The sequence below is a fragment of the Danio rerio genome, chromosome 19, assembly GCF_049306965.1.
Source record: "Danio rerio strain Tuebingen ecotype United States chromosome 19, GRCz12tu, whole genome shotgun sequence".
NCBI classification, from domain to species: Eukaryota; Metazoa; Chordata; class Actinopteri; order Cypriniformes; family Danionidae; genus Danio; species Danio rerio.
In genome coordinates this window covers 18014435-18086523 of record NC_133194.1, presented here as the reverse complement: position 1 = coordinate 18086523, position 72089 = coordinate 18014435, and positions in this window count along the sequence as shown.

The window sequence follows — 72089 nt, the reverse complement described above, 5'->3', positions numbered from 1 at the left end:
ATGATGAATTTTGTCATGCGGTTGCGGATGAAATAATAGCCCATCCGCGCATCTCTACTACCCACAACAGCCTAGAAGCCAGCCTATGAGTCAACTTCCTAGGGGTCAGGGCAATCAGAGAGGTAGAGGCCAACTACAACGAGGGGGATGGGGCAGTAAACTAATACCATCTAACCAGCCCAGTTACCAGCAACCACTCTGCCCAGGGTGGGATGGAACTGATGATGGTTATTACGCATGAAGGTCTCCACAGAGAGCCCAAGAGAGTGCTATGGCCGAGCCCCTCTTGACCATCACTGTTAATGACAGTGACGTACAGGCCCTAGTGGACACTGGCAGACGACACCTCTCAAAAAAATGTAGGGGTGATGGGTTTCTCTGGGGACACAGAACATTGGTCATTAACCAAACCACTTCCTGTTACTTTTGCAGGTCAACAGCTCACACACTCCTTTTAGTATTTTACTAATTTCCCTGTCCCTTTACTTGGCAGAGACCTATTAATAAAAGCAGGAGCCAGCATACTATGCACTCCAGAGGGAGTCATTGTATCCTTTCCCACAGGACAGTTAACTGCTCAATGCAAGGTGGAGTAGGCCACAACCAGTGGCTGCTCCCCCACCCCAGACAATTGTGTAGACATTTACTGGGCCCTGTTGTCTCCATCACAAACAGGAGCATATTCACTTTTCCAACAATGGAAAGCATGGATATATACATTAGACATTTTCACTCCACCCCCTGATGATTTACACTGCACACTGTTTTATGACAGGCAGGAAGACCATGTATATCAGGAGGCCTTCACAGACCTTAAGAGATTACAGTGGGGTTTAAAAGGCACAGGCTTGTTGATTGGGAAGGAAGGTGTAGCGGCCCCAATCTGTCTAACAAAAGAACAGGAGACCTGAGACAGACTGCTGCCCCACACATATTACTGGCATTACACCCCACACATGAGGCTAGGGGGCTAGGCTCAGTGACAAGAAGGTTACTTGCTGTCATTGACTGGGTACCCACAGACAACACACAGTTGTATTACTCCCCATCAACCGATAGTTACAAAGTGGTGAGAGAAACCACTGAATTGGGCACTCTGGAACACAAATGGATCTCCAGGTGTCATGACAGAGATAAATCTGATGGGGAAGGGGCAGAGGGATTAATTAACTCCATGCCACAGGAACTATGGTCCACGGGACCAACTGATGTAGGATACTGTGACATAACACCTGTCACCTTTGACATCTCTGAATGCCCACCAGCATGGGTCCCACAGTATATATATAGAGCATTAGCTTAACGGGAGGAAAATTCATTTGAACAGGGCTTCAAATGAATCGACTCTTTAGATCCGAACCAACGAATCGTCCATCGATGCTATCAAAATAAAAACCCATTAAGTTTGAGCAGGGTAACAAGATTGAAGTTTAAGACATTAGATTCATAAATATACACAGGCACCTTTCTTTATACAAAATTAAACTTTATTGACTAATCTAACATAAACTAACACCTAACACAAACACACATTCATACAAGTGTACAGAAGAGTAAAGGAGGTAAAGTAAGAGGTTAAAAGGATGTAATGATGGGAAAACCTTGGAGTTTGTAAGAGCAACAAGCGAACCAAACATAATCAAATTCACCCTTCTATTGTCTCTTTAGGTTTGCATTTAGTTCACACCAGTTCAGATGTAGACAAAAGTGGATACTTTTGTCTGTCTGTGTGTGAAGAAGCTCCCGTTGTTGAGCATGTGGTTCTGCTGGTTGTTCTTTGTTCTCACGAGAGTTAGAGTTGGGTGAGACTGTGTTTGAAGTTGAATCGGCAAAACGGGCCAGTTGTGCTGACCACTGATTTGCGACTCACTAACTTAACTAGACTCTCGATGGAAAATAACGGAAAGATGGTATCCGAGATGTGAAATGTCCGAGCTGTGCAATTAACCCTTTCTGTCTGGGTCTCCGCCTGCTTTCTTGGATGTTTCTCTGCTTAGGTCTCGTTCTTAGGTCGTTGCAGTTGAAGAATGTTAGTTTTACAGCGAGTGGTTCAAGAGTTGCAGTTACAAGAGAATTGCGGTTCAAAGAGAGAGAGTTTCTTTTCAAGAGCTTGAGGAAGTTGCAGGGAGTTAAAAAAGAGTTTCAGAGTAGAGTTTCAGAGCAGAAAGCGAGGCGTAGCTTTGGTCCCAAGCTTATAGGGCGGGTTCGGATCCACCCTCCCTGGAAAGTTGACCTATTAGAATCTAACTTCCTTGAATCATGGGTTTATGGCTCTTTGTCCGAGGCAGAGAAATTTGCTTAGGCAAATTTTATGCAAATTGAGGCAGAAATGTTCAAGTCTCTTAAAATTTTAACATGTTACACTCGTATAAACATAAAATGTCAACAAACAATTAGTACAGCAAATAAGCTTTACGACAAGTCTAAACTTGAACCGTTTAAGAGCTTGTTAGGCTTCGGTACAGGTAAACATTATATACAGAAGTGTTAAAACCAATAATATTGATACAGGAGCAAGGGAAACGTTGCAAAACACGATTACACATAAACAGAGAGTAAAGTTTACATTAAAATATTAGTCTTAAGCAAGGAGCTTAAAGAAGTCCTAAACCGTTCTTTGTTCAGTACTGCATGGCACATTCCTTTTGGGTTGTAAATACTTTGGAATCAGGTTTCAAGTCTTCCCTGGGCAAAAGTTGGCTCGTTTGTTGAATAAAAAGCAAAAAAAATTTATGTGTCTGGAAGGCCATATTTGTTACACAACAGTTGGAAAATTGCCAACTGCCTGAAGGAGCAGTAACAGTAATGTAAGTTGATGACATCCTAATAGCTGCACCATCCCCTGTATCCTGTTTGAAAGCTACTGAGATTGTTTTACAAAGACTATGGGAAGCAGAGTTGAAAGTCAGTAGGGATAAGTTACAGGTTTGTAAGCAAACAGTCACCTTCTTAGGGAGTGAGTACAAACGACATCGCACATCGTCATGGGCCATCCACAGTTGATCGTGACCTCTCATTCAGTGGTCAGCTTTGTTAATTTGAGCTCATTTACCTTCCCTGCCCTGAGACAGAGGAGGATGGTAAAAATTCTGACAGCTTCAAACATTACCTATAACCTCAATGGGATCAACATGGCTGACCTTATGACTGATGGAGAACTTCATGACTGTGCACCATTAACAGACAGATTATCAGTAGCTAGAGAGAGCCTGATGGCCTCCCCACTTCCTGAAGCAGACAACCCAATCACACTGTTTACGGATGGTAGCTGCCACAGGGCAGATGGAACTCTGAAAGCAGGTTTTGCTGTGGTTCAATTACAAAATTATCAAATTGTCACTCTACAATCTTAACCCCTAATTGGCAAACAATCTGCACAAAAAGCAGAACTATTGGCCCTAATAAATGCATTGAGACACTCAGAAGGACAGGTTGCCAACGTCTACTCTGATTCTGCATAAGCAGTGTCCGCAGCCTACTTGGAGCTGCCTGTGTGGATCAGATGTGGATTTTCAAGGAATTGACCTAATATCAAGAGGGAATGAGGCAGCAAGGTCCAAGAGAGGGAGGATAACACAGAAGGTGCAGAAGGAGGTACCACACAAACACATACACATTCAGGAAAAGACCCAAAAGAAAATTTCCATCTATCACAAAGTAGTCTACAAGCTTTGCAAGTGGTCTACAAAACTGGGGATTTATTCACAGCTCCTAAAGGTGAAGACGTAGCCCATTGTGTCAGCACAGACTGTGCATTTGGAGCGAGGATAGCAAGAAAATTCAGAGAAAGATACGAGGTGTACAAAATAAAAAATTTAAGAAAAAGCTAAAGGCGACTGTGCTATGACACATGAGGCAGACAGAATAGTTTTTCATCTAAATACAAAATCATTTGCAAAAGATCTGCTAACCAATGAAGACTTTGAGAGCAGTTTGTACTGCATGAAAAGGTGGTGTTACAGGCTAAACATCAAAAAGCTATCTATACCCCGGCTGGGGTATGGTTTAGATCAACTAGAGTTCCACAGGGTTCTCTACATTATTGAAAAGGTGTTTAGGGATTTGGAAATGACAATTTCCATGTATACTCTCTAAAATGAGCTTAACAGTTTTTGAAAAAAAAAAAAAACTTTTTAAGCATTAAGGGTTTATCATTAAGAGAGTAATTTAAAATGTACAAGCTTACTGATATTGTTCTCATTATCCATGTTGCTGTCTTAATGGCCGTTATCTGGATAAAAAAACAGATAAACAGGCTGCTGACGTGAATTTGAACTCTGTAGAAATGTAAGCCTTGGCGAAGGTTCTACCAGGAAGACTCCAATTCTACGCCATCCTTCATCATTATCATTACAGCCAATTAGGATTAAGCAAGTTATATAAATAAGCTGCTTAAAATTTTTCCTTCGCTGATCATAGGTGATGTAACCGAAGTTCCGCTTCTAGTAACTTGAACTCAGCCAGCAACATGACTCAAAGACCGCTCATAGAATTCGAGATCTCCGAATCGGAGGATGAAACCGTTTTACCAACTCCTGTGTGGAGAAGCTCTCGCTTGCAAGCTAAAGATTCTCCTTGGGTCGAATGGCCCTCTGAGAAATTTATTGCAGCACTAGAAGAGGTTGGCATACCTTTTAACCACGACCTGCCACGCAAGGATCTGCTCCTACTGGCTGCCAACATTTTGGGATACCCACCCAATACTCTCATGGACACATCTACAACTCTAGCTATGTCAGTGCAAACCAAACAAATAGTAGGAAGAGAACCTCTAAATCACCACCCAGGTCTACAAAAAACCTCAAACTGCGTTACCAGCTTCTCCTACACCTTCCGTGGGCAGCGACCCCTCTAATGCAAGCTTGCTAAAGGCTGTACAAAGTCTGTCAGATTCCGTCAAAAAATTTGAAACTAAACTAGGGCTTTTCGAATCGGCGTTCGCCTCCATACCTGCTCTGTCCATGCCATCCACCTCCTCTGGCTCCACGTCAGCAGCTCCCTGTTCTCTCGGATTCAACGATCCATCAACATCTGCCATACAGCTCGACTCACCAACATTGGACCTTTCGATGGCGCATACTTCCTCACAAGAAACCTTTGGTACTGCATCTCCAGATTTCAACCTCAGCACATCTACTCCTGCGCAAGTATTTGGTAGACTTTTAGTTCCTTCTGCTGTCGTTACTATCTCTCCTAAAATGAGAAATTATATCATACAAGGTAAGGAAATTAACTTAGCCGCTTTGCTGCTTCCCACTCCAGCAAATGACAGACAAATGGTTGACTTCGGTGATGTGGCAGTCTATCTAAAAACTGCAGACTGCAAAGCAATTTCTCCTTTGGCAAATTCGTAATCACTTTCGGCATTTACAGAGATATACTATGCCAAACATTTCCAAATCACAGTGAAGAACTCGATGCATACTTGGCTTTAATTTCCGATCTTAATCTAAGATACGGAGGTACTCTTTTTTATGAATATGATAAAGCCTTTTAATAATAATAATAATAATAATACCTTTTATTTTTAGGCGCCTTTCATAGCACTCAAGGACACCTTACAGCAGATTACAAGTACATCATAAAAAGCAGTAAAAATGACAATCAGCATAAAATTAAATCAGCAAATCATTAAAAGCTATCCTAAACAAAAACGTCTTTATCTGAGATTTAAAATTGGAAATAGAGTCCATCTGGCGAATGAGCAAAGGCAGGGAATTCCATGACTTTGGTGGTGTACAACTAAAAGCCCTGCCTCCAAATGACTTCATCTTAAAGTGTGGGACAGATAACAGTTCAGCAGAAGATAATCTCAATGAGCGTGAAGGAGTGTACACTTGAAGAAGATCAGAAAGATAGTGAGGGGCCAGGTTATGAAGAGCTTTGTATGTTAAGAGGAGGATTTTGTATAGTATACGATAGTGAACAGGAAGCCAGTGCAGGTGAAAGAGAATTGGAGTTATGTGATCAGAAGTACGCGAGCAGGTAACTATCCTAGCCGCTAAATTCTGAATCAACTGTAGTCTATGAAGTTGTTTATCAGGAATACCAGAGAGAAGCGAGTTACAGTAATCAATCCGTGATGTAACCAAAGCATGAACAAGCACTTCAGTACTTTGTTGAGATAGTGAAGGGCGAAGTCTTGCAATGTTACGCAAATGAAAAAAGGCAGAACGTGAGATATTACTAATTTGAGAACTAAATGAGAGCATGCCATCCAGTATAACCCCAAGACTTTTCACGTGGGTTGAGAAATTGACTGGGGAGTTATCAACAAACAGGCTAAAAGATTGAGCTTTGGATAAAACAGATTTTGAGCCAACCAAGAGGGCTTCGGTTTTACTGGCATTTAACTTTAAGAAATTATTAGTCATCCATTTATTAATCTCATTTAGACATTTGGTAAGGTCAGAAGGGGGGTGCGATGTTGTAGGTTTTGTGGAGATATAAACTTGTGTATCGTCTGCATAAAAATGAAAATGTATGCCAAAAGAACGAAATATATGCCCTAAAGGTAGGATATAAATAATAAATAAAAGTGGCCCCAATACTGACCCTTGAGGAACTCCATGAAGGACTGAAACAGGATCGGAGCGTCTATTCTTTATCTGCACAAACTGTTTTCTGTCACTTAAATAGGAAGAGAACCAGCAAAGTGCATTGTCAGCTATTCCTATAGTAGCCAGTCGTTCCAATAATAGTGAATGACCAATAGTATCGAAAGCCGCAATAATATCTAAAAGAATAAGTATGGACAGGTAACCAGAATCAGCAGCTGAAAGAAGATCATTTACAACCTTAGTGAGGGCTGTTTCTGTGCTGTGTTTAGGGCAAAACCCAGATTGAAAGTGCTCATAGATGTTATTAGTAAGCAGATGTGAGTGAAGTTGAGCTGCTACTGTTCTTTCCAGTATTTTTGAAACAAACGGAAGGTTGGCAATTGGCCTAAAATTGTTTAGGTCATTAGTATCAGCCCCAGTCTTTTTGAGTATTGGAGTGATAGAGGCCATTTTTAAAGATGAAGGAACAGTAGCAGTTGATAGTGAAGAACAAACTATAGATGTAATAAAAGAGGATAGTGAATTAATGCAAGACTTAACTAAAACAGTAGGTAGAGGATCAAGTGAGCAGGTAGAGGTCTTAGACTTCATGATCTCCCTAGTAATAAAATCAACTGAGGGCAGTTCAAAATTAGAGAGAATACTTACTGACCCGCTAATATGGCTATAATCATACTGATAATTGGGAGCAATCAAAACAGAATTAAGCAATTCATGATGAATATGAAATATCTTAGCATGGAGAAATTTAGTAGGGAACACACTGAATAGGATCAAGGGAAACAGAATCATGTGGTTTCAACAATTTGGCAACAGTACTGAACAAAGTTCTTGTATTTGAGTGTCCACTGGTGATGAGATTTGAGTAGAATGTTGATTTTGCTCTTTCTATTTCAGCCTTGTAAAAAGCAAGATGCTCAGAATACATCTGCTTATGGACTTCTAGACCAGTTTTATTCCAGAGTCTCTCCAGGCGACGACCTAGAGCTTTTTGATGACGAAGTTCAGGAGTAAACCATGGAGAGGGATTGGTATAAGATACAATGCGGGTTCTTAGAGGAGCCACAGTGTCTAATATTTGAGACAGGCTATTGTTATAAAAAATTACCAAGTCAGAAGTAGAAGTGGACAGACACTGGTTTACAGAATAATCAATCATTCCTTCCAGGACATGATGGTCAATGTTCTTAATATTTCGAAATGAGACAGAGCGTGGAGGTTTAACTCTTCCCAAAGAAAAAGAAACATTAAAAAATGCAGATTTATGATCTGAGATTATGTAATCAGTTGAAGATATATTATTAGGGACAACACCAGAACAACATACTAGATCAAAAATATGCCCCTTAGAGTGTGTTGGAAAGTGGACATACTGCATAAGGTCAGCACTGTCCAGGACCAGTTTGAAATCATTATACTGAGTGTTGGCAGTGTTATCAAAATGAATATTAAAATCTCCCATCAACATAATGTTTGGAGATAAAGTACACACATGTGTTAAAATAGCAGAAAGCTCATTAAAAAAGATATTCAATTAAGATACCTTTGGTGGTCTATAGACTATAACTAGAACAGTAGGAGTCGGACCTTTAATTAGTACAGCCAACACTTCAAAAGATGTAGGCTCAGCTATCTGTATTGGACAGGTCTTAAAACATTCACGGTAAATTAGTGCAAGACCTCCCCCTTTTCCGGTACAGCAAGGTTTACATAAATACTTATATCCGAAAGGTACAGTTTGATTAAAAATAAAAAAGTCATTAGGCTTCTGCCAAGTCTCAGAAAGACACATAAAATCTATACTTTTGTCCTCAATGAGTTCATGAATGTAGGATGTTTTATTGCTGAGAGATCGAACATTAAAAAGCATAAAATGAATAGTAGACATATAATCTGACCTGGGCAGCAATGAAAGCACCTCATGGTTAACACCCCTCCTGGCGAATCTAGGCAGTCTTGTATTAGACCAAAACGACCGAATTATGCCATTCCTATCATGATTGGTGGTTGAAGAAACATTCCAACGAGATCCCCGATGTATGTATTTCGGTCTCGGCTGGCGGGTAAGGTCCGGGTGGTTGTGAAGTGATAACGGAGGTTACGAAGTTGCCGGTCTAAGTTTGTAAAGGTCCCCCGCCGAATACATCAGAGGAGCGGCACTGATCACAGCAGAGCAAAGGATAATCCATAGAAGCAGCCTAAACAGCCACATGTTGAGATCCTGTAATTTAGTGAGGACGAGCCCACGGAGCCAGAAAAATATCAGTAAGTCCGTCAGCAAACGTCCACGTCAATCATCCAGTGCGCAAAGTGTCAAACAGCAGTCACACAGCTTTCGGGTGACAATTGGGGTTAGGTTTCAGATGGGTTTCAGATTGTTTCAGACAAAATAGTATCAGATGAAGTGAATTCCAAATTAAAATATTCAGATAAAACTTTCAGATAAAAGTATTTAAAAGTGATCACCGTGAGCAGCGGCAGCCAAAACGCGCCTGCGTTCACTCAACCGGAAGGATGTCACCTTCCGCTAAATCAGCATCATTTATTGCGTTGTTCAACTCAAGATTGAAATGGTCCCTGGTAAATACTGAACTGCTGGTTCGAAATTTTGGAGGACAAAAGGCTTTGACTTGTGTTGTATGCAGCACCTACGGTCATTCCGCGTCTTTTTGTCCAAAAACAACTGGTTTCAGAGAACCAGCTGCTGTCCATAGTGCTGAAACCCCAACAACGTTTGACGTAAAAGGAAGACCTATTACTAAATTCAATGGCTTTTCTCTTTGCTATAACTTTAATGAATCAGTTTGTCAATTCCCTAACTGCAGATTTTCTCATGTTTTTCTCATCTGTTTGCCCGAGACGCTTTCAGCAAGCGGCTTAAAGAAAAATGCTCCCATGGAAAAAATTCTGAGCAACCTTCCTTCCACTCCGATTGACGTCAATATTCTTGCTAAATAACTCTCTTCCTATCCAGATCCAACGTTTGCAGATTTTTTTAATAACCGGGCTTTCTCAAGGGTTTCAAGTGGGGGTCCTTTCTTCTCTGTCATTTTTGTATGTTGCAAAAAATCTGCAGTCGGCCTTAAACGAACCGGAGGTTGTTTCTTCCCTCTTAGAGAGGGAATTGAATAAAGACTATCTGATTGGACCTTTCACATCCCTTTTTCACGATTTAGAGTCAATTCCTTAGGATTAGCAACACGTAAATACTCCGATTAAAAAAATGTCTGATTTTTGATATGTCTTCTCTGCATTCAAACAGCAATGCAAGCATAAACTAATGCAATCCACTCGAGTCTTTTTCCCTTCACTACGCATCAGTAGATGACGCTATTAAACTAATTAATTAAGCTGGATTCGGTGCATTACTTGCTAAAGCTAACATCACGGATGCTTTCAAAATGATTTCAATTCATCCCTCAGACAGGCCATTGCTCAGAGTTAAATGGCAATCTAAATTTTACTTCGCTGTCAGATTGACCTTCGGATGTAGAAGCAGCCCAAAAATTTTCAACTGCCTTTCAGAAGCCTTATGCTGGATTCTTTTGAATATTTATAAACTGCCTTTCGTGCTCCATTTGCTCGACGACTTCCTTCTCATTGATTACCCGTCGTCTCATAGCTCGACGATTAAAATACTCAAAAGTCTTTTCTCGCATATAGGCGTTCCGATTTCTAACAAGAAAATGATGGGGCCTGCTACCTCCCTCGAATTCTTAGGAATCATTCTCAATAGCATTAAAATGCAAGCCTCTCTCCCATGCCAAAAGCTGAACAAAATTAAATCAGTAATGGAGTCATTTCTTAATTCACAATCCGTAACCAAACGTGATATGCTTTCCCTCCTAGGGCACTTAAATTTCGCTATGAGAATTATCCCTCAAGGGTGTTCTTTCATTTCTTGCCTACTTACTTTAGGTCACTCCGCACATAAGCTAAGTGATATCGTAAAATTAGATGATGGATGCTTATCTGATCTCAGGTTCTGGTCGCTCCTTCTAAATTATTGGAACAGCATTTTGTTTTTCTACAATGATTTCCCCGAATAATCCGCTGACCTACAGCTTTTCACAGATGCAGCTTCATCTATAGGTTTTGGGGGATTTTTTCAAGGTCGGTGGTTCGCAGAGAAATGGCCAGCTGAATTTGTTACGTTTGCACATGGGTCCGCCTCATCCGCAATCTACAAGATTTATCCTATAGCTGTAGCAAGTGTCATATAGGGCTCTGCATGGGCTAGGAAACACATCACTATGTATTTTGACAACGAAGCGGTCGTTTACATTTTAAACAAAGGAAGGTCTAACTGCCCTACATTTATGTCAATTCTATGACGTTTGACATGGCAGTCAGTTATGCACAATTTTATAGTCAAAGCCGAACATATTCCTGGCTATGTTAATGAAATTGCTGACACTCTTTCTCGTTTTCGTTTCCAGGCTTTCAGGTGCCTCTCTCCTTCAGCCAACGTGAATCCAACAGTCTGTCTAACGCTGGCCGAAATCATCTTGGATTAAATCCTAGCTATAGTAAATTGCTAAATTCAGCCAGATCATACATATCTCAAGTAGTGGCTCCTTCCACCCTTAAAGCATATAACTCAGCATGGTCATCGTTTACTAAATTTTGTCTTTCTTACAAAATTCCTCAATTTCCCATTCTAATTTTGACTATTTACACTTTCTTAGTTTTTTGTTTTCAATCCCGCAATTTCAAATGTCCTACAATATGTTAGAATCTGGCAGGAATACAATTTTACGCAGGGTTACATAATCCCGAATCCCCTCACTCTGTTATCCCGCCGGTTCTCACTCTCACTGTTGGCCCGTGGGGCTCCCTCGCACAGTTGGCTCGCTGAGGCTCATCCTGTTAACCCGCCGCGGCTCACACACACTGTCGCCCTGCTGGGGCTCCCTCGCACTGTTGACTCGCTGAGGCTCACTCTGTTAGCCCGCCGGGGCTCACTCTCTAAAAGAAATCTATCAAAATGTTTAGCTTAGATATTTTCAGTGTGATTGACTAAATCCGAGGCACTGGGTGCCATTCCCCACAGGGGTTTTCGGTCCAGTCCTGTCTAAGCAAACTGGTTTAATGGGCTTTTTAGGGGATTTTTATTTCTAAATTTTATGTCTACAATGTAGACTAGGGTGCAATGTTGATCTACAATAATAGTCTGATATGATGTGTCATGTGAACATGTGGTGGCTGCCCATACGTCAACTAGGGGGTCGCCTGGGTGTCTTTCCTCATTGAGGTTTTCGACCCAGGCTCATCTGGACATAATGGACATATTTTTTTATATTACATACACATAATTGTGGTAGTTTAAAGATTTATTAAATACAATAAGGTGTGGCCTCTTTTAGAGGCCAAGAGAGGGATTTGTGATGTTTTTCACTTTAAATAAAACTGTTACATGTTTTCCATGCATGAGAAGGCTTTAACAATCAACCTATAAAGTGTTAATTATTATGAAACTGTCATAAGGGTTATGTGCCACATCGCGTGCATAGAATAGAGAAGTGTTGCAAACTTCTAAGAACTGCACATCGCGTGCACAGAATAGAGAAGGGCTGCAAATCTGAGGTAACATCTGCCTTAGAGGTCAACCGTCAAGAGAAGATGCACGGAAGGAAAGAATGATGAAGGAATCAGATAAACAACTGTGTTATAGGTAGTAAGTGTCTCTGAAAAAGAACTTAGAGTTGAACCTCTCCAGTGCTGTGTATGTTAATTTTGGTTTATCCTCTACTTCGTTGATTAGACCAGTATCTGGTCTATTGGGAGTGCTATGGTCCTGAGGAGAGAAGCTAGGTTGCAGCCCGGTACATATTGGACCGTTCGATGATCGAGGACTTTTCTTACTCTCAACTGTCTCTTTGGAGCACCATTGGGCACTCCCCGGGGGAGGGGTACTGTCGTGGGTCAAGTATTATCTGGGTTTCTGGGTCTCTGTTGATCTGTTCCGTTTCAGCGATTGCCTCTTACAATCAGCACTGGCACACAAGCATATCACACCTGTTGCTCCTTTCATCTGATTCTCTTTACCACATATAATTGCTCTTTATTGAGGCTTATTGTCAGATTATTGTGATTACATGTCTACAAACTCAGTGCTGTTTCGTACATTGTTTGATGTCTTCTCTTTTTAGTACAACCTCAACTTCCTGACTTGCCAGCTCCAGCGCCTGCTCTGCTACTGGGGTTCTATCTTCGCCCTGCTCCTTCAGCCCTCTTCGCCGAGGGTAAAGTTTCTGTTTCCTTAAAAGACCAGTCTGTGTTACCCACTGATAACCGGCAATAACCGCCAAGCTCTCTGTACAAACACACACACACACAGCACCAAGCACACACACACAGACAAATCTCTTTCTCTCTCATACGCGTGCGCGCACTAACACACACACAAGCACCAAGCAGACACACAAGTTTGCTGTTATATCAACTCAAAGGCTTGTAATACCATGTATCAAGTACCAATGTAATACCAAAAGGTTTTATATAAAGGTATATATATACTGAGTCGCGCCAGCTCCGGGCCGCAGCGCACATTACTCTCGGGCCGATTCCGGCGCGAATGCGGCAGCGTCGGCTCGCTTACGGCCGCCGCATCTGGCCCGATTGATTCGGGCCGGAATCGGGCAGTGAGTCCACAAGCATCCGGCAGCCAGAGCCGGGCTGAGTGGTAAGTCTCCGGCAGGCGAGAATCTAGCCGGAACTGGCCCGAGTGTATTTTGCTATCTGGGAAAGCTCTCTCTCATTCGCGCGCGCACTAACATACACACACACAAGCACCAAGCACACACACAGGCAAAGCTCTCTCTCTCTCTCGTTCGCATAGCAATATCCGCAATATTGCTAGACAGCCCGCTCCCGTCCCAAATTAAACCAGTTACCGACCACTCCCACGATTTATTCGGAAATTTATTCCCGCGCTGCAGAAATCTGGTCGGGTCCTGCCAGCCGGGACAGCCGCGGGAATGCAGACCTCTATACCAAAACTTGCTGTCTGCCACAGATTGTGGTACTCGAATTATTTCCATAGGTGGTTTGATTGTAACAAGCTCTTTGTTAATAAGGCCAGATTTTGTTCCCATGTACCACTGTTGTTCATGATTTTTTGAGTCAAACCACAGATTAGCTAGTTGCCTTGTCACTCCAAGGCAGACAGAGTGTTGATACTCTAGAACAAATCCATTTATCATTTGAAATTTGTCAAGTTTCATTAAAGGCGAAGGTCCTTTAACTCCTATTACAGGTTTTTCTGGTGTTGCAGTCATTGCGTGATCAAAGTGCTCAGTCTCAGTTCTAAGATTTGGCACAGGGACTTTGTTTGTGTAAGGACCTTCTCCAACATGGTAACAGAAATCACATCCATAAAACTGTTTAGTGTTCCTCAGAAGTGGACGAGCAATAGAATCAGAGTAACATATAAGAGCAAAAACTCTAGAAACATGTTCAACATTTGCAGAGTCTTTCCATTCAATACCATTTTTTTTGGAGAAATGTCAGTTCATCAACGAATGGATTTAAAAATGTCATCATGCATGGCTTTTTTTCCCTAAACCATAGACAAGGAAGACAGATATTTTCCTTTCCTTCTCTAGGTTCAAACTCTATAACCTGGCACTGTATGGGCCAGATTTGGTACTTGGAGCTATTAAACACTGGGATTCCATCACAGTTCCATATTAAAGATATGTCATCTTTACCCATTGCACCGGATTCCTTTAGTTTTTGATACTCATCTGAAAATTGTATGTCTGAAATTGTGTCTGCCTCTGGTCCATCTCTTTTTAAACTTGTATGTTTTTGCTCAAGCAATGTTATTACCTGTGAACTCAAATTGAAACCAGGAAAAAGCTGGCACTTTTAAGACAACTATCTGAATCAGTTACTGTACAACAAATCTCACACTTTAGCTCACAAGTATTTATCCCCAAGTAGTTTTCACATGTTGGACAGTAGAAATGGGGTTCATAACTTCCATATTGACCATAAGATTTTTGGAAAAGATATGTGGTTACTGGTACCATGCCTGGGAAATGCTTGTTGAAAATCTTCAGTAGGCGTTGTACTGAAACAGCTGTAAGATTGTGCCTTGGTATGTAAGACATAAGCAACAGTGAACTTTGTCCTTTTGTGAGAGGTGCTCCGGGATGCACAAGATCATCTCCATCCAACAAAGGGTCTGCCTGTGATGACATATTTACAATTATAATTGTAATTATTTAACTGACTGTGTAAATGTAAAACATACAAAAAATATATGCTAATAATCTTTTCATTTGTCACCTCTGGCAGGTCGGCAGCTGTTACAGATATGTTCTCTTCTGTTTTGGCTGTCTCTTGGATAGTTCCTGTCAGACAAAAAAGCATAAATAGGTGCATTTACTTTGGTGTTCTTTAAGATGTTAATGCATACTATGCAACTAGACACAATGTAAGTAATTTATGCATAAATAATGGGATTGATTTCTGTGTACACTGATGAGATGTACACTGAAAATGTTTTTATTAACTGTTACCTGTACTTCTGTTTGCATGTGTACATCATGTTGGTCACCACTTATTTCAAGAAAAGTGCTGTCTTGCTCTGATGTGGAGGGTAGGTCCATCACTTGAACAGAGTGGCCCTGTCCACTGGCAGGCTGTGTGATGTTCCATACAAAGTCAGTCAGCAGTAAGCATTAACAAAAACAGAGCTATAAGCACACTTCATTTTGTGTCTATAACATGTATAAAGGCACAGGGCAGAGGGTTTAAAAAAGTACTTCTCACTATACTGACAAACAAAAGAAAAAAAGTATGCCTAACTGCAATTTACTTAAACAGTACAATGATGGTAATGCAACAAGGTGCCTATGTTTAGTTTAATATAAAAATGTCTAAAAAACGGCAAATTTTCATTTGCTAACATTTTACCTCTGATGAATTAGTTTTGTGTGTGTCCTGCTGCTGAACTTCAGCTGTTTGAATGCTTTCAACTTCTGTGACAGGTCCTTCATCAGGAGCATTCTGAGAGCCCTAGATTACAACTTTATAGTTAGTATAATAATGACAAACACAATTCTTATTAATTATTACTTAAATAAGACCTGAATAATAATAATAATAAATAAGACCTGAATCAATGGTCAGGTACCCTGCTGAAAAAAAAAAAAAACAGCATATGCTGGTTAGGTATGTTTTGGTGCTGGGACGCTGGTTTTAGCTGGTTTATGCTGGTCATTTGCTGGTCCTTTGCTGGTTTATTCTGGCCCTTTGCTGGTTCATGCTGGTCCTTTGCTGGTTTAGCATTAACCAGCTAAAGACCAGCATTAACCAACAAAGAACTAGCAAAGGACCAGTATAAACCAGCTAAAACCAGCATCCCAGCATATGCAGTTTTTTTCAGCAGGGTAGGGGAACTAGAATGATGTAATTTAGGCACATATGTTTATAGGGGTTAGAAATGTTTAATTAAACAAAGCTTAGGTATGCATTCTAAGAATTTGTAAACAAACAAAAATGAACAATTACAATAAATACCTACTAACTAAACAAAAGAATGAGAATAACATTAAACAAATGCAAAACATGTAAGACTTTACATGTAGTACCATTTAATCAAATTGATGTATGCTACAGTAAAGTCTGTATAGCCTAAACAATGACTTTAATTGTTATTCGTTATAATAGATGGGAAAAATTCAACACATTAAACGTCAACGTCATTATGCCATAGAAACTGACACAAGCAGAGCTTTTTTTTATTTAAAAAAAAAAGAATAAAAAAACTGTGGGATGTATGGCAATGTAGTAAATGTTATAAGAAATTTGACGTAATTTCTGCCTGTACACATTTAATTGCCCTATTCTGATACAACTATGGGAAAATATGTCTATAATTGCTATTGTAAAAGGAAAAATAAAGTAACTTACCTCTTTTAAGACCTGTCTCCTTTCTTTCTGGAAGGATGAACATTTAAGATAGCTTTTGTAACTCTCTCTACACCTACTCCTAGATGTATTCTGAAATGAATAAGAACAAATCATGTTATAACAGTTGTGCAAATTGTCTTTTACATTATTGTTGTTGCTGTTGTTGTTGTTAATATTATTTACAACCTAGGTCTATTTGGCTGAAGGTCTTGTTCAACAATAGAAAACAATATAGAACCCAGTATATCAGAACTTATTATTTTGTGTTTGGGTATAAAAAAAGCTAATTACCTCAGAGTCTGCTATCCGTCGATATTTCGTAGCCTTTAATGTTCAAATATACATTTAATAATGCATCTCTTTACATTAACAGAATAATTGTGGTTAATGCATTAGTTAACACAAACTAAAAATGAACAACCCATCTGTTCAGTATTACTTAATCTTTGCTCATGTTAACATTCATATGCTAATGTTTTTGTTCATGCATTATGCCTATGGCTGTGAATAACTTTATTTAATTATACTACATACAGTATATACACATGCTTATGTAGCAGCTAACACACACAATGGATAAACAATACTACCTCCCCATTTGGGCTATTGGTAAACTTGGAAACCATCTAAACATCAATAGATAATGTTTCTCATGTTTGTAGAGTTTATTAACATGACTTAACATTAACAAAGTGTTCACTAAGGGAATTTATGCACCTTATTGTAAAGATTAAGTAGTACTGAACAGATGGGTTGTTCATTTTTAATTTGTGTTAACTAATGCATTAACCACAATGTTAACTAATTAATCTGTTAATGTAAAGAGATGCATTAGTAAATGTATGTTTGAACATTAACAAGACATTCAGTAATCCTGAACAGTGGAGTTGTTCATTGTTAGTTCATGTTAGCTAATGCATTAACTAATGTTAATAAATACAACCTTATTTGTATTACTGTTGTGTCTTTGTCTTGGCTTCTTTGTGTGTGAATTGAATTCGTTACCTGTTAGACTCAACTATTTTCTTTGTAACTTCACACAATTTTTGAGATCATTTTAGAAAGCTTTTAGATCTTGTGCCTTGCACCTGGTACCTTGACTTTAGGATACTTAGGTTTTTTAAAGGTACTTTTTTAACTTTAACAGGCAAATTTACTTGAAAGTACAGGTAAGTGTAGAAACCACACCAATCTATTACAGAAATATGGACCTGGTTCTTTTTTTCTTATATTATTTCCATTTTGTACATACTACAGTCTCTTTACCACAATTTCTTTGTAGTTCATAATTGTATATTTATGTAGATTTTTTGTTTCTTGGGCACAGGTTTCACTGGGCAACACTGCTGTTCAAGTCAGCAAAAGCTGCTTCAGACGACTCAACCGCAGCAGGATGTCCCTCTTTACACAGGAACTTGCTGTATTGCTGTTTGGGAGGGATGTTCTGGGATCATCTAGTCTGACCAGGAGTGGGTCACAGGAACAGCTGCTACACCTAGAGAAAGTCAGTGCCCTTATTGGTTTGTATGAAATCTTTCTTTTTTTTTTTTAGCCATTTTTCATAGCTTCAGTACCCCAAAACTATTATCATTGTATAGCTATCAAGCATGTGTACAAAACAGTTGCATACTGTAAGCATTAGTTGTCTATTCTGAATGAATGTAGGTATGCTTTACAAATAAGAATTATGTCATTTCATTTCCTTTTTGTTGTAGACACAGTGATGTCAGAGTTCCCTGGCACTTCACTGTCAGAGGTGAGAACAGTCATAAGAAGAAAATGCAACAATGAAAATTTTGTTACCAAAAAGAAAAACTAAGTACAGATTTATTAGGGCACTTGTTTATTTTCTGAGAGTCCATTTGACGTTTATTTTGTAAATTACATATGCTTAATAAAACTGTTATTTAAAAAAAAAAGTTACTGTTTTGTGTCTTTACATTTCATACATGTGCTGTAATGTTGCATCTCATTTATATTTTTGTGTTCTCAGTTTTTGCTAAGTTTTGTTCCCTCCCATAAGGTATTTTTGGACTTGTAGTTTATTGCACAAAAATATTAAAGTGTTTTGATGAAGCACAGATGCTGTTTTCTTTGTACACACAGTATATATTCTTTAAATAAATGTTTAGAATGTTAAAAGCACATTTTAGATCAGCGTCTCAAAATAGCACAGCTGAGTACACTTAGATGTACTTAAGTTTATCTTAAAATGTACTTAATACAAAATTTTAGTACATTAAATACAAAATTAGTTTGGGAAAATAGAGCACTTTTAATACAGTATTTAGCACATTTTTTTTTTTTTACAATTTGTATATTCTTTTAGTATATTACTATTGTACTTGAAATTAGTCATAAATATATTTAAATGTTTAAAAGTAGGGTTCAAGTGTATTTCTAATTGTAACTAAAAATATATTTTTTCAAATACAGATATAGTATGTTAAAAGCGCATTTTAGTTCAATTTCAGGGTGTTAAGTTTATCTTAACATATACTTAATACTGTCTTTTAGTACATTAAATACAAAATTAGAGCGAAAATAGAGCACTTTTAGTACATTACTGAAAAGTTTACAAAGGATACTTAAATAAAGTGTATTTTAGCACACTGTTTCCACATTTTGTATATTCTTTTAATATATTACTTTTATTCTTTAAGCTTTTCTTAAATATATTTATAAATGTTTGAAATTAGGGTTCAAGTGTATTTCTAGTTGTAACTAAATATATTTTTTAAAATACAGATATATTATGTTAAAAGCACATTTTAGTTCAATTTCAGGGTGTCTCAAAATAGCACAGTTGCGTACAATTAGATGGTATTAAGTTTATCTTAACATATACTTAATACTATCTTTTAGTACATTAAGTACAAAATTAGTGTGCAAAAATAAGCACTTTTAGTACATTACTGAAAAGTGTACTAAGTATACTTAAAATGCATTTTAGTGCACTTTTTTTTACCTGGGTTGACTGTGCATATCAAAGCACAACCCAAGCATCAAGACACAGGAATTGTCTGTATACCTTAGAGACAAGATTGTCCTGAGGCACAAGACCTAGGAACGTTACAGAAAAAAATAAATAAGTCTGCTGCTCTGAAACTTCCAATGAGCACAGTGGCTTCCAACATCCATAAGTGGAAGATGTTTGGAAACACCAGGACTCTTCCTAGAGCTGGCCAGCCATCTAATCTGAGTGATCGGGGGACAAGGGCCTTAGTCAGGGACGTGATCAATAACCCAATGGTCACTCTGTCTGAGCTCCAGCGTTCTTCTGTGGTGAGATGAGAACCTTATAGACAAGGACAGAAGGACAACCATCTGTGCAGCAATTCACCAATCAGGCCTGTATAATAGAGTGGCCAGACGAAGCCACTCCCCTCCTGGAATTTGCCAAAAGGCATCTAAAGGACTCTCAGACCATAAGAAACTATATACTCTGGTCTGATGAGACCAAAGTTTAACTCCTTGGAATGAATGCCAGGCGTTACATTTGGAGAATACCAGGCACTGCTCATCACCAGGCTAATACCATCCCTACAGTGAAGCATGGTGGTGGCAGCATCATGCTGTGGGAATGTTTTTCAGCAGCAATTACTGAAAGACTAGTCAGCATAGAGGGAAGGATGAATGCAGCAATGTATAGAGACATCCAGAATGAAAACCTGCTTTAGGGTTCTTTTGACCTGGGTTGATGATTCAGCTACCAGCAGGACAATGACCCAAAGCACAACGCCAAAATATCAATAGAGTGGCTTCACAATAACTAGAATAATGTTCTTGAGTGGCCCAGCCAGAGCCCAGAACTAAATCCTATTGAACATCTCTGGAGAGATCTGAAAATGGCTGTACATTGTCACTTTCCATCCAACCTGATAGAGCTTGAGAGGTACTGCGAAGAGGAATGGGCAAAAATTCCCAAAGACAGGTCAAGCTTGTGACATATTCAAAAAAGACTTGAATTATTGTAATTGTAATGTAAAAATGGCAAAGGTGCATCAACAAAGAGCAAGGGCTGTGAATATTTACCCACCCGGCACACGACCGACCTTCAATGTTGAAATATGGTTCAAATAAGGTCAGATGCGTTTTAAAATTTAAATAATGTTGAAATATTTAATGTTGAAAAGTTGAAAAACAGTGTGCATATGAGCAGGCTTCAATGTTGAAATGAGATTAAAAAACATCAGTTGTTGCTTTAAAGTTGAAACAATGTTGAATGATAAATGGTTGAAAAAAGTTACTAAAATCCTTATATAAGTCAACGTTGACATTGATGTTAAGTTGATTTTTAAACTAACAAACATCTACAACTTCAACCAGAGCCCTACTCTCATGACCCCCCCGCCCTGGAGAGGCAGCCATTTTTTCACCTGGCCTGTGGATCACCTTGAACTTAAAAGGCTGTAAAGCTACATACCAACGGGTGATCCGTGCGTTGGTATCCTTCATGCGGTCAAGCCACTGGAGAGGAGCGTGATCTGAACAGAGGGCAAATTCCCTGCCCAGGAGGTAATAGCGGAGAGTGAGAATGGCCCACCTGATTGCCAGACACTTCTTCTCTATGGTGCTGTACTTAGCCTCACTCTTGCTGAATTTGTGGCTAATGTACAGCACCGGCCATTCCACTAACGCCACCTCCTGCGAGGGAACCACCTCCAGTCCCCTATAGGAGGTATACCTCTGTAAAACAAAGGGGAGAGCAAAGTCAGAAGCATGCAATACCTTCGAGAAGGCCTGTTAGCACTGCTCCGACCATTGGACGGTATCAGGTCCCTCCGTTTTAGGGAGATCAGTCAATGAGCTAAAGAGGGCTGAATAATTAGGGACAAAATGCCTGTAATAGCCTGCCACCCCAAAAACTGTCTCACCTCCTTTTTGGTCTCAGGTCTCGGACAGGGTGCAATCATCTGCAGTCTTATCAATTTGGGGCTGCACCTGCCCATGACCTAAGTCGAAACCCAGATACCTTACCTCCACTCGCTCAATTGCGCACTTCCCTGGGTTGGCCGAGAGCCCGGCCCGTCTCATCGCTGACAATACCGCCCTCAGATGTTGCAAATGCTGCTGCCAATCATTACTGTAAATGATGATGTCATCTAAATAAGCAGTGGCATATGCTGCGTGAGGGGCGAGTATTTTATGCATCAGACGCTGAAACGTCGCCTGTGCCCCGAATAGCCAGAACGTAAGTGTCACAAATTAGTGTAATTCGAATAAGGGGATCTGCCAATATCCCTTTGTTAAATCCAATGTCGAGTAATACCGAGCAGCACCTTAACAGTAGAGCATCTAGTCAAAACGCAGCATTGGATAGGCATCGAATTTCGACACGGCATTTACCTTGCAATAATTTACACAGAACCAGACCAAGCCGTCAGTCTTGGGTACCGTAACAATCGAGCTGGCCCAGTCGCTGTGGGATACTTCTACTACTCCCATTTTCAACATATTACCTGGGCCTTAGGGAAATTCTCCGTAGAGAGCCGCCCCAGTGTGTGGAGTTTTGCTCTAAGGTCCAGAATATACAGAATTTCATTTTTACTATTAGAAGGCTCGTCCTCCCAAGCCTCCCTAACGACATCCAAAACCCCTCCGGGCTGTCTGCCGTAGAGAAACTCGAAGGGGAAAACCCTGTGGAGGCTTGGGGAACTTCCTGCACAGCTAATAACAAGGGCTGCAAACCACTTATCTTAATTTTTCGCGTCCTCCTGAAGGAATTTACGGATCATTGATTTAAGCGTGGGATTAAACCTTTCCACCAGCTCGTCTGTTTGAGGGTGATAGACGCTGGTGTGAAAAGATTTAACGCCCAATAATCCGTAAAGCTCATGAACGCGGTGCCTTGATCAGTGAGAATCTCCTTGGGGATTCCCACTCGGGAGATTATACGAAACAGAGCTTCCGCAACACTCTTTGCTAAAATGTCATGGAGTGGTACTGCTTCCAGGTAGAAGGTAGCATAATCCACTAGGACAAATGCAAACCGGTGCCCGCATGCGGATTGCTCTGATGGCCCTATGAGATCCATATCAATTCTCTCGAAGGGGATCTCCAATTGGTAGTGGGTGCTTTTGGCACTGACATTCACGGCACGCAGCGCACCATCTGCTGACATCACCATGAATGCCCAGCCAAAAGAATAGCGTCATTAGGCTTTTTACTCCGAAATTGAATATCTATTGCCGTTAGCGGGTAGTGAATTACATCCTCGTGCACACACCTTACCCTTACCCTGCGGCTCGTATCCAATGCTGGGTCTTGAAACAGGCTTTGGTGGATGGAGGTCTGGTTACACCCCGAATCCACCAAAGCTTGACCCCCTTTTATACTCATTGGTATCTGGTATAGCCCGTCGCGACCGGGGGCGATGATTGGCGTGGCACGGACACAGATCAACACACTCACCTTCTTTGCGGAGCAGCTCGGCCCAGACCTTCCCACTATACCCCGGGGGCCAGCAGGACCTACCGATTGAACCGGAGAGAGACCTGGCACTGTCTGGGGAACTGCCAGGGTTCGTGGTTCCCCCCCTCTGTCCAGATAGGGCCCCGCCCCTCCTGGGACGCTCAGCAGATCCGCCTTAGTGCACTACCGCTGCAGCCTGGGCCTGGAAACAGGAGGGGAGAGAGAGAAAGAGAAGAGAGAGAGTTTATTTCGCCAAACCCTGGACCTCGCCCCCAGGTGATCCTCCGCCAGCCAGATGGCTGTCTCCAGATCGTCTGGCCGGTGGCACTGGACCCACTCTGATGTTCGGGAGGGGAGGCGGGGGATGAATTGTTCCAGTACCATAGCATCCATTAGCTGGGCTGTGGTTCGGCCATCCTGCACCAGCCATCTGCGGCAGGCGTCACGGAGCTCCTGGGCAAACACGAAGCGTTCATGAACCGGCCCGCTGGATAATGGCTCACGGTGAGCGTACAACAGGAGACTCTGGGCCAGTAACTGCTGTGCGGCAATCTGTGCTTCAACAAACAGCAGTGGGATGATTCGTACCGGCCACTCAGCCCGCAGCCAGCCACATGCCTCAGTCATCTTCTTGAAAAGATCAAGGAACACTTCCGGGTCGTCCTCCAGCACCATTTTCTGTAGAGTGATGGGAGGGTGGGTAGCAGATGGGGCCTTCATGAGGACTTGGAAACGATGTTCTAGATCTTTCTTCAACTCCACCAGCGCATGATGTTGTTCCTGGTGGAGAACCACGAGCGTCTGGATGACTTCCGCACATGGACTAGTAGACAGAGTAAACATTCTGGCAGCGAAGTTTCTTTTTCTTCCCTGGTTTCGGCACCACTGTATTAAAGTTTGTTGTGGGAAGAAGAAGACAGGGTCGGCGATTCAGGTAAGCAAAACTGTTTTATTACTTTTAAATGCCACCACACGTGCAGCTGTGTGTGTGTGTGTGTATCTGTGCTCTCTCCTCTCTCGACTAAAACACTATTAGGACACCTATATTTCGCTAAAAAGTGTAAATTGGTTGTTTTTGCGTTATTTAAAGCAAATTCGTACTTCCGGTTTCAAACAAATTTTTGAAGCTGCGTCAGGGCCATGACATAATAGCCTGTATTCCAGCGTGCAGACTTGATGTCTGTGCCAGAGTGTGTCTTATTACGTCTTACAGTGTGATGCATTAATGCATGAGTAAGGCTTGGTTCAAACCAATGAGCGCGCTCTATTGTGCAACTTCATTAATATTCATTACTGTTACAGTGTTTAGATGACAGACACACCACGTTGTATTGACAAAACAAGCGTGAAGTGTTGCTTTTATAGTTAGCTGCAGTTAAGTTTTGTTTTCATTTTCTCTCTGTGAGAGCTCAGCTGGAGTCACGTGTGGGTTACAGTGTACGCGACGCTCGACAACAATAACTTGTGTTTGAGAGCTAAGAGCTGTTCTCATCTCCAAACGCTGAGATCCGGATTCGCTTGTAGTCTTCTCCTAATAAAGACGCGGCTCTAGTTGCTGGTGATTGTCCTGTCTCTACAGATTTGGTAAGTGAGAGACCAGTGCTCTTTGTTTATTGAGTTTGTTCGTATACTAAGTTAACTATTGCACCGAGTGTAAACATGTTAGCACCACAACCAAACTTTAACCTCGTGTAGGATTTTCACCGCATTTTGACACTACCTGCTGTGTGCATCTAGGTTTACTGGAAATGCGGAGGTTTTTTTTCCCTCATTAGCCGTGCGGTATCAAACATTGCATGAAAAATACGCTTAGAGCAGCTCCTCGAATCAAATATCTCGTTTGTCGAGAGGGGCATGAATGAATTCCCTAATTAGGGAGCCAAACTGCAGTTAAAGTCCACCATTTAATAATTTGGCAAATAATTCGACTACAGATGTCCATGTAAACACCATCACTTTCTCCCGTGTGTGTGTTTTGACTCTGAAACTCGCGCGTGCCCAAATAGACATTCCCACACCATACCACTTTAGTTCCTCCGACACTCCCCCCTAAACAGAGCTGGACATGCCCACTTTTCTGACTTTTTCCAAAGTAGAGGCGTGAAAACACCCTGCTGAAACAAGGGGGTTTCATGGCCCTTTAAGAAGAGAGTCTCCCGAGCCCAATCACTAGAAAGACAGGTGTTATTTATCATTACTGATTGACCTGCTGATTAGCCTTATTGGGTGTTCGATCAGGCTCACTTCTCCACACTCGCGTGACTAGAATAATTTAAACCATTTTAAAAGACACAAACTTTATGGACTTTAGTGTCCTCCGTTGAACTGTTAACAACCAGAGATTATAAGAAACCAAATAAACCAAGCTCTCAAGCCTCCCGCCTGTCCACAGGTCCATAACATTTTAACAGTTTGGAGTATCTCGACTGCAAGGATCAAATCAATCCAATCCATTAAACATTAGTCCACAACATATTTATATGTTGATAAACATCCATTGATACACTGCTGTCATCCAAACTAGTTGCTGGAGTGCGTTCAGTAAAGTACATCTTTTAAACATAAACACAAATTTTATCAACAAAATGGCCGCCGACCTTTTGATCAGGCTCGAATTGGCTAATTGGAAGGACCAGGGGCCTCAAGTACGAAGACTTGCGTTTAATACATTTTAAAACATTGCGTTCGCACAAAGCTGTAAATGTGCGTACGCAGTAAAAAATGTAGAACTGCTTATGCCGAATCCCACAAATATTCTCTTTGTACATCCTCAAATGGGATGTAAAACCCCTCCCTGCCTCCTCCCCCGTATGAATATGCTAATGACTCTACTTTGACAAAACCAAATAAAAAAGCAATGCCAAAACAAGCAAAAAGAGAAACTTTAAACAGAATGCAAAATGGATGTGCGCCTATGGGAGGTAGACTGGAGAAAAGCGGTGCTATTTGCAAGTTTGTCCTCCGTACTTGAAAACAAAAGAAAAAAAATAGAGTGGGAGAGTTTAGCTGACACGATAACGCAGCGGGTTCTCGTTGGACACCTTGTTGGAATGTTCTAATAAAGTGATAGTTGAGTAAACTTCAGCAGCACGAGTAGCGTAGCTTCATCAATCCAGCGTTTGATGAACGTATTTTTCTTTTTTCCCATTACATACCAGATTTTGCCTACTCTTCTTCACGAGGAAGACAAGTTGGAATCATTAATAAGTGTGTGTATTATGTTAAGCGCATTTGAGCATCACATTATTGCCACATTTATTGAATAGAAATTTTTCTGATTCATGTATGCAAATTTGTCTTCAGATGGCTCCTTTATAGCATTGTGCGTGCAGTCGATCGCTCCGATTACAGTGGGAAAACCGGCGATCGCTGCAATTTGCGCTGTAATGCCTGACTGGTCAACTGCATGGCATGGAAACCTTATTGCCTGCTAGACATGCAGATGATTCCATCTCATACAGCTGCTATTGCACGGCTCAAAGATTCTTAGTAGTGTGCAATTTACCAAAATCGCCTCTAGTAGTCGCCAATGGGAATAAAACAAACACACACAAGAAATGCACGTATGCCAGTCATGAAGTTGCATTGAACCAATGACATTCTCATGTTCATTTCACAGTTAGTAAATCCAAACCTGAGCATGAAACCTGGCGTACGCAAAGTTTATGTGCGTATGCAGCATTGATACATGAGGCCCTAGGAGAATTCCCAGTGGGCGGTCCGTTTTTTTGTCCCTTGCTGCTTGCACTCTCAGCAGTCACACTTTTTAAATGTATTTATTTATTTATTTGACCATAGTGTAACACCTGTTTACACCTATAATAATTAAGAGTTATTGGTTGTGCTAATTTTATGTGTTATTTCCTAAGTGCAAAGATGTTATTTGGACCAGTTAGGTTCGACTATGGAGCCTGTAAATAGTATGAATAAATGTTTGAGAAAAGAAAATATTCCACGTGGTTTTTTCTTTAAATCAGCTGGTAGTTTACTATATGAAATGGCCAATGGAAAAAAAAAGAAAAAAAATAAACTAAAGTTTAACAGTAAAAATAAAACAGTATACTTGTATCAGAAAAATACAATTGACAATATTGTACAGCACATACAATCCTAAAGGTGCACCTTCTAAACACACTTATGTCTCTTTAAGCATGTAATTTTCCCATTCATGAATTTTTTGTATCTCACAGAAAAGAGTTACACTGTGAATTAGTTGGCTTTCTTAAAACCACTAAAGCTCAAAGAATCAATAATCATTACAGTCCAACAGACTTAGTTTTTTTTTTTCTTTGTACAAAAAAAACCCAAGTTGTCAAAACCCGAAAAAAAAATCTTTCTTAAGTCTCTTTAACTTCAAATCAGTCTATTCCCTTTTTGTTTATAAAAACAAAAGAACAGTTCGACTCAAATCCGTGTAACGCGGATGGCAGAAGGAAAAAATATGAAAAATATAGGTCCGTGAGACAGTCCAGGAATTTCTCAGTATTTCCAACCGAGAATGATGAAGAAATATAAAAAATAAGTAAGCTTAGATCCCACCTCATAAAGCGGAAAAAAACGTAGTATAGCGATGGGAGATCAATTCAGTCAATCAAGCGTCCAGATCCGTGGGAGGCTCGCCATCAACTGATTTCCAGAACATTCAGTTCCACCAATCAAAAACCTGACCTGTATTTTAGGCCAAAGATAACAGGATATGTAAATATTTAGTTTGTATATTGTAAATAAAAATACAATTAGGACATTGCGTTTTGCTGAAAGTACCTTTTCATTAAAGCAATTAACTTAATCAGGCTTAAACATAACCTCATAAAACAATTAACAGACTAACAAGCTAAACTCAAATATAATGTTTACACAGAATAAAGACCAGGACAAAAATCACTATAAAGTATAAACACAGTAATTTAAACTCAGGGTTTTACTTAAAGCATATATGTTAAAGGGATTTTATCACACAAATGCGTAGGCACTTGTTTACTGATCGTTATCAGATTAGCGTTCGACAAACTTCAACAAAAACAAGGCAAAAACATGCTAAAAGTGTTAAACACTCACCAAATCCCTTTCATAAGATGATTATTGGTGTATTTCGGCACAAATAGCGATGTTTAGATGCACTAATCTGCGTCAGATCTGCTCCGTCACCCCTCACAAAATGGAGGATTCAACTCTGCCTCGTCAGAGAAGCACTTTCTCCGAAAAACTGATTTAAAGGGCCAGTACCCCTTTTTTACGTACATAATACAAATGAACCAAAAATGACTCAGATAAATGAAAAATCATAAAAAACATTCTATCCACTAAAAAGAAAATATCCTTTTCTTATTTATATAAGATTTGAAGAAAAATAACATTTATTTAATTACATCAGTATACTATGTAATGTGTGTTTTGCTCATCTTTATTTATTTATATATTTTTAATACTCGTTCTGTGTGACTTAATTCACCTGTGCTACACCAGCCTTACTCTTCATTCAATATTTTGCCGCAGCTCAGCTCTTATTATTTATTATTTTGCCGCAGCTCTGCTCTTTTTATTTTTTATTTTGCCGCAGCTCTACTGTTTTTATTTATTATTTTGCCACAGCTCCGCTCTTGTTATTTATTATTTTGCCGCAGCTCTTCTTGTGATTTATTATTTTGCCGTAAGCTCCACTCTTTTCATTTATTATTTTGCCACAGCTCCGCTCTTGTTATTTATTATTTTGCTGCAGCTCCACTCTTTTTATTTATTATTTTGGTGTAAGCTCCACTCTTTTTATTATTTTGCCAAAGCTCCGCTCTTGTTATTTATTATTTTGCTGCAGCTCCACTTTTTATTTATTATTTTGCTGCAGATCCGCTCTTTTCATTTATTATTTTGCCTCACCAACCCCCTCCAAACTTTCTTAGCATACCTACACTTAAGGAGATCACAAGAAACAAACCCCCTAGCCCCCCGTTTTTACTGATGATGCTAATTGTAGAATATTACGTCTCTGTTTCCAGAATTGGCACTGCCACCACAGAAGCCATTAATAGGCTTTCCCAGCATCAGTTCCAGACCCTCTGTCATTGGTTCTCTGAAGCTTTTCAAATCCTACATTCACTTTATTCTTTTTCATCTCAAAGAACCCCAGTCAATTCTATTAAACCTCTTAGCCCAATCTTGGCCACCCCTTTATCCTCTAGCCAAAGCCATCTATCAGTCCATCCTTAGGAAACCCCCTCTACGGCTCAGACTCCCGCAGGCGTAAATCTGAGCTTCGGCTCTTGCAGAGCCTCACCTATCACCCTCACCTTTCTGTTTCCCCTGCTAGCATTGATTGCTTCCGCTGTTCCCTCCCAGTTCTTTACTCCTTGCCTTTGACTCTCACCTAACCTCCTTACTTCACTTTAGCATCACTCTGAGCTCAGACTCCCGCAGGAGTCTGCACGAGCCTCTGCTCTTGTAAGAGCCTCAACTATCACCCTCTCATTTCTGTTCCCCCTGCCAGCGTTAAGTGATTCTACTGTTCCCTCCAAACTCTTTACCTCTTGCCTTTGACTCCCATGTAATCTTCTTGCTCCACCTTAGCATCACCCCCATGTTCTGACTCCCGCAGGAGTCAATACGAGCTTTCGCTTTTGCAAGAGCCTCACCTATCACCGTCACCTTCCTGTTTCCACTGCCAGCATTGAGTGCTTCCGCTGCATCAATTTATTTATTCTGTATAGTCATTTACCAAAATCTACATTGTTTATTCTGTATAATAGTTCTTTGGCATTTCATGTTTATTATATTCTGTATTCAGTATAGTAGTCGTGTTGCCTCCAACAGCTCTCCTCTGTTCTTCCCCCTGCCAGCGTTGTGTGCTCCTGCTGCTTTAGTATCTTTCTTATTGCATAGTTTGAATATTTTGAATAGTAATTGTAAAACATATGTGTTACTTACAGCGGCTCTCCCCCCTTTTTTCCTGACAGCGTTGAGTGCTTCCGCTGCTTTATTTTATTTATTCTGCATAGTAGTTTAGTATTTTTTTTATAATTTATTTTCCATATAATTATTCACCAAATGTCTACATTATGTGTTTATTCTGCATAGTAGCCCATTGGTATTTTGTTTATTATATTGTGTATTTCTGCATAATAATCACGTTACTACCAGCAGCTCTCCCCTCTTTCCCCATGCCAGAATTGAGTGCTTTTGCTGTTTTCTCCTAGCCCTTTACCCCTTTCCTTTGACTCTCATCCAACCTCCTTTCTCCACCTTAGCATCACCCTAAGCTCTGACTCCTGCAGGAGTCAATTCAAGCTTTGGCTCTCCCAAGAGCATCACCTATCGCCCTCACCTTCCTGTTTCTTCTGCCAGCGTCAAGTGCTTCCACTAAATCAGTTTATTTATTCTGTATAGTTTTTTTTTATCAGTATTGGCATTAACCTGTTTATTCTGAACAGTGTACTAAGTATATTCTGTATAGTAATAGTATATTTCTATTACTTACTGTTGGCCTCTCTCCCGTTGAGTGCTTTCGCGGCTTTAGTGCATTTATTAAGCAAAGTAGTCCACTAATATGTTACATGTCTATATTGTATTGTTTGTATATTATATGTCATACTTCTAGCTGCTTTCCTTCCTTCTTTCTTTGCCTTGCCAGTGTCAAACTACCTGCCAGCATTGAGTGCTTCTGCTGCATACTATATAGTTGTATAATCTGTACAGTAATTATATAGCATACTTATGTTTCTTCTAGCTTCTCTCCCCTTTCTTTGCCCCATGCAGTGTTGAATGTTTCCTCTGCCAAATCTCTTCCCTCCTCTTAATCAGCCAACTCCACATCCTTCTCTATCACCTCTCACACTGACTCCCGCAGAAGCCCCACTTAAGCACCAACTCCCCCATGCATTTCCCCCGAAACTCCTAGCCACACTCAGTCAAACTTAGGCTCCTATATTCATTTTATAGTCACCAAACTTATCCTGGCCTTCACACACTGCCTAGAAAAACTTATCCCCCACCACCACCACCACCAACTCTTTACGTTATATCCAGCAGCCGGATATAGCACCTTATCTTTGCACTTTGGAGAGTTCCTGTGTAATCACACAGCTACTGTCCTGAGCGCTTATCATTTGCTTTTTGGGGAGTTTGAGATGGACCTGAGCTCAATTTCCCCTCGCCCTGTAAAAGGGGGGAGCCCTGGGCCAGAGGATCCCTTGAGCTAAGGGCTCTCTCCCAGGACAGCATGCCAAATAAGCTATGTATAAATCTTGAGCTAAGTGTGAACTCTTAAAGTGAAGTTTACTTGATTGACCCAGCTGGCCCACACTAGCTAATCTTAATCTTCCAATCAAAGGATCCCAAGTCACTATATATATCCTCATTTTCTTTCTACAGCTATCTTCATCTGGAAGAAACCCCCCTCCTCCCCTTCCTCCACTTTTATCCAGAATGGGCGGCACAGTGGCCCAGTGACTAGCACTGTTGCCTCACTTGGCCTCAGCAGCAGGGGAGTTAGAGATTGACAAGAGCTTAATTTCCCCTCGCCCTGTGAAAGTGAGGAGCCATGGGCCCAAGGATCCATTGAGCTCAGGACTCCCTCCCGGGACAGCATGCCAAACAAGCTATGTATAAATCATGAGCTAAGTGTAAACTCTTGAACTGAATGTTGAATTAACATCATGGCTTCATCCAATATTCAACAACATGGTTGTTACCATGGCATCATCGGAGGACTCGGCGTGTCCGGCCACGTGCAGCAAGTCATTTGATGTTTGAATCGTAATTACAGACACCTGCAGTGCAACAGAATTCAGAGGTAAGCAAGTTTTTTTCGATGCTTTACATGTTTTATTTATCCCTAATTTTGTTTTACCTACAATTAATCTTAAATGTGACTTTTGAGTTTTAGTCTTTTAAATTAAGCATTTAAAAATTTCCAGTTTGATTTTTAGCTACTTTGTGCTCCAGTGACACAGCAGCTAACCTCAAGGTAATGTTACATGTTTAACGTTAGTCTAAATTAGTGTTTTCATCTGTTTTAATAGGCAAATTCAATGTGATAAACTCCAATTGCAGTTTAATGTTACTGAGCAACGTAACAAAACCACATCTTTATTGAATGGTGTATAGTTAATGTTATTATTACAAAGTGAACTGCTGTTCTTTTACTGTTTTTTTTTTTTTTTACTTTAAGAGATGTAACTTACTCCAGAGATGCAGTAACTTGCGCAGCATTGAATGCAAAAGGCTTTGTCCATATGTAAGTTTAATAAGTTATTGATACCTTTAACTAAGTTATTTGTTAAAAATTCTTGGTGCTTTAGTTAGTGATATACTCTTTCTAATTGCTCGTGTTAACAAACCATGTTTGTTTATTGATTGTTAGGCTATGTTGTGATGTTATATTTTTATATTTATATTATTATTTGATATGTTGTGATGTTATGCTATTTCACAATATTATGGGACTAATATGTATTTAGTCAGAAATTAATGCTTGAATTACATTTTTTTATAGTAGTTTTTTATAGCAGATAAGAGGTGTAATGGTTTGTAACTGTCTGGGTTTTCTGTAAGGTCCAGTTGAGGGCTTCAAGAACATGCAGATGGCTCGAACCTGTGTCAGCCTGGACACACTGCAGTTCTGGTACACCACGCCAATGCTTTTGTATCGATGTCTACTGGATAACTACTACTGTGTTCTCGCAAGGTATAATTAGAGCAAAACAACAGCACCCGTTACAGTGAAGTTTGTATTCAAAAAATATTAGGGATGTTTATAAAGTAGTGTAGGAGTCCATCTATTAGCCCAATGACGAAACTAACAGCATGGTCGAAGGTTTAATGCATGTAAGCCTTTTCTAGTGCTTCTGAAATTTTTTTTATTATTTATTAGAATTTATTTATATTCGTTTTTTAGCACAGAATTCAATTTGACTCCAATTTAAATGATCCTAAAATTTAGATTGTATTTCTAATTGTAAGAACGGATCACATTCATCATTTATGATTTAATTTAGAGTCTTGATATTTTCTGAGGTCCGATATTCTAATTGTACGTTCATTAGGGAGCAACATCGCTCAGAGTTCCACGCTGCGGGTTTGCGCTTCTTCTCACGAACAATATGTCGACACTCTGAAAATAGTCAGAGGATGCAGGATTAACTATATTTGAATAAGCTGTTTGCATTAACGCTTACCTAGTCTTAAAAAAAACAGATCCTTAGCCAAGCCCGTACAACTTGCTACTTCCAGTGGTTAAATGATTTAAAGGTCTACATGTTATAGGCTCTCTATGGCTACATATAATCAAATATGCCTATTAATCAATTCAATTTATGCCATACTATAAAGGTAATAAAGACTCCTCGTAATCTACTGGATACAATGAATTTGCAAAACTCCAGAATTAATCAAAACTTAACATTTTATTTGTCAGGTAAAATTGTATTCTGCCAATTACATATTAAATCAACAGGAAGCCAATTCAGAAATGAGACTAACAATATAACATTCATTAATCAAAGATAAATCAAATAGTTATAGATGCATACCTGACCAGAGAAGTACATTGCAGCATAAGTCTCAGAGATACTGCAATGGGGTGTCTTTTTACAAGATCTCCCCCTGTCCTATACCACATGTTACCTTATATACTCAAGTCAAAACAAACAGCCATAAATTCAAGACAATAGAGGTGTCACTGAAACCCTTGCCTGTTGAATTTGGAGAGTAATCATCTCTAAGGAGGGGGAGCATCTGGCAAAGATCTAATCAAAGTCAAAAACCAAATCAACATATACAAGTGAAATAATACAGTGAAATTAAGACCACTTTACCGATCACACAGACATTTAAAATGATACCAAACATGAATATAGTTCTGCAAGATACACCAAATTAAAACCTTGAACATTTTATGTGAAATGTGCTCCAATTAGAAGGTGACATAAGGGTCAAGAAGGTGGCTGGAGGTGGAAGGAGAAGGGTGACTTTCTTGCATTACCCCCTGCTGTAGTGTAGCTCTGTTTCTTCAGCCTGTGTTTGCATTGTTAACAGTGATTTGGATAGAACGGTTGAACGGCTTGTTACTTCATCACTTCTCAGATAAGAACATTGCATCTTGTCTCATGAAATTCCACAGAAGTTCTCAGGGTCTGATATTTTGGATCCTTATAGTATGATATTTTATAACGTAAAAATAAGTAAAAATAAAGATGATGGAAAAAATTGTGGAATATTATTAATGAAATAATGGGTAAGAAATCAGGTCAAACTCCTTTTTTATTGAGACAGGCGATTTATTTTTAACTAAATCAGATGAAATTGCCAATTATTTTAATGATTTTTTTTTTTAAATAAAGTGAATAAGCTTAGAGAAGAGATGTTAACTGATAAAATGATGTCAAGTGAAAAGCAAATTGAAAAAATAGTAAGTGATAACCCAGCTTTATGTTTTGAATTGAAAAAAGTAAATGTACAACGAGTGGAACAAAAATGATCAATGATAAATATTGATATACCATCAGGAAGGGATAACTTAGATGGTCGCCTTGTAAAATTAGTAGCCAGTTGTTTGGTGGAACCAGTCTGTCATAGTTTCAATGTGAATATTAAAGCAAGGATTTTCCCTTTAGCTTGGAAAGAAGCAAAGGTAGTTCCTTTACACAAAAATGAAGCACACGATTTTAGTGGGGCTTATAGTCGACCAATATGTTTGTTGCCAGTTCTTAGTAAATTTTTTGAAACGAAAGTGTGTGAACAAATTCAATTATTTTTAAAAGAAAACAATTTATTCTCTGACTTTCAGCAAGCATATCGAGTAGGACATTCAACAGGAACAGCATTAACACAAATAATTGATGATTGTTTAGTGCAGATTAATAATAGTAATTTAGCAGAAACAGTATTGTTGGATTTTCGCTCTACTTTGGATGTATTGGATTATAAATTATTGCTTGAAAATTTTAAGTGTTATAAATTTAAAGTTATTTAACTAGTACCCAGCCAGCAATGATATGTGGGGCCCAGATGGATCAACTACGGGTTCTATGGGAACTGTTTGGGCATGGGCTTTGGCTGGGTGAAATCACCAGGTCCCATGTAGGTTTTGTAGTATGAGTCCCACATAGGCAGCCCATATGAGCTGATTACATGGGCCCAATAAGGGAAAGGCATGGGCCAAGTGGGCATGGGTTTGATCTGGGAACACATATATGGGTCCTGCATGGCATATTGATGGGCCAAGTGGGCATGGACTTGAACTGGGAATGCATATATGGGTCCTGCATGGCATATTTATGGACCACGTAGGCAAGGGTTTGAACTGGGAATGCACATATGGATCCTGCATGACATATTTATGGGCCAAGTGGGCATGGTTTTGAACTGGGAACACAAATATGGGTCCTGCATGGCATATTTTTGGCTCAATTGGGCATGGGTTTAAACTGGGAATGCATATATGGGTCCTGCATAGCATATTTATGGGCCAAGTGGGCATGGGTTTAAACTGGGAATGCATATATGGGTCCTGTATGGCATATTTATGGGTCAAGTGGGCATGGGTTTGAACTGGGAACACACATATGGGTCCTGCATGACATATTTATGGGCCAAGTGGACATGGGTTTGATCTGGGAACAGATAAATGGGTCTTGAATAGCATATTTATGAGTCAAGTGGCATTGGGTTTGAACTGGGAATGCATATATGGGTCCTGCATGGCATATTTATGGGCCAAGTGGGCACGGGTTTAATCTGGGAACACATATGTGTCTTGATTTGGGACCTACCAGTCTGAAGGGGTTTAAAGTGGGTTTGACCCGGGATCCACATGGGGGCCGGCCGTGGATGCCCAGATGGGTTTTAAGTAGGATCCGTGAGAGTCTTATGTGGGTCTTAACCAAGCAATTCATGAAAGACCCCTTTGGGCCCCACCTGCTGAAAGGGTTTAAAATGGGTTTGCACCTGGGATCCACATGGGGGCCAGCCGTGGATGACCAGGTGGGTTTTAAGTAGGATCTGTAAGGGTCTTATGTGGGTCTTAACTGGGAGTGGCTAATGGGGATCCTGATTAATAAAATAAAATAAATAAAATTGCTATAAACTATGGGCTACATAATTTGAGCATTCGTTATAACATTGATATGATCTGTTGCGGTCCAGCTTATGTTTCCTTTTCAATATTAAGATTTTTTTGTAATAGGCTAACACTATTGACCCTTATCGTTGGTAAAATAACCAGCCTTTTAGCAAAGCCTGACATTTTCCTGCAGGTTTGAAGCAGACTAAACTAAACTGTCTAAGGTCAGTTTTACTTAATAAGCATTCCCCCGCCTAAACTCGCCACCAGTTGGACGGAGAAACAAAGCATGTTTGAAAAATAATATCTTTTTGAAACAAATTTTGTGTAGTAAAATTGTTTTGTTATTTTAAGGTATTTTTGTTGGCCAGTTATCTTCCAGATAAACATAAATATTTGAGGTGAAGTTCAAAACAAGGCATGCTTATATGCTTCAGCGCACAAATAATTACAGTGTAATATTTACAGTTTCAGAGTAGCCAATATTACGCAAAATATTTTTCTGGTAATGACAATTCATATGTGCAGGCCCGTCAGTTTCACTTTTAATAATTTAGTCAACTACTTAAATCACAATGAGCCAGGCTTTACAAACTTTTCGCAGCACTTAAAGTATTCCTCTCAGAAAAATAAACTCAGTCAGAAAGATGAGAAAACATAAAATTGTTATAAGAATAATCTTACAAAGCGATCTTCTGATCAAACAGACACAGCGCATGACTGAGAAACAGCAATCAACTCCATGTTGCGGGTCAAAATGAACCCATTTAAATGGAAAACTAAATGCATTTCTCTACTGATTATTAAAACTAACAGAAACAAATAGTCTTGGAGAAAGTTTTTTGTGTTGTCATGAACATGTGTAAGGAGGAGCCTGGTGTGTGGTTCAAGGGCAGGCAGCGAGGATCAACGTCGAAGTACAAGCAAGGTTCGGGGCAGGCTGAAGGCAACTCAGAGTCATAAACAGTCCAGGTGATACATGGGAGATCAGGCCAGGGAATAACGCTCAGAAATGTTAGGCAGGGCAGAACAAGACTTCACACTGGACTGAACTGTGTGTGCTGCTTATATGTGCGAGCGTGTGAGCGTTAACTGAATGTGGTGCAGGTGTGCTGGCTGTCAGTGTAAGTGGATGACGTAATGTTCAGAAGTCCGGTGATGATGGCCTCTGCTGGCCAGCGAGGGGAATGACTGGGACTGAGTCGGTGACAACGTGACATGAAGTTTGAATTTTGAATGAATGGAGAATAATTGACAGGTGCAGGAATGGGAAGCCTTGAACTGAACATGAATTTAATCACATGAATATTAATCTGTACTTCACATTAAACTATAGAATGGCTTCAGAACATTTGGGATACAGAAGGCCTATATAACAACTTTCTAGTGGTTTGTAATAGGCTTGCTTCGTGCCTTTTGTTGGCTTATAAATTACACAGAATATATCACAGGTGCAAGATCAGACTTGGATTGATACCAGCTGGCAAATATCCAATCCAAGTATCGGGATCGGTGCATCCCTATAAAAAATAGTAATATTTGTGTTGCAGGTCCAGTACATGTGATGTCATTGAAAAGTTTTTGTTATAAAATGTCATTAAAACAAATAAATAAACATGTTATTTAAAAAAAAAATCTAAACTTGAGGATAAAGATGAAAAATGAAACACATTTTCACAATGTCATAATGGGGTATTGTGTGAAGAATTTTGAGAAAATAAATTAATCCATTTTGTGGTAAAATAAAAAAGTGGAAAAAATGAAGCGCTATGAATACTTTCTGCATGCACTGTGTGTGTGTGTGTGTTACGATCCTTAATATTGATTCTAAGACAACGTAACATATTACTTACTAACATAAATTTATCAGCAAAACAATCCAAAAGAAATGGGGATTTCAACAACAAATTAAATTAAAACAAATTAAACTAAACAAACCTAAAGCAGGTTGAGACTCCCCACTCCAAACTAAAGTCAAAAAGAATATACAAAAGAGTACACAACAACAAAGCCATTAGAAACTATGAAGAAAAGATTGAGATTTTGGCAATACATTTGTAATGTTTGTCATGCCATCAAATTTGAATTTTAATTAAAGTTTTTGAATTTGAATTTAAAGTTACTTCTCAATTGCCTGGCTGCATCTGTTCATCTATGTCTAAATACACAATGAAGCTGTAAAGTTTAGTTAATTCATTTTTAAATTTAACGACTAATTAACTCACTATTTTAATCTTCATCTATTAAATAATGTTGCATGTAAATATGATTGACAGATTGTAGAATTGCAGAATATAAAGTAGACTGCCCATGGAAAATGTGCCACTACCAATAATAATACAATACTGATATAACATCAAATGCCACAAGGCACTGACAGTTAGTGGGGCTTAACCAAAAGAAGAAAGACGAGCGCAAACACAAGCATGAATTGGGTAATCTATGTAACCAGCTGGCAGGATTATTTATGCACATAAACAGTGCATTTCTTTGTCTCATAATTACTTTTTTTAAGAAGTGCACTTGAATAAATGTTGCTAATTAATATTATGTTTACGTATTCTTCACTTTATTTTCAAACTTTTACATTTTGCTTTTAGACAGCAATGCAGACATGTATGATTAACCACACAGTTTAATTAGCTATAGGCACTACTAAACAAAAAATAAATAAATAAAAATAAATAAAAAATTGAGAGAGAGGAGTGGGGAGGGTTCTAATTTACACCTAGTTTTAAGGGTCAGGAAAGCTGGCATGCTGGAAAACATCTAGTGTGAAGTGCATACTGAGTGCTAGTGTGATACAGATGATGCAAATTTAAGAGATGTAGGGAAGTGGATTATAGTTTATCCCACTCTACTCTGATGTAATTATGGTTTTATTTGAATCTTGCATGATAAGCTGAGGTGATGTGATGTTCGCTCACCAATTCTTGAGGGTAATTGAGTTTAAAGGTGAATGAAGATCAAAGGGCATAAAATCTATTATTTTTCCATTCTTTGTCTCTCTATTTATCCCTTTTACACATTCATTGATTAGCAATGACTAATGATGTGCTGGGAGTTTAGTACTATGCTGGCACCCTGCATGCATTGTGGTATAACCAATTTTGCATTCTTATTTTAATATATAATCTGTTACAAGTAACTACATACATTTTCTTTCTTTTTTTTTCTTGCCATAACTAATGTTCCCCAGCAGGAGGGTAACTTCAGTGAGTAAGAGTAATAAAACAGGTCATTAAAACGCCAATGAATTGGCTGTAGCATTCCCAGGTGAACAGATGCACTTTACACTCAGGGACTGATTTTTATAAAGTGTTTAACCTTCAAAATATATCATCATAAAATCTCAATAAAAGAAACAAATAAACAAATAATACTTATTACATATGTCATTTAAATTGTGTTAAACAAATGCTCATAACAACCCAATAAACTGATAAATACACTTTCAAAGTGTCATAGTCACTGTTCAGGCATAAATTATAAATTTGCCTAACTATAGTGGTGAGTCTAAATAATTTTAATTGTTTTAACACTAACAATGCCAATATTTAATGCAGATAAAGCATTTATGACTATGAATTACAACAATGTCCTATTAGACTGCAATATAAACAGCTTTAGCAATTAATCAATTTTAACACAATTGATAATCTTATTTTTAGAGAGATAAATCCACAATGGGTCCCACTTTACATTAGGTGGCCTTAATAACTATGTATCTACAGCCCCATTAACACATTTAGTACAGTGTACTTACATTGTACCCATTGTACATTGTATATATATATATATATATATATAATAGCTAAAGCAAATATGCTGTGTGCTTACAAATGTGAACTTAAAAATATGTACTTATGAATGTGTACTTACAAATATGTACTTACAAAATGTGTACTTACACCTTAGCCTATGTAGGTACACTATTGTAAATACATATTAAGTATGGGTGTACCTTAAATGTAAGTACAATGTACTAAACGTGTAATTTGGGCTGTAGGTACATAGTTACTAAGGCCACCTAATGTAAAGTGGGACCCATTAATTTTACATTGGAATAGCCAAAATTACAAGTTTCAGTCTTTTAAATGTGATTAATTGCGATTATCTTTTTAAAAGTGCGATCAATTAGTTATTTTTTTCTAATCAATTGACAGCTCTTGCAGTCATTGAAAGTACAGTCTGTTTAAATGTTATAGATGGTTATGGGACTGTTGCGTAGATGGTTTTGAGTGCGATGCAATAATATCCACTTCCTCACTCTGGGAAAACGATAGTGCGATGAGGAATTTAAGAGTCACTGACCATCATTCCAAGTGTACGCATATAGTTCACTCGCCAATGATGAGCATAAAGAATGCTGAAACCCAATCATTGAAGTCCATTGAAAGCACCAACAAATCACCTCATCTGAAAATCTCTAGGACAACAGGTCCTGTCTACATAAGAAATAAACATAGGGCAAATCAAAAGTAAATATCGAAAATACTTTTAAACTTAAAATTTATTTAATAGTCACATTTGAGCAGCAAAAATAATGTTCTCAAAACAATCAGAAGCAGAGTGGGTCGGTAGCCTAAGTTTACCTTGCGGTTCCCTCTACCAAACACAACTCACTTGCTCTATGGTGAGCTGGAATATATCCAGTTCTCACTCCCCTCTAGTGGAACCTAGTGGCCTGTAGTAATATTGCAAACCTGCTTCACACATCACAAGGAACTAAAACAACAATTAAAGCATGTAACATTTGTTCATTACATACATCCCTCCCGTGTTTTTTTTTTTAAATCTGCACCATGACAAATTTTTACATTTTGTGTATGATAAGTATCTACTTGCGCAAGATCTGATAACATAGTGACCTTGTAATTTACCGGTCCTGGCTTTTTCACAATCCTAGCTGGGCCTTTCCATTTTGGAGAAATTTTAGCCATGAATGCATCATCAGCTTTAGAGAGAGGGTGAGTTCTTACCCATACCAAATCTCCCTCCTCAAAATTCTGAGTTCTCCTCTTCATATTGTAATACTTCCTCTGCTTACTTTGTGTCTTCTCTACATTGTCTCTGACTACATCATATATATATTTTTGCTGTTGTAGGGTATTATATGCTGGTTGGTTAGGACCTGAGGGATTGTGTAAGGCTCTCAGTAGGGGTCCCTTCAGCTGTCGTCCAAGTGCCATCTCAGCAGGTGAACAACAAGTACTTTCATGCCAAGCAGTATTTAGAGCAAATCTGAACTCGTATATCCACAGATGCCAGGTTCAGTGGTTTTGTTCAACAAACATGGCAATCATGGTTTTCAAATTTTGGTTGACTCGTTCTGTAAGATTTAATTGAGGATGATAGGCGGTAGTGAGTTTCGGAGTTATTTGCCACTGTTTACGTAAATGATCCAACAGGTCGGAGGTAAACTGCCTACCTCGGTCATATACGATGAAGGCTGGGGTTCCCCATCTTGTGAATATTTCCTCTATAAGAATCCGTACAATAGTGTTAGACTTGGCAGTTCTCATTGGAAAAACTTCTACCCACTTAGTGAAATAGTCCACTATAACTAGTAGATACTCATTTTGCCATGAGCTCCGTGGAAATGGCCCCATAATGTCCATACCCAGCATATACCCAGGTTCAACTATGGGCACACTTTGTAGGTCACCTGCAGGTTTTAGGTTTGTACCGCTGAAATTTCTCACAAATTTTGCAATATTCCCAAACATCAGTACGTATGGAAATTCTAGCAAAAATATGCAAATTCTTGCAGTTGCATAAGAGTTTTAAACCTACCCAAATGACCGCTTAAAGGACTGTCATGCGCATAGGACAAAGCTACCTCTCTCAATTTCTCAGGGATTACAACCTGTAGTCTTTGGTCTTCCTTTGAATCTGGAATGCTCCTGAATAAGACCCCATTCTTGCAAATATAATGAGTCCTCTTCAGATCTGTGGTTCTTTGGCTTCTGGCTTTAACCATGATCTCTTGGCATTCTGTATCCTTTTACTGTTCACAAGCAATTTGTGATAAGTCTAAAGGCAGAGCACATGAGACAGAACTAAATTTCTTTTTGGCTGGTGTATGCAGTAATACAGCCTGTGAGTTCACTTCCTCTCTCTGGGACAACACATCAGGTACTATGTTACAATGACCTTTTTGGTATCTTACAGAAAAGTGGTATCCTTATAGTCTGATTGTCCATCTTTCCAATCTAGATGAAGGTTTAGGATGTTGGAAAAGCCAGACTAAGGAAGCATGATCAGTGATTACATCAAAAGGTCTACCTTCAAGGTAATGATGCCACTTCTCTACTGCCCACACTACTGCCAGACACTCTTTCTCTGAGGCGGAATAGGACTTCTCAGCCCCTATGAGCAACCGAGCATATAGGCAATAACTCTCTCTTGTCCTTCCACTTATTGAGTGAGCACAGCCCCTAAACCCACATCACATGAGTCAGTCTGTACCTTAAAGGAAAGGTCAAAGTTAGGTGTACACAAAACAGGTGCTCTAGTGAGCTCATCTTTGATAACATCAAAGGCATGTTGACACACATCAGACCAATTCCACTTTACATCTTTCCTCTTCAAGAGGTCTAAGGGAGCTGTTTTAGAGGAGAAATCAGGAATAAATCGATGGTACCAAGCTGCCTGTCCTAAAAATCTTTGTAATTACTTCAAGGTCTTGAGAATTGGAATTGTTCTGATAGCATCCACTTTATCTGATTTTACATTGACTTCATCTGCTAAGATAGTATGGCCCAAGTAGTCAAGTGAAGCATAAATGAACTTACATTTTTTTAGGTTAAGTGAGAGACCAGCTTTGTGTAGGCTGTGAAACACTTGTTCAGGATGATTCAGGTGAGGTTGGACATCGGACATCGGGTGAGTAAACAATAATGTCATCAATATAGACCCTACAACATTTTTCTTAAGATCTCTCAGTACCTGTTCCATCAGTCGTTGGAAAGACGCAGCAGCACTTTTAGGGCAAAGGAAAGACACGAAAATTCATATAGCCCTGAAGCATTGACAAAAGCTGTTTTTTCCATACTTGCAGGATCCATTTCTAACTGCCAGAATCCACTCTTTAAGTCCAACATGCTGAACACCTTAGCTCCTTGTAGAGAGTCCAGAATATCTGTGATTTGAATCATAAGATAAGCATCTAGGAAAGTTTTTGCATTAAGCCCTCGGTAGTCAATGCATAATCTAGATCCTGCATCTGTTGAGATAGTATGGCCCAAGTAGTCAAGTAAAGCACAAATGAACTTACATTTTTTTAGGTTAAGTGAGAGACCAGCTTTGTGTAGGCTGTGAAACACTTGTTCAAGATGATTCAGGTGAGGTTGGACATCGGGTGAGTATACAATAATGTCATCAATATAGACCATACAACATTTGTTCTTAAGATCTCTCAGTACCTGTTCCATCAGTTGTTGGAAAGACGCAGCAGCACTTTTAGGGCAAAGGAAAGACACGAGAATTCATATAGCCCCGAAGCAGTGACAAAGGAGGTTTTTTCCATACTTGCAGGATCCATTTGTCATGAATCTGGTTTGTTGATTGTCAACCTTTTCCCCTTTGTGTTCTCCTACCAGCTGTCAGCGCTTGCAATCAGCTCCAGCGCTGATCAGCAGTCACCTGTTCTCGCTTTGTCATTATTGACACTCCTATATCTACCTCCCTATTTTCTCTCTCTGTTGTCAGATTATTGTTACTCTGCGTTTGTTCTCCGTGTAGTTTGTTCTCCACTATATCAGATCTTATCATCATTTGTCTCGTCTCGTCAAGTCTCCTTATAATTCACCCTCCTGTGTTCATCTTTGCATGTTAAGATTGCCGCAGCTTGTTGCCCACCTGTTGACTGTGTTCACACCATCAGCACCTGGAGGTCAGAGGCTCCCGCATCGCAGTGGTGGGCACGGACCGATCAGCTCTCCCTCTCTCTCGCTCCCGGCCGTGGGTGGCCCCTTTTGAGTTTTGTTTTTGAAGATCCAGATCTGTGTTTATTTCCTCTGAATTAACCGCAGACTGCCTTTGTTGAATTTTCAATTAAATTCAATTCAGCTTTATTTGTATAGCGCTTTTACAATGTAGGTTGTGTCAAAGCAGCTTCACATAAATGGTCATAGTAACTGGAACAGTGTAGTTCAGTTTTTTAGTGTTTAAGTTCAGTTCAGTTCAGTTTAGCTCAGTTCAGTCTGATTTAATCATTACTGAGAGTTCAAACACTGAAGAGCAAATTCATTGATGCGTAGCTCTACCAATCCTGAACCATGGGAGCCAGTGGCGACAGTGGAGAGGGAAAAAAAAACTTCACCTGATGGGAGTGAAACTTTGAAGAGAACCAGACTCAGTTGGGCACGACCATTTTAATTTCTCCGCTGGCCAAAAGTCTTGTGCAGAGCTTTAGTCGCCGTGGTGCAGGCTGGAAGATGGCCTCAGCAAGACTCGTCTGTCCCTGGAGCGTCGCTGGAATCAGACACATGTTCTCCACTCCCCACGACCATCAGCGCAGCAGCAGCTCAGGATATGGCCTGGTCCCGGATATGGAATCCTTGGGATCATCTCGTCGCCGGTCTTGGATCCAATCAGTGACTCCGCATAATCTGAGGACCTCGGGATGAGTATCCCAAGGTGAAAATAGAGAATAAAGAGAATTATTAGCGTAGCTGCTGTTCATAGTGTATATAAGCAAGATGCAGAAGCCTGTGTGGAACCCGCTAGGTGATGCATTGAGTGTATGCTTTACTAAACAGATAGATCTTTAATCTAGTTTTGAACTGGGAGAGTGTGTCTGAGCCTCGGACGTTATCAGGAAGGCTATTCCAGAGTGTAGGAGCCATGAAAGAGAAGGCTCGACCTCCTTTACTTGATTTTGCTATTCTAGGTACTACCAGAAGCCCTGAGTTTTGAGATCTTAAAGAGCAAGTTGGATTGTAGCGAGACAGAAGGTTGGTTAGATAAACAGGAGCTAGATTATTTAGAGCTTTATAGGTGAGAAGTAATATTTTTAATTCAATACGAAACCTAACAGGCAGCCAGTGTAAGGAGGATAAAATTGGGGTGATATGATCATATTTTCTAGACCTGGTCAGAACTCTGGCTGCTGCATTTTGTACTAATTGAAGTTTGTTAATAGAGGATGCTGAGCAGCCAGCAAATAGAGCATTACTCCAGCCTAGAAGTCATAAACGCATGAACTAGCTTTTCTGTATCTGAGATGGATAGCATATTTCATAATTTAGCGATATTTCTCAGATGAAAGAAGGCAGTTTTTGTGACATGGGATATATGGTTTTAAAAAGTTAGATTGCTGTCTAATATGACACCCAGATCTTTTATAGTAGAGCTAAAGCTAACTTTGTATCCCTCTAATTGTAGATTGAGTTGCGAGATCTGCTGTGTACAAGATTTAGGCCCAATAAGTAATAATTCTGTTTTGTCGGAGTTTAAGAGAAGAAAATTGTTGGTCATCCAGTCTTTAATGTCTTTGATACACTCAGTTAGTTTAGATAGTTCAGACGTCTCGTCAGGTTTAGTTGAAATATATAATTGAGTATCATCTGCATAGCAGTGAAAGCTGATCCCATGTCTTCTAATAATGTCTCCCAGAGGTAGCATGTAAATTGTAAACAGTAAAGGGCCTAAAACTGATCCTTGAGGCACCCTATACTTTACTGGGCTGACTTGTGAAGGCTGTCCATTAATATTCACAAACTGGTAATGGTCAGTTAAGTATGACTTAAAACTTAAAACTTAAAACTAACAGCGAGACGCACCCTCGGTCAGCAGCTAAGAGTAAATCATTGGTTATTTTCACTAAGGCGGTTTCTGTACTGTGATGAGCCCTGAAACCTGACTGAAACACTTCAAAAATATTGTTCGTCTGCAGAAAAGAGCATAATTGAGTGGAAACAACTTTTTCTAGTATTTTAGACATAAATGGAAGATTTGAAATAGACCTATAGTTAGCTAAGTTGTTGGTGTCTAGTTGCGGTTTCTTAATAAGAGGCTTAATAACAGCTAGCTTGTAAGAGTTTGGAACATGGTCTATAGATAAAGAAGAGTTGATAATGTTAAGAAGAGGTTCTCCTATAGCAGGTAGCAGCTCTTTCAGTAATTTTGTTGGAATTGAGTCCAGCATACACATAGCTGGTTTAGAGCTATTTATAATTTTATCTAGCTCTTCCTGTTCAATGATTTTGAAGCAGTGTAGGTTATTATCATGATTCAATGAAATATTTACAGGATTTGTTGTATAAGCCGGTGCAGAAAGTTTGGCATCTCCTATTTTCTGTCTAAAGGCTTCTGTTTTATCACTGAAAAAATTCATGAAGTCATCACTACTAATTTGCGGTGGAACAGTTTGTTCCAAGGATGACCGATTATTTGCTAATTTAGAGATGGTGTTAAATAAAAATCTAGGATTGTTATGATTATTTTCTATCAGTTTGCGCAGGTGCTTGGTCCTGGCAGATTTTAGAGCCCTCCTATAGCTGGACATACTGTCTTTGTACGCAATTCTAAAGACCTCTAAATTAGTTTTTTTCCATTTACGTTCCAGGGCGCGGGTTGCTGTTTTGAGCGCACGAGTATGACTATTATACCATGGTGTAGTTTTATTCTCTCTAGCCTTTTTTAATTTGATGGGTGCCACAGTATTTAGTGTGCTAGTAAAGATGGCATCCATACTGCTGGTTACTACATCAAGATCATTTGAGTTTGCGGGTGCATTACGAAATAGAGAGAGATCAGGTAAGTTATTTATAAATTCATCTTTGGTTGACAGAACAATAGTTCTACTAGGGCGGAGTATTGGAGTGGGTTTGCTGATTTCAGGTAAACACAGCTTATATAGTAAGAGGTAGTGATCTGTAATATCATCACTTTGTGGTATAATGTCTACGTCAATAACCTCGATTCCATAAGACAGAATTAGATCTAATGTATGCTTTAAGCAATGGGTTGTACCCACAACGTTTTGCTTTATCCCAAGTGAGTGTATTAAATCCATAAACGCGAGCCCTAATGTATCGTTAGCGTCATCTATGTGGATGTTAAAGTGACCTACAATTAGCATTTTATCAGTTTTGACTAGTAAGTCAGAAATAAAATCAGAAAATTCTTTTAGAAAATTGACATAGGGTCCTGGGGGTTTATATATGGTGATTAAAGCGAGAGATAACATAGGTTTTTGCATAGTATCTGGAAGCTGAGCATTAAGCGCTAATACTTCAAAGGAGCTAAACATAAGTCCTTTTCTCTAATTAATATTAAGGAAATCACTAAAGATTGATGCAACTCCACCACCACGACCAGTTTGACGAGCCTTATGTTTATATAAGAATCCTGGAAGAGTTGCTTCATTTAAGCTAATATAGTCATTTTGTTTCAGCCAGGTTTCAGTGAGACAGAGTGCATTAAGATTGTTTTCTGTTATTATTTCATTTATGATAAGTGCTTTAGGTGCAAGTGACCTGATGTTTAGGAGACCAAGCTTTACGAAATTTGTATTTTCACTTTCTACTGGTTTTTCTGGTTTGATTCTTAATAGATTTTTTCTGGAGCACACAGTACGTTTATTTCTTAATCTAATAATAGGAGGAACAGACACAGTCTCTATAGGATTCGCCAGATATGCGTTACTGATGTTTAAGTGGGACGAACAAGAGTCTAGGTGGCTATAATGTGAATTTTGTGAATTTTTACCTGCTAGTCAGATGGTGCGAAGTAATCTGGAGATGTTGTCCGACAGGAGTTCAGCTTTGGCTCGACTGGGGTGCAGGCCGTCAGCACGGAAGAGCCTAGGACGCTCCCAGAAAAGATTCCAGTTATTAGCAAAGAGCAATTTCTGTTCTTTACACCATGTTAATAGTCATTCATTCAGAGCAAAAAGTCTACTGAACCTTTCTTTTTCTCAGCGGTAGGTAGGAAGTGGTCCAGAAACGATGATCTGCGTGGCGGGCGAGATGCGTCGAACCGTCTCGATCAGGCTCCTGAAGTCCTTCTTCAGGATCTCCGACTGCCAGAGCCCGGTGTCGTTTGTCCCCACGTGGAGAACAACGGCACCAGGGCTCTCGGCAGCGCCCAGGATGGTTGGAATCTGTGTAGAAATATTTCTCACACGGGCACCAGGAAAGCAGAAAGTACATATTTTATTACCTTTTGAGGAGGCGGCACGGACGTGACTCGCGGAGAGGGGAGAAGCGGTTCTCCGTGGAGATCTTGAACACGGAAGGAGGAGACGTTCTGCCCCGGGATCTGGCAAGCACCTTACACGGCTGCACCCAGGCACCGTGGTAGCCGGGTGTCGGCGTGAACGACGCCTGGTCGAGCCGCGAACCGGGTGCGCTGGGCCTGGACAGAGAAGGACGCGGGGTTGTGGTAGAGGGAATGATGTGGTTGTAATTTCCACGTACCTTAGATGATGAGGCGGCCTTAGCGTTAGGCACAACAAGCGACGCTCGTTGTTCCTGCAGCCACGTCCGCCTCATCAAAAGTGCCCGGGTCTGGGACTCCACTTCTTCCAGCTTCAGCTCCAACGCCTCCATCGATGCTTCTCCTGCACACAAGGACAGAGACGCAAGCGACATTTTACAGGGTAAAGAGCAAAACCAGTAAGTCAAAAGTGTATGGTAAAAGAGGTCGGTAGCTTTAGCTGACCAGTGGCGCTAGTAGACTAAAGCTACAAACAACAGGCGGATGCTCGAGGGACAGACCGTTTTAAAGCAGTTTTGTTTGTATAAATGTATTAAGGGTTTGTTCACCCCAAGTAGGAGAGACAAATACTTAGCGAATGAGGAAGAATTTTATGATGAAGATTTAAATTGCGAGTGAATAGCGAGTCCAAACTTCAAGCACATGCAGTAGGCGACCGAATTTCACTATTAAAAGACTGAGTTGAACTGCACAAACCTCTTTTTTGATTCTGTTCCGTGACAGAATAATCTGACCAAACGATGGATGTGGCAGAGAAGGGCTCCATACGCTTCGCGGTTGTACACCAGGGAGCAATGCTCGGCCGCCACGAAGAGGAACTCTCTGCCACCTGACATGCTGTGGATAGTCTGTCTGCAAAGGTAAAGGAGCTTACCTACCAGCTGCACAGATTTCGCCATTGGGGTCTGTCTAATGCTGACCAGCCGATGTCTGAACCCCATGTGAACAACCCCCCACGTTATGAGAGCCAACCCTCTGAGTGTCGGCCTTTTTTGACACAGTGCGAGGTGGTGTTTTCACTACAGTCATCTACCTATGCCACCGATCGCTCCCGAGTGGCATTTGTTCTCTCTCTGCTCACCGGACGGGCTAGAGAATGGGGAGCCGCCGTTTGGGAGGCTGAATCAGACTGCTGCTCTCACTTTGCCTCTTTTAAGGAGGAGATGTTAAAAGTTTTTGACAGATCCGCACTGGGAAGAGTGGCTTTCCGTCAGATCGCGGCGCTTCACTAGGGTGGTAGATCCGCAGCTGACTTTGCCATCCAGTTCCGTACCCTGGCGGCGACCAGTGAGTGGAATGAGCCAGCCCTGATCACCCGTTTTTTGGATGGTCTCTCCTCCAATTTGAAGGAGGAGCTTTTTTCTCATGAACTACCCTCTTGTCTGGACTACCTTATAGAGAGGGCGATTTGTCTGGATAAACGGTTGGAGTTGCGTCGCAGCTCCAGAGGCCCCCCCAAAGAGAGGAGGGTGCCCTCCTTCCCGGCGTCTCCCACTCCCACCCCCCCTCCGGAACTCATGGAGGTGGGTGGTCTGCACATCACAACCGCTGAGCGTCAACGCCGCCTGATTAACAGGAACGAGATCATTGCTCAATTTTAGATAGTCAAATAAGTCAGACTCAAAGATAAAGTTAAATAACTGAGGTAAGTATATAGTAAGCAAGTTAGATGAGCATAACAAAATAAAACAAGTAAATAAATGTCAAATAAATGTTCAGTTTGATGAATACTAGAATAAAACAAAATATATAATGAAATCACCACACTTCAGATGATAAATTTACTTCAGACAATATTCAGTTTCACAAATCATATACAATGAGGAAGAAAAAAAAATGAAGGAAAAAATATAATAAAAGTAGTAATTCAGAGTCCAAGTTCAATGTTTCAACACCTGTTACGTCTTACACAGGTCTAGGGGAAAATACAATGAACGCAACAATATTAATTTAAAGAGCGCTAAACTGGGACCAGTCACATCACAACAACAAAGAGTAAAGTTCCAAAAGTTTATTTACAAAACCAAGTCACACAATGAGTGTTAAGGAAGCTCTAGCTTCAGGAGTGGAATACAGACAAAATAATAAACAAATCAGGGTTCTGTCTGGGAGTAAAGCCTCTAAATAAACTACAAGAAAACAATGATGAAAATCAACAACAAAACTACACTGACTCCCTGACTAACCTCAAAACAGGAGAAAAAGTCCAATAAAAAGTAATGGCCGTCCACCTCCTTACTGCTTCCAAGGGGAAAAAAGCAAAAGAAAGAAATCAAAGTTTAAACTGTGGTACTGCTCTTAGCCACAACACAGAACAAGTACCAATCATACACAAGTCAGATCTCAAATCACAACAGTTCAACTTTTTAACAGTTCTCAACAGCTTTTAATTTAACTGAAACCCAGCTAGTGCTCTGGAGAAAGGTTCCTCTTTAGCTCCTTTCTCAACATCCAAGTGTTTGGCCTGTGTTTTTATCCCCTCTCACGTCTCCATGGTATGTGAACACAGCTGTGGGAAGCAATCAGCAACCTGCTTGAAACTCAGGAGGGGAGGAGTCAAGGCAACAAAAGAAGAACAGGGAAAAAGATATTTGACACAATATAAACAAAATAACTTTAAACAATACGTCTTTAAACGTAACACACTCAAAAGTTCTTTTAGGTTCCAGTTCGATGTGAACAATCCAAAAAATCAGTCCAGATAGAGAAAAATCCAAAAAAATGATTAAAAACAAAAATATGAGCGCAGTGAAAGTGCAAGAATGTTATGTCCTACCAGTTCAGAGAGCAATGAATTAATTTACTTCCAGGCACAATCTTTCAAAGAGGGCGGCTCGCCATGTCCGGACCACCGAGAAAGCATCCACAGCAGGGACAGATCGGGATTTTGTAGAAGAAACACGAAAGGGGAACACACGCACACACAAGAAAAAAAAAAAAAAATGGCCTTGATAAAACACAAAGCCAAAAGAGAAACAAGGATAAATAACTCAATAAACATGTTTAAATAAAACACATTGTCTGTGTTACTCATTTCAGCATAGATAACATACATGCTAGTCAGTCACATGTTCTCACTGAATACATTAAAGTCTATGTACACAGCTAGCAAATCTAGTGTCACATGCAATACATTTCCAATGAGAAATAAAGGAAAATAAATGCAAATTCAACCAATACACATTTTCGGAGTGCAAAAACAATATTTACAACTATTTGGCAATAAAAATAAACTCCAGATAAACACTTTCAAATAAATCATGCTTGCTTTTTATTCTAAACAGCTACAAAAACATGTCAAAACCAATTAACAGCTAATAATAATGATCTCTTACTCACCAAGGAAAGATAAATATGAACAGGGAGAATAAAGAAGAATGTGTCTCGATTAAATATAAGTTTTCTGTTTTCTCGGGCGATTTAATGTGCTCCGCTCGCACTTGTCTCGTTTCTATCACTTGTTGTCAGCTTCCTATCCTTAAAATCTGAAACTTTAGGGCTTTCCTTCAGTCAATCATCGAAACAATATGATTTTTAGATCATTTGGATTATTTAAACTGCTGTTTTAAGGTGTCTAATTTCGTTCAATCTGCTCGCGCCGATTAATCAAAGTGACTCTCCATCATCGGCAGCTCTCACACACACGCAAGGGGGCGGAGCTAACCTCCGACTTCCACCAAGTCAAAACTTACTTTATTCTCTATTTATTATTAATATTTAAACACTATGTATATAATGTAAATGAACTCTATTCAATATTTCTCCTCTCAATCATAAAATAAAATGTTATAATTTAAAATAAACTATAATTAGTTTTAGTGACCTAGTCAGTGAGCTGGGTTACACTGTTTTGTCGGAGCCTTAGTCTGGGGAATCGAACGTAAGGTTAAACGAGCTCTCGCACGGGTTACAACCCCTCAGAGATGCCCGGAGAATAAATTATTCTTTCCCAAGCCTTTACATTCGGTTGTGCTCCGCTGGGCACACGCCTCCAAATTAGTAGCCCACCCGGGGGTTAAAGGCACCTTAACCGCGATCTGTCAACGTTTCTGGTGGCCTTCTATCATACGCGACACTTGTTCTTTTGTCATGTCTTGCCCAGTTTGCGCTCAATCCAAAAGTAGTAACCTTCCTCCCTCGGGTCTCCTCAGACCGTTACCCATTCCCTCTCGCCCGTAGTCTCACATCGCCTTAACTTCGTTACTGGGTTACCACCCTCCGCGAACAATACCGTTATCCTTACTGTAGTCGATCGCTTCTCTAAGTCTGCTCACTTTATTCCCGTTCCTAAACTCCCCTCTGCGAAAGAAACTGCCATACTGGTTTTCAACCATGTTTTTAGAATCCATGGGTTACCAGTAGACATTGTTTCTGACAGAGGTCCGCAATTCACTTCGTGTTTCTGGTGAGAATTCTGCCGACAGGGGCTACTGCCAGTCTGTCATCAGGCTTTCACCCACAAACTAATGGGCAAACGGAACACGTGAATCAAATTCTCAGTCGCCTCCTCTGCACCTTAGTAGCGCGGACTCCCTCCTCGTGGAGCGAACAGTTAGGCTGGGCTGAAAATGTGTATAACTCCACTCCTACGTCATCAACTGGGCTTTCCCCTTTCCACTGTTGTCTGGGTTACCAACCTCCATCGGTTCCGTCTGTACAGGCGTACATTACCCGTTGCCGTAACACTTGGAAATCCGTGCACTCCACGCTATTAAAGTTTCGAGAAACCACTCGTCGCAACACAAATCGCCGCTGCATCAAGGCTCCTAGATATATTCGCGGCCAAAGAGTCTGGCTTTCCACCCGCCACCTACCCCTCCAGTCCCAATCACGCAAGCTAGCCCCCAAATTTATTGGTCCTTATTCCATTATTAAGATCATTAATCCCGCTGTGGTTCAAATGCGCTCACCTCACTCGCTTCGTTGCATCCACCCGATATTCCACGTTTAATGTATTAAACCTGTCATCCGCGCTCCCAACCCCTGCCTCCGCTCCTATCCTTATTGACGACGTCCTTGCTTATAAGGTCAAAAAAATCTTAGCTTCCCGCCGTCACGGACATGGTGTTCAATATCTTATTGACTGGGAGGGCTATGGTCCTGAGGAGAGAAGTTGGGTCCCGGCTTGGGACATCCTGGATCGCTCGCTCATCAATGACTTCTCTCGCTCGCGCCAGTCAACTTCTCTGGGAGCGCCAAGGGGCGCTCCTTGAGGGAGGGGTTCTGTCATGATTCTGGTTCGTTGATTTTCAACCTTTTCCCCTCTGTGTTCTCTTACCAGCTGTCAGCGCTTTCAATCAGCTCAAGCGCTGATCAGCAGTCACCTGTTCTCGCTTTGTCATTATTGACACTCCTATATCTACCTCCCTATTTTCTCCCTCTGTTGTCAGATTATTGTTACTCTGTGCGTTTGTTCTCCGTGTAGTTTGTTCTCCACTATATCAGATCTTATCCTCATTTGTCTCGTCAAGTCTCCTTGTAATTCACCCTCCTGTGTTCATTGTTGCATGTTAAGATTGCCACAGCTTGTTGCTCACCTGTTGACTGTGCTCACACCATCAGCACCCTGCACAAACCTCTTATTTGATTCTGTTTCGTGACACGTGATTTGAATCATAGGATAAGCATCTAGGAAAGTTTTTGCATTAAGCCCTCGCCAATGATGAGCATAAAGAATGCTAAAACCCAATCATTGAAGTCCATTGAAAGCACCAACAATCACCTCATCTGAAAATCTCTAGGACAACAGGTCTTGTCTTCATATGAAATAAACATAGTGCAAACCACAACTAAATTTCGAAAATACTTTCAAACTTAAAACTTTTTCAATACTGACATTTAAGCAGCAACGATAATGTTCTCATAACAATCAGAAGCAGAGTGGATCGGTAGCGAAATGCTGCGTTCACACCAGACGCGGAATGCGCGTCAAGCGCGAGTGATTTACATGTTAAGTCAATGCAAACGCGCGAATAGACATCCTGTGGTGCGATACACGCGAATGACGCAGTGCGAATGGCGCAGCGCAAATTGAGCGTTTCGCTCGTTTGACGTGCTTAACGCACGTTTGCGTGAATTGCTCGAGCTGAGCTGAGGCTTTTATATATACATATATACCCCCTTCAAGTAATGTTATGCCAAAAAGAATAAAAAAATAACAAACAAAAAAAATGCCATGCCAAGTGCCATGTCATTTTCCCCTACTCAGTATCTACAATGCTATGTTTGAGAGAAATGACTTTTGTTCCACAAAGCAAATAAGCCCGGCAATAGACCTTTTTTATAGCGGAATTGAACACCGGAAGCGCCTTTCAAAGCAGTGTATCGATATTTCCGGGTTCGCTAGGAGTCGCAGAGACATGACAGCCTCAGGACAGCGGATGACTTTCTCACGGTCAACTTTGCCATAATTTGGACAGGAAGATGTTGTTCGTTGAATGTGTAAAACTGCCTTAATAAAACACCATTTAAAAGATGATACCGATTTGCAGAATTTGTGCAGAAAACGTATCTTACACACTGCGTTTGCAACGTCAGGTTCCAGTAAGGTGCACAGCCAACAGCATAAAATCTGCTCATTTAAGCCATTCGTAAGCTAGATTAACCTGGCTATTTAACATCCAGCAGGATGGGTTTTATGTCAGTAATCCCCTTTGTAAACTGTGCTAACCCCCTCCTTCCTTTTTATTCAGAGTCAGATATAGTGAATGGCGAGTTAGTTGTGCAGGCGAGTTGCTATCGGTCAATGCAGGAGCCCCATACATTACAGGTTGTTTAATGCTCGTGAGGTTTTCTCAAGTCTGGAAACACGTTAGCTCCTACTCGTGGATAATATTCATTTTTATTATTTATTTTAAGAACAGCAAATAACATTTTACAATACAAAAAATATACATGCCAGGGGGTAATAATAAATAAAATAAAAATATACAAAATGTAATATAACATATGTAATAATGAAATACATTGTAGAGGTCACACATTTTTAAAGTGGGTCAGGCTTTCTTGTTTAGAGAGTTGATACTGGTATTATACAAGCATATTTCAGTCATCAATACGTTAAAATCTGGTTTCATATTAGTAAATTTACATTTATGAATGTACAATTTCGTTAATAACATAAACAAATCAAATAAATAAAACTATTTTCCTCTAGATTAGGATAATCAAGTAAAGCCCAAATGTACATTTTTCCATAATGATGAAAGAGGTTTTGAACACAAAAGAAATATTATTATTACATTTTGCAGCTCACCCCATAAGCTGACTATATACAATGCCAAAATAAGTGTAAAATCATCTCCTCATATTCGTTACAAAAATACAATTTACATCAATCCCACTTTTAAATTTTTGCAAACAATGTTTTGCTGGATAAAACCTGTGAATGAGTTTATAGGATATTTCTTTAATTCTATTTCTAACATGATATTTCTGTGGTAACAGCCACACTTTTCTTTAATTCACCCTTTAATAAAGACATTCAATAAAATTGGATATAAGGTACAGTAATGATTTTACATTATACAGTTTCTTTTTGGAAAAAAGTATGGATTGCTCTATCATTACTCTTGGTATTTAGTGAAACAAAATTTGCCGACATAAGATTTAGTAATATCAAAAGACGATGCATCAGAAGGATGGTCTTATTAATACCTCTAAATAACATGAATGAATAACATGTCTCTGAAGGAATTGAACCAATAACAATAAAAAACTTGCTGGGTTATTGAGATTTTGTAATAAGAAAGGACTTCATTGTAAGAAAAGTATACCATCTTTATTATATAACTGACTAAACAAATAATTTTGCTGTCAACCCAATGAAAAAAGAGATTTGCATTTGTATGAATTGTCTATTATTCCAAAATAACAACAATGTAGGGATAAATCATGCTTATAGATGAATGACCATGATGAACACTTGTTTGTAGAAGGCAGATAGCTTAACTGGAGTTTTGTCTATATTATAATTACTCATCAAAATAAAACTAAGACCACCAGTCTTTAATAAAACATAATAATCTCCGCTTTGAAGTGCATACAGCATACGAATGTACTCCCGCATATAACTAGAAACGACATTCAACCCCTCCAATAATGTCATCCATGATTTTCTCTGTCCTTCGTCTTTCGGGAGATCGTGGTCATTAAAGTAAGAGTGTCGTTTTTGAGTTGAAGCAGCCGGGAACGCGGCAATCACAGCGATGAGATGACCCTGCCATTCTTTCTTGCTCCGTCGCATTGAAACCGGATGTTGTGGGATGCTGCTTCGCTTACCGGAACCAGGAAGTGTGAAAAAGGCCTATGGATAGTAGTAGATAGTAGAAGTCTCCATTACGGCACTCCATGTTTTCACATGCCGTGTGAATTTCATAACGTCCCAACTCTTGCAAATATGATGCACCATGAATAATTAGAAGAAAGTACATATTTTTGTCCTTTATTAGCATTAGTTCGATTTGTGCAAACTCTGTTGGCATGCAAGGACTTGTGCAAAGAAAAAAGCTCTTTCTGTAAAGAGTGCCTTTCCAAAGAATCTCAGTGGATGCTACAAGACCACTCTGATCATGCAAGCTTGCCTCTACTGCACCACGTACTGCATCACTGTAGCAAAGACAGAATTGGAGGACAGATGTGCTTGCAGAAGTTGTTGGTTATGTGCAGGTGTCTGACAGACATTTTTGAAGTTCTGGGTTCTGTGATCTTTTAAAGTAAGAATGTTTAATCTCAAATCTTATTGTCCACAGTCTTATTAGAGGTCTAAATCTGAGGATTAAAGCTGGATAGTGGACCATGTAATGGTGCTTCGGCTTGAGTTTTCTGTCAAGAAACATCTCCTTTCTTGTCTCCAATTACTCCACAATGAAAACATTGAGCAAAGCAACTTGAGAGTGAAATATTTTAGGGGCACATATTAATTCTACAAGCTGTTTCAGCTGAACCATTAGCTGCCATATTGGATCATCATTGTCTGTAATTTTTTCACCTATTAGAATAAGAAGAAGCCTCAGGAGACACCAGTTTTCTGTGGCCTTGCCACCTAATTTATCTCCTTTTTCTGCAACCACTGAAGGAGTGGTAGTGGCATCTGATCCATGAAAGCTAAACTGCTTGATTCTTCGGTTTAGCTGACTATAGGTGAAACATTTTTTCACCTTCACAAAGTACTTGATGTAAATGGCCAGATCATATGCCACAACTCCTTCAAATACATCATGAGCAATACAAGGTGGGAGGCCAGGCTTACATACATGAAAGTAAGTAAGGGAGTTGAAAATGGAATCACGTTTTACACCTCTGCTTTCTTTTAGGGAACCACTGCGTACCTCTAGTACTGCCTCATAGAAGTTTTGCACTGTTCAGGTGGGGCACATTTTTGCAAATCATGGAGCTCATTTCTAGTTGCTAAGCAATATCTACAGAAGTGGACACACTGAAATTCTCTGTGAAACCTCCAATTTGGTGGGACCCTAAATTATCTCCTGCAATGCAAAAAAATAGTTGCCTTAACAACATGTCCATAAATGACAAGCCCATTTGTCTCCAGTTTCTTTATATCTGACAACATTGTGGAGAACACTTTGTCGTGACCAAAATATTTAAAGTGTTCCTCTCTACACAAGAGCACAAGTTGCAAGTTTTCAGTGCTGGAACGATAAAATGGGTCAAAGTTGGCCAGTGTAAAGTAAACTCCAAGAATCTTGTATTTTTTTTTTTCGCTGACCCAAGTGGGTTCACAATCTCAAAAGCATCTTGATATAGGATGAGCTTTATGCTTATACCTGACTCCCCAAACAGAGCATTACTCTTGTATACAGAACCATCATTCACATCATTCAAAATGTGTGGATTGTCATGGACTGACTTTGTTAAAAGACTGCGTGGCAAGAATGCACAAAGTCTTCTAACTCTCTTTTATTGAGATATACTGAGCAAATTGTTCCTTTCGGTTTTCATCAGTACCTAAACTACGAGTTTGTGGATGCACATAGGAGAAATTTTTCTTAAAATACTGCATCCTTGAATACTCAGTAGAGAGTGCAGAGCTACAGGATGCATGCAAGTTATTGTCACTTAAACTTGACACAACATCTTTAATTTCCGACTCACTTAACTGAGTATTTACTTGCAGAGCACCTTGAAGTAGATCAACTACATACTGGTGGCACACAAAGTTAAGACTGTCTATTTGTTCCACAATCATTTAAATAGTGGAGGAAGGTATATGGTATTTGGCTTGTAACTTCATATAAAGAGAGATCACCTCTGGCTCATCAATTCTTACCTCTGGTGCAACATTAAGTGACTCACTCTGCATAGAATGAACAAAATACACATCTGGTACCTGTACAGAGGTAGCATTTTTATGATATCTAGTAGGGCTGTGCAATTAATTGAAAATCCGATTTCGCAGACATCTAAATTCATCTTAACATGAGTGCTTTAATGGTCAAATAGGTGTCAAAACACGGTGTTTAGTGATTATTTATATTAACCCTCATTTGTGTAATAAACAAATAAGTTGAGAATCAAATACATGTGAAATAGAAACCATTAAAGTGACAGTGCGATGTTCCTGTGCCGCCTGTTTTTATCATTAATCAAACAACAAGAACAAAATCCCTCTCTGCTCTTGACTGAATTTTTGTAGCTAAAGTGTTTTTCTTAGGATGAAGAAGCTTAAAGCACAGTTTGTTTCATATTTTTATTCTATAGTATTTATAGTTTATTTCTCTTTCCTTTGCAGGGAGTAAAATAACTGTGTACACATTATTAGCCCTCAAGAATATTAGCAACCCTTTTCCTTTTGTTTAATGGAAAGATTTTTTTTTTTACTTATTTCTGAACATAATAGTTTTAATATCTCATTTCTAATTACTGATTTCTATTATCTTTGCTATGATGACAGCACATAATAATTTACTAATGTTTTTCAAAATACAAGCATTCAGATTAAAGTGCAATTCAAAGGCTTAATTAGAGTAATTAGGCAAGTCATTGTATAACAGTAGTTTCTTCTGCAGACAATCAAAAAATATATATTGCTTAAGGGGGCTAATAATATTGACCTTAAAATGGGTTTCAAAATATTTAAACCTGCTTTTATTCTCGCAAAAATAAAACAAATAAGCCTTTCTCCAGAAGAAAAAAAAATATTAGAGGAAATACTGTTAAAATTCCTTGCTCTGTTAAACATAATTTGGAAAAAATTTACTTAAAAAAACAATTCTCAGGAGCACTAATAATTTTGACTTCAACTGATAATCGTTTTAAATAATCGTGATTATGATTTTTCTATAAATCGAGCAGCCCTATTATCTAGAGAGATGAGCAGTTAAGGAGGACCTCAATGAAAAGGTTTTGCCACACATTTTAAATGGGCACCTAACCTCTTCTTTTCTTCGAAACATGTGATTTTAAAAGATCTAAGAGATCTTCAAGATGATTGCACTGTTTCTGACAAAGTGGATTTTGACATATCAGTGGACCCTATACTGTTTTCCACTGCAATATGGATGACTGTCTATAGTGGCGCAAAATATGACTTTTAAAAGGAATTGTACTTTGTGAATCTTGATTTGCAACTAGCTACACAACAGGCATATTCACTATGAGCTTCATTTTTGTGTAATTGTTACAACCTCCTGGCTCAAGAAAGTAGCAACAAAACCAAATAAAGATCCAAACCAGAAAATCAAAATCAACTTAAATATATTTAATCAAAAATTAAGTGAAATGATTCATGAATTTAAAGAAAAGAAAAAAAAAACGAAAAAAAACCCTCTAAAACTGAAGAGGGAAGGATGAACACCCGCAGTCCTGTTCTCTCGGTTTTTATCCAAACGCACATCACAGGTAACACTCCACACCTGGTCCAAACGTCAATCACGGCAAAACACAGCACCTGTTCAAAACTCCAGAAGAATACCAGATCATGGAACACCTCCATCTAGTGGACACTGGTTAACAAAACCTTACGACCGTCACACCCCCCCTCTTAAAACAGAGGCCCCAAAAAGGACTCTGCAACAAACAAAATTAAAGGATAAAAATTATATTAATAATAATAATAATAATAAAACTTACCCCCCTACATCTCATCTCTTACCCAACTATCATTCAGTACCATTCAGGCACCTTGAAAAGCACTAAACAAAAAGTCAAAGCAAGAAAAAGTCATACAAAAGCATAGATTCATCCGTCAGTAGGTGAACGGGATAAAGCATCCGCCATAACATTATCACGCCCTCGATTATGCCGAATGTCTAGGCTGTACGGTTGTAGCAACAATGCCCAGCAGATAATTCGTTGATGGGGACTTCGCAAAGTTTTAAGAACGTGAGCGGATTGTGATCAGAAAAGACTTTAAAGAGCCCATATTATACATGAAATAGGGTCATAGCTTGGTTGTAAGGGTCTCCAACAACAGTCTAATATGCATGTAAGGTCAAAAAACACTTTCATGGTCTTATAATCTGCATTTATTTTTACCTAATTATTCCAGCTACTCCCGTATGAATCGTCCAGTGATTTATTTGTTCCCAAACACCTCCTTAGCGCGAAGCTAATCTGCGCTGATTGGACCGATGACAGTCTGTTGCAATTGGTCGATTGCCTTCAGTCAGAGAGTGAAATGCCCAACAGCTAATCAGCAATATAAAAGTAATCAAGTTCATACACGCTCGATAGTGTAGGCGTGGATTTTAGCTGCCAGTGGGTCAATGTTAATACAGTCGATGGACATGAAAATACAGGCGACTAACTATTTTATTGAGCAAAAACTCCAAAAACTGTCGAGATCTCCTAGCTTGTCTCACTCTGCTCTTTTCACAGACACACACACACACACATTGCCCTCGTCCTTGCGCGCGCACACACACACACACACACACACAAAAACACACACACACACCTCCGGACGACAACGTGCGCACACACACACATACCTCCGGACGACAGCGCACGCACACACACACTACCCTCATCCACGGAGCTCCGTTAACAAAGCAGCACGCGTCGCGTTTTTAACGTGGCTTTGCACGCGATAAGAGAATGTAGCCAGTTAACCTGATACAGTACACACGGTTACAAGTAACAAAATCACAACTAAATACATTTGCAAGCTAGAGTAAACGAGGAAACAACTTTAATCGCACGTACTTACACTTGAGAAATGGAGGAAGAAACCCATCCTGACGTCCATCAGTAAGTTACTCTTTACTGATCCTTCCTTTAACAAACGCAGATGAAGTATTCTTTGTAGCATGTAGTTTCCATAAGTTTCCAGTTGTTTCCAACTGCTTGGTTATAATGCTGAGGTTTCATCTTTGGGTAGAGACTCGATAATATCCATCTGCAGTGTGACTTCAATCGACCGGCATGTTTGTGTGCGTGTGTTTGTGCGTGTGTGTCTGGGTTTCCGTGTCAGAGGGCGGGGCCTCAGGTTTCAAATCTCCCGGGTTTGCGCGTGCATGTGAATAACTTGGTTTCGTTTGTATGTCATGGCGAAACACCTAATGACTCGTATCAAGGCGACTCGTTTGAAGCACTATGAGTCGACTCTTTTATAGATGAATCAACCGTTTTAAACACTGTACTCTTTACAGATTTAAGCCTTAGCTGGATACTTCACTTCACTTACAGCTGTGTTACACACTACATGGTGGGGAATTTTCAAAAACCCATAATATAGGCTCTTTAACAGGAATGGAACCGCTGCCAATATACACGTCAAAGTGCTGTAATGCCCAAACTAAAACCAGTGTTTCCTTTTCAATTACGAAGTAATTGAACTGATAAGAATTAAATTTCTTCGAAAAGAAACTTACAGAACGGTCAACTCCACTGTCATCCTTCTGCATTAATACAGCTCCAGCACCTACTTGACTCGCATCAACATAAAGGAGAAAAGGTCGATCACAACCGGGTGCAGTTAACACAGGGGATGTACTTAAAAAGAGTTTTGCATTCTGAAATGCGCTCTGACAACTTGATGACCATTCAAATTTATTTTTTAGTGGAGCAACTACAGATAAGAAGTTAGCACAAAATCCTCGATAATACCCAATCATGCCTAGAAATCTCATTCATTCTTTTTTAGTCGTTGGAAGTGGAAACGTCTCAATAGCCTGCACTTTTTCACGAACTAGACGTACCTCTCCCTGACCCACTACTTTTTCCAAGTAAGTCACTGTAGCTTCTGCAAACTCGCATTTCGCTAAATTGATGGTTAATTTAGCTTCCACTAGACGAACGAATAAGGCACGTAACCTACAAAGGTGCTCATCCCAGCTCTGACTGTACACTACAACGTCATCTAAATATACAGCACATCTTTCTAGCCCTGAGACCACACGATTCATAAGGCGCTGGAAGGTGGCTGGTGCGTTTCGCAGACCGAAACTCATGACCCGGTAAGAATACAACCCGGACGGAGTGATAAACGCCGAGACCTCTTGCGCACGCTGAGTTAGTGGAACTTGATAATAACCTTTCAAAAGATCAAGTTGTGATACATACTTTGCTGAACCCACAGAATCTACACAATCCTCTATTCGCGGGAGCGGAAAAGAGTCGGGTTTGGTAACGCTGTTTAACTTCCTAGAATCCATGCAGAACCGAAATGTTTTATCTGGCTTTGAAACCAGAATGCAGATTGACGCCCAACTGGAATAGGATGGTTTTGCAAGGCCAGTATTTAACAAATACTGAACCTCGGCCTCCAAAAACGCTTGCTTGTCAGGAGAAACTCGATAAAATCTTTGTCGTATAGGCAAAGACTCACCGACATCAATATCATGATGTACCAAATCTGTGCATGAGGGAAAATCTGAAAAAAGCGATGGAAATTCAGTTATTAATATAATCAACTGCTGTCGGTTCTAATCAACGAAATGTTGTAACATAATATCCATTTTGGTCATTTGCTCTGAATTTCAGAGTTGAGGTTGAACGATACAATTAGATGGAGCGCTCTCTACTTCACAAGCTGTAACGGCAGTCACCAGAGATTTACTCACCTCGGCAGCCAGAGTGACAGGTTTAATTTCAGCACCAAGGACAGTGCTCTCACGTGCGCGACAGAAGTACGGTTTTAAAAGGTTTACGTGAGAAAGTTGAGTGGTTTTCCTTCTATCTGGGGTCGAAACTAGATAATTTTGGTCTGACACACGCTTTACAATGCAATAAGGTCTGGTGAATCTCGCTAAAAAAGATGATCCTGTAACAGGAAGCAAAACCAAAACTTGATCACCGAGAACAAACTCACGGCGCTCAGACCGGCGATCATACCAGGATTTCATCCTATCCTGCACTTTATTCTGATTTTCACGAGCTAACTTACCAACCTAATATAACCTTGGGCGAAACCCATTTACATATTCTAGAAGACTACTACTAAGACTACTACTAATATGATGTTTCACACGCAGCTGTTTTAACACTTGAGCAAACACGCGAGACATGAAGTTAGTGCCTCTTTCAGTCTGAATAACTTTCGGTATTCCAAAAACTGAAATAAACTGAGACAAAGCTTTCACAACGGCTTTAGTCTTGATTTTTATCTGAGGATAAGCGGCAGGATAACGCGTCGCCTGACACATCACAGTTAGGAGATACATAGAACCTGATTTAGATGGACTTAATGGACCAACGCAATCCACAATCAAATACTCAAAAGGATTGCTCATAGCAGGAATAGGATACAGCGGTGCTGATGCTAATACCTCATTAGGTTTACCTACCAATTGGCACGTATGGCAAGTCTTAATGTATATCGCCACATCTCTTTTTAGTCAAGGCCAAAACAAATAGCGCATTACACTGTGGTACGTTTTCTTAACCCTTTGATGTCCGGCTACACCACCATGAGCTGTTTTAAGCACCACGTCACGAAACACTTTGGGAACAACAATTTAAAAGATGGGTTCACCCACAGCATGATCGTTGCACGATGTCCATTTGCGAATCAAAACGCCATCTCTAATAAAATAACCAGCAGCAGCACTCTCAAAATCATCATTTGGCTGTACAGCCTTAAATAAAATTTCTAAATCAGAATATTTTTTCTGAGCTGATATTAACTCATCGCGTGAAAAGGAAGGAAGAACAGGCAAGTGAGCTAACGGATCAAATGAACGCTTTTCTAGTCCATCATTCTCGGCATCTTTCGCTTTAACACTCATTGCACGGGTTACAGCGCAAGAAACGAAGACGTCAGGAAAATCATGGGCATTCTGATCTGTCTCTAAAGACAAACTAGGAGTGGTTTTAACGACCAGCGGAACAACACCGCGCCACACACGATCACCAGCCAGATTATTTCCTAGAACTAAATCAACACCCTCCACAGGTAACGATGGTTGTAACGCAATTTCAATTCTCCCTTAACTTATTCAGAATCCAACTGAAACTTATGCAAAGGAACAGTGAATATTTCCAATCCAATCCCCTGGATCAGAACACTATTCCCTGTACAAGACTCAGAAGAAAACTGCAATTTTGACTCCAAAATAAAACTCTCAGAAGACCCAGTGTCACGTAAGATTTTAACTGGCACTTTAACAGAACTTTTACTTAACGAAATGAACCCTGAAGTAATAAACGTGTGGACGCAAGCCCGACAGCTTTCAAATTGGGCTTGTGTTTGCCCTTTAACACCGGACATTAATTTTTCCAGTGACCAGGCAATATCTACATGTGGAATTTGGATCGATTTTTCTGGTGTACTCACCCCGCGATGACGCAAATCTACCTGAATTTTCGTAAGTACGATCTCTCTTATAATTACCTGAATTTTTGTGTATTAACACAAATTCATCAGCCAAGACCGCTTCTGCAGCTGTTTTTACCTTTTGCTCATTTAGATACGTCGCTATTCGTTCAGGAACAATATTTTTAAACTGCTCCAAAACTATCAAGTCACAAAGATCTTTAAAAGACTCGATCTCTAAAGAAACACGCCAGCGATTGAAATGACATGAAAGCTCTCGCAACTTCAACATGAGTTTATCGCTCTCCTTTTTTTCCATCCCCTAAAACGCCGACGATAAGCTTCAGGAACAAGCTCATAGATTTTTAATACCGCATCTTTCACAATTTTGTAATCTTCTCTGCCTGCAGATGACAGCGAAATTAATGCGTCTTGGGCTTTACCCACCAACACACTTTGCAATAAGAGAGTGCGTTCTGCATCGTTCCAACCATGATCATCTGCGACATTCTCAAACAGAGAAAAGAAAACCTCTATATTTTTCTCGTCGAACTTGGGCAACAACCTAGTCATGTTTGAAATATTTACATCTTTAGTTGACAGATTTACATTTCCATCAGACAACAGTTTTAATCTATCAGCCTCCTGAGCTAATTTAGCCTCCTGAATCTTTTTTTCATACCTAAATTTTTCGAATTCACGTTCTTGCTCTCGTTCTTTAAGCTTTAATTTTTCTAACTCGAGCTGTCTATCCAGTTCGCGTTCTTTACTCTGCATATTTAGGATTTCTATTTGTTGCTCAAAAGATAACCCGCTCTGTGCTTAAGTTGCTGTAGCAAGTGGCGTTGATGCGCTATCTAAAGAAACTTCGGTTGGCATATCCTCACTTAATATCATCCGTTCTACTAATTTCTCTTTTACAGTCTCGCGAAGCATTATTATTTTTACACTCTTAGACACGGCTATCTCAAAATCAAAATGATCGCCTACTTTAAACAATTGCTCTTTAGTAAGAGAATCCAATTTCTCCATTGTGGGGGCAGCAATAAATTGCTCTAACTGATCCATTTTACCAAAATAATTTTAACAAATCCAAATAACAAAAGAAAAACTTACCCAATCGCACATAAGACAAAAGTAAGACTAGAGCGGTACAGATTTTATTACAATGCCAAAAGATAAAGCCTTCCCGTATCTAATAAATAACTCAACCCTAGTCTTCAGTGCGCCCACATGCAGCTCAGCGGCTAGTCCGCCTACCAGCGTCCGACACACCAAAAACAACAAACCAAAATAACAAACTAAAATAATAAACAGCGTTAAGCGCTCTGCAATCTAACACGGGAGTTCACGTGGCTTTGACGGTTAAATCCGCCTTAAACAACACTTTATTAGCATTATAATGAAATCATTCACTCACCTCTAGTCTTTTGCAGGAACATCCTTTCCTCTTCAGATCAAAAAACTTCTCAATGCATGAAAAATATCACCAAGCCTCTTTCAGTGACATCTCGGCCGAGCCCCCATTTGTTACAACCTCCTGGCTCAAGAAAGTAGCAACAAAACCAAATAAAGATCCAGACCAGAAAATCAAATCAACTTAAATATATTTAATCAAAAATTAAATGAAATGATACATGAATTTAAAGAAAAGAAAACAAAAAAAACTCCAAAACTGAAGAGGGAATGATGAACACCCACAGTCCTGCTCTCTCGGTTTTTATCCAAACGCACATCACAGGTAACACTCCACACCTGGTCCAAACGTCAATCATGGCAAAACACAGCAACTGTTCAAAACTCCAGAAGAATACCAGATCATGGAACACCTCCATCTAGTGGACACTGGTTAACAAAACCTTACGACCGTCACAGTGATTTATATACCCTTTCAGTGTTTTTGAAGCAATGCCACATATAGGACATGTGAAAGTTTTTGAAACACTTGCCATGTTGCATACTCACTTCAGTGTAATAGAGATGTATTTGAGCTTGAAAAAGCCTTCTTGCTTCAGATAATTTCACGTTTAAATTTTTGAATCAAACAACTGAGGGTGAAAAATCAGGAGCTTGCTCTTGTGGGGGCGTGATTGCTATGTAAAAATTATCCAAGTATAACTGAACACAAATCACTGAAAAAAAAAATCACAAGCTCTCGTTTTATACAGAAAAGTCAAATGCCTGTATTCTTTATGAAAAATTCTGTGAAATTTGTAGTATAGTTAAGCTTTTCTGAAATTAAATGTAGCTTGTAAAGTTAATGTTTTCCCCTTACAATATGACTATAATAGCACAGCATGAGTGACTATTTCCCCCGTTGCATCTCAGCTTTATATCAACTAATTTACGTTCAATTTATGCCAGACTCAACGCTGACTTGTTTTAAACCAAACTGTTTTATTTTATAACACTTTAGACGGTATCTTGGTCGTTAAAAAGCTCAACGAAGTAACATAAGGTTAATGTGGCATATTTCATCGCTGTTATTTTAAGAAAATCTTTAAAGTTAGCCTAGTTAACCAGCTAACTTGTTTGTCAAAAACACGGCCACAGAAAACAACAGAAGCATAAGTTTCTAATTAGGCAATTAGGATTTATTTTATTTGGCAACGTTGAATTTGAAGCAAAAACTCAGCTGCTACCTTAACGTTACTTAACAAACATAACGTATGTCTTACATTACTCACTTTGTCTATCAAAACGTACACTTTGAGAGTTGTTTATTTGAATACGTCGATAGGTACTTTAGAGTCAAGCTTTTGGCATTACCTCACAGATGTGGAGTTTCCTCTTCACAGCAGAGAAGTGAATTTGCGCGGCCGCGTCTCTGTTCAGATGGCGCGTTTTCTACCCGTGTTCAGCACTGCCACCTTTCTGTCGTGCTCTGAAGTCGTAAAATGATTGCTATGCTAATCGTGTTATGAACACAGAAGTAGGCCATGTAATTTTTAGTTAACTTTTTGTTGACTTCACATTGCAACTGTAAAGATTGATTAGAAAAAATGTTTACAGGTCATAACATGCATACACATAAGTAATAAGTGTGATTAGTAACTAGGAGAAAAACGATATAATAGCATACATCATAAATATTATAGAAAATTAATATAATAATTAAAATAAGCATTTTTTAATTTGTATTTTACAGTGCATGTACTGTATAGTATGTGGCCTAAAATATTAGGCTATTATTTGACATTTATAACTTCAAATTAATCTTCACTTTAACAGGCTACAGAAAAGTCACGTTTATCCACATAATCATCACGTGACCACGCATGAAGTTCATGTGACCACATGTGGAGACTTATTCGAGATGACACGTTATCCTGTGAACAACTGGCAGTTAAAGTTAGACAAATAGTCTAACCCATGTTATAACATGTGGAGCACATGAAACCCATTCCAACATGCTCACCATATTGCATTTTTAGCAGCTTTGCTATAATTTATTCAGCAACTGCAGTAATGTCAAACTTGTTTACAAATATTTATTTGAATGAGCTATTATATAAAAATTGCATGTTTATATTTTGCAAGATTCAACATTCACATTAAAAAGGACATTCATGTGTATTTTCAGCCCACTATGCTACACATTTTTTACTTATTTATTTATTGTAAACCTCAACATCTTGGTGCTAGTGGTGTTACTTTTACATTTCATACTTTACAAAACAATATAACAAACCCTTACAAAAAAATAACTGCAGTAAACTGAAGTAAAACTGCAGTACAACTGTGGAACAATAGCAGTATAAAGAATAACTGCAGTAAAAATATTTGCTACTGCAAAATTGCAATATAATGAAGTATAAACACAAGTCAACTACATTACTACATATTGAATTGAAAGTTCAACGCCAGTTTAATTTTCAGTACATTAAAGTACAACTATAGTAAAAGGTAAACTGCAACTTTACTCCACTTGTGCATTGTAGTGCTGTACAGTCTAATTTGCCAATGGTGTGATTATTGGACTACTATAGGCTACTGTACTTGTTTTTGTACTTATTTACAGGTATTTTCTTATTGTAAACTAGTCATCTTTTAAAAAGAATTTGAAAAGTTTATTTGCAAAAACAGATATGTTTTTAGGCGCATTGGGTAGCAATGTCGCCTCACAGCAAGAAGGTCACTGGTTCGAGCCTCGGCTGGGTCAGTGTACATTTCTGTGTGGAGTTTGCATGTTCTCCCTGTGTTGGCGTGGGTTTCCTCCGGGTGCTCCGGTTCCCACACAGTCCAAAGACATGCATTATAGGTGAATTGGGTAGGCTAAATTGTCTATAGTGTATGTGTGTGAATGAGTGAGTTTGGGTGTTCCCAGTGATGGGTTGCAGCTGGAAGGGCATCTGCTGCGTAAAACATATGCTGGATAAGTTGATGGTTTATTCCGCTGTGGCGACCCCTGATTAATAAAGGGACTAAGCCGAAAATAATATGAATGAATGATATGTGCAATTTCACATGCACATGTAGTCAAGTGAAACTTCACAAATCATGTGACATTTCTGTAAGGGATGATTATATCTTCAATGGTACTAAAATCATTTTAAATGTTGTTAAATTTTTGTCAACCTATTTTTACAGGAATAATCAGTAAATATTAATGTCAAATTACACATTACTCTATGAAAATACAGAAAATTTCATTTAAAAAACTGAAAAAACAGAAAAAAAAGTCTTAGTCTTAGTCCGGCTTAGTCCCTTTAATAATCAGGGGTCGCCACAGCAGAATGAACTGTCAACTTATCCAACATATGTTTTACACAGTGGATGCCCGTTCAGCTGTAGCCCATCACTGGGAAACATCCATACACACTCATTCACACACACTCATACACTACGGACAATTTAGCCTACCTAATTCACCTGTACCGCATATCTTTGTACTGTGGGGGAAACCGGAGCACCCGGAGGAAACCCACGCCAACACGGGGAGAACATGCAAATGCCGACTGACCCAGCTAAGGCTTGAACCAGCTTGGGCCTTCTTGTGAGGTGTTCGTAATACCCACTGTGCCATCGAAAAAATACCAAAACACTAACAATTATCTGTAAATTAAATGTTGGAATTTTTAAATACAAAAAATATCTGTAAAAAATATATTTCACCGTATAATGAAAAAACAGGAAAATTCTGTAAAAAAATACAGACAAAATAACTAAAATAACTTTTATTTTTTATAGTTTATTTTTACAGGAATAATCTGTAAATATTAACGTAAAATTATGTGTTACTCTCTTAAAATACAGAAAATTCCCTTTAAAAAAACAGAAAAAGAATGTAATACCAAAATACAAGCAATAACTGTAAATTTAATGTAAGATTTTTTTTATTACAGAACATATCTGTAAACAACAGGTATTTCACTGTATAATGAAAAAACTGAAAAATTCTGTAAAAAAATACAGACAATTACTCGTAAAATAACGTTTATTTTTTTTTACAGTGTATATATATATATATATATATATATATATATATATATATATATATTGAAGTTGAAGTCAGAATTATTGTCCTCCCTGAATTATTAGCACCCCTGTTAATTTTTTCCCCAATTTCTGTTTAACGGAGATAAGATTTTCTCAACACATTTCTAATAACTGATTTATTTTATCTTTGCCATGATGACAATAAATAATATTTGACTAGATATTGTTCAAGGCACTTCTATACAGCTTAAATTGACATTCTAAGGCTTAACTAGGTTAATTAGGTTAACTAGGCAGGTTAGAATAATTAGGCAAGTTATTGTATAATGATGGTTTGTTTTGTAGACTATCGAAAATAAAAATAGCGGAAAGGGGCTAATCATTTTGTCCCTAAAAGGTTTTTTAAAAAATTAAAAACTGTTTTTATTCTAGCCGAAACAAAACAAATAAAGCTTTCTCCAGAAGAAAAAATATTATCAGACATACTGTGAAAATTTCCAAGCTCTGTTAAACATCATTTGGAAAATATTTAATAAAGAAAAAAAAAGAAAAAATCAAAAGGGGGCTAATAATTCTGACTTCAACTGTATGTACTATAATCTTGTTCTCACATTCTGAACTATATTGCATTGTAAAAGCGTATAATAAGCTGAGACTCAAGTTGTGCTTTCTTACGATCAGAATTTAGTAAACGTAACATAAGTTAAAATGTAATCAATGGTAATGGTTGAAAGAAGTGGCAATTCGGTCTGAATTTATGAAGTCTAAAATGAAATCTTAAAAGGTATTGAATTTCACTCTCTGTTTCCTGTACAGTGTATCCTAAAATTATTCTTAGTGCTTCAATTTTTCCAGATTTTTTATGTTACAGCCTTATTCCAAAATGTATTAAATTATTTTATTTCCTCAAAATTCTACACACAATACCCCATAATGACAATATGAAAAAGATGTTTTGAAATTGTTGCAAATTTATTAAAACTAAAAAAGCTGAAAAATTACATGTATGTAAGTATTCACAGCCTTTGCTCAATACTTTGTTGATGCACCTTTGACAGCAATTACAGCCTCAAGTATTTTTGAATATGATACCACATGCTTGGCACAATAGGTTTCAATAGGATTTTGATCTAAGTTCAAGGACATTAGCCAAGTTGTTGTGAAGCCACACCATTGATATTTTGGCGGTGTATTTTGGCCTGCTGGAAGATGAACCGTCACCCCAGTCTGGTTTTCATTCAGGATGTCTTCGTACATTGCTGAATTTATCTTTCCCTCTATCCTGACTAGTTTTCCAGTTCCTGCTGCTGAAAAACATCCCTACAGCATGATGCTGCCACCACCATGCTTTACTGTAGAGATGGTATTAGCCTGGTGATGAGAGTTGGCTGGTTTTGTCCAAACGTAACACCTGGCATTTACTCCAAAAAGTTCCAACTTTAGTCTTTCAGGTGCCTTTTGGCAAATTCCAGGTGGGGAGTGACTTCTGTATGGCCCCTCTACTATACAGGCCTGATTGGTGGATTGCTGCACAGATGGTTGTCCTTCTGTGAGGTTCTTCTTTCTCCACAGAAGAACGCTGGAGCTCAGACAGAGTACCATCAAGTCGATCACTCAGCTTAGGTGGCCGGCTAGCTCTAGGAAGAGTCCTGGGGCCTCATGTATGAAGACATGCATTGAATTCAAATTAAAACATTACGTACACAGTTTTTAATGTACGTACGCAGTAAAAAAAATCAGATGTATGAAATACTGCGTA